This window comes from Rosa rugosa, chromosome 6, assembly GCF_958449725.1.
Source record: "Rosa rugosa chromosome 6, drRosRugo1.1, whole genome shotgun sequence".
Taxonomy (NCBI): domain Eukaryota; kingdom Viridiplantae; phylum Streptophyta; class Magnoliopsida; order Rosales; family Rosaceae; genus Rosa; species Rosa rugosa.
This window is the reverse complement of record NC_084825.1, coordinates 36,892,183-36,959,547: the sequence shown is the minus strand read 5'-3', so window position 1 is coordinate 36,959,547 and position 67,365 is coordinate 36,892,183. Positions and strand designations below refer to the sequence as shown.

General features: G+C 38.7%; 3 protein-coding genes, 2 long non-coding RNA genes and 1 pseudogene across 6 annotated transcripts; 4 read left to right on the top strand and 2 right to left on the bottom strand.

Moving 5' to 3' along the window:
- Positions 1 to 13,143: 13,143 nt before the first annotated feature.
- Positions 13,144 to 16,259, bottom strand: LOC133714438 (aquaporin PIP1-3). Its single transcript, XM_062140553.1, has 4 exons — positions 15,817 to 16,259; positions 14,324 to 14,622; positions 13,534 to 13,674; positions 13,144 to 13,446 (listed from the first exon to the last, which is right to left on the bottom strand). The coding sequence occupies exons 1-4, from the start codon at positions 16,142 to 16,144 to the stop codon at positions 13,351 to 13,353; spliced, it is 864 nt and encodes a 287-aa protein (XP_061996537.1). The 5' UTR covers positions 16,145 to 16,259; the 3' UTR covers positions 13,144 to 13,350.
- Positions 16,260 to 24,538: 8,279 nt separating this feature from the next.
- On the top strand, positions 24,539 to 29,188 carry LOC133718385 (SKP1-like protein 21). Of its 2 annotated transcripts, XM_062145218.1 has the most exons (11): positions 24,539 to 24,941; positions 25,304 to 25,435; positions 25,672 to 25,896; positions 26,080 to 26,271; positions 26,349 to 26,459; positions 26,578 to 26,653; positions 26,988 to 27,088; positions 27,191 to 27,369; positions 27,890 to 28,023; positions 28,246 to 28,314; positions 28,828 to 29,188. In XM_062145218.1, the coding sequence occupies exons 2-10, from the start codon at positions 25,400 to 25,402 to the stop codon at positions 28,263 to 28,265; spliced, it is 1,074 nt and encodes a 357-aa protein (XP_062001202.1). In that variant the 5' UTR covers positions 24,539 to 24,941; positions 25,304 to 25,399; the 3' UTR covers positions 28,266 to 28,314; positions 28,828 to 29,188. The 2 variants fall into 2 exon arrangements, with proteins under 2 accessions (XP_062001202.1, XP_062001203.1); XM_062145219.1 differs by lacking the exon at positions 28,246 to 28,314 and having other exon boundaries at positions 24,550 to 24,941.
- Positions 29,189 to 30,693: 1,505 nt separating this feature from the next.
- LOC133716713 (probable LRR receptor-like serine/threonine-protein kinase At3g47570) lies at positions 30,694 to 34,209 on the top strand. Its single transcript, XM_062143384.1, has 3 exons — positions 30,694 to 32,278; positions 32,369 to 33,310; positions 33,443 to 34,209. Exons 1-3 carry the CDS (start codon positions 30,694 to 30,696, stop codon positions 33,820 to 33,822), a joined length of 2,907 nt encoding a protein of 968 aa, XP_061999368.1. The 3' UTR covers positions 33,823 to 34,209.
- Positions 34,210 to 36,199: 1,990 nt separating this feature from the next.
- LOC133716712 (signal peptide peptidase-like 4) lies at positions 36,200 to 52,001 on the bottom strand (annotated as a pseudogene).
- An 842-nt stretch (positions 52,002 to 52,843) lies between these two features.
- Positions 52,844 to 55,258, top strand: LOC133715558 (uncharacterized). Its single transcript, XR_009849123.1, has 2 exons — positions 52,844 to 53,092; positions 55,093 to 55,258. It is a non-coding gene; the product is annotated as an uncharacterized LOC133715558 (long non-coding RNA).
- Positions 55,259 to 58,457: 3,199 nt separating this feature from the next.
- On the top strand, positions 58,458 to 60,872 carry LOC133715557 (uncharacterized). Its single transcript, XR_009849122.1, has 2 exons — positions 58,458 to 58,706; positions 60,707 to 60,872. It is a non-coding gene; the product is annotated as an uncharacterized LOC133715557 (long non-coding RNA).
- Positions 60,873 to 67,365: the final 6,493 nt, after the last annotated feature.

The following is a 67,365-nucleotide window of genomic DNA, read 5'->3' as shown; positions in this document are numbered from 1 at the left end:
GATTCAAGTGAGGATTAAATAGCCTCCCTGTGGGAAAATGAGTTTAAGATAGATATGCTGATGTTGAAGCATTAAAGATCGATGATAACACACAAGAGTCTGGGACCATTTGGTTGAGGGCAACAGAAGACTTATCCATTGATGAAAATCATATGACCTCTCTCGATCAAGCTTGAAGGGTCCAATGACCCCTCATATTACAAATCGATACTCAAATGAAAACTACTAAAATCCAAAGAAAGGAAGTTATAAAAAAATAATAATAATAAAATTAAAAAAAAAATAAAAATAAAAAAAAACTAAAGTCCAAAAGGAAAATGAGGAAAATGCAGAAAATAAAACTCTACTCCTACGTAACCCTAAGATGAACCACTGCCTTGATTGTCTTGTCACCTAAGATCATCCTGGTGTACATCGCAACAACCAACGCAGCCCCAACACAGGTTAGAGCATGTAGGGGTACTACTCCTAGCCAGCCTGGGAAAGGGTACCCTACCTCGAGACCCCCACAGATGGAGCCTCAGAGCCTCCCTCAGAATAAGTAGAGTACATGCATGGACTCCGACAGAATCAACAGTGGTGCCGGATTGGCCTTTGGTGTGTTCCTCCGGCCACAGGGCCTGTCACGCTTCTTGTGCACCTTAGAGGAAGTGGTGACTATGACATCGAACAGCCCTTCAGAAGAGAGCTCCAGCCCCAGGCTTTCAAGTTGTAGTCCGACAAGAACAAAGGCAAGGCTATGTTTGGCCCTCTTACCCTCAGTCGGTTCTTCCTCCTCCCTTGGACGTTGTATACCAGCAGTCTGACCCAAGCTCAAGGAGTCATCTGACTCAGATGCAGACATCACCTCTGCCAATGGTCGGATCTGCACACTCCGTTTCTTCAGTGAATTTGGGAAACGTAAAGCGGGAAAGAGAGAGGGTGAGAGGGTTGGCTAGACATTTGCCCTAAAAACTAGGGCACGAAGAGCCGAACCCACCGCCAATTCGAGATTTGGACCCTCAGTGCTTCCCGTCTCCACCTCCGCCTCTCTAGGGCATCTCTCCCTTCCATGATTGATCATGGAGCACTGTCTTCACCTGCTAAGCAATCTTTCATACCTGAAATGTAGGGTGACGATGTCCACTGGTGAGACTCTAACCCGCTGATCCAAGTGTACTGGGTCGTTGATGGAGCGCACTTACTTCCCTATGAAGCAGTGTCGTCCAATCCACATGCAACACCTCACCAATTGTCTCTCCAACCAAGCCAACAATAACCTCAGTCAAGATCGCTGGGGGAATGCCCTACAGCTCCACCCAAATCCAAACAAAGTCCATCCTCACCCCATAATGTCGAAGAAGCCATCATAGTCGTTAAACATAACCATTGCTCGTTGAAAGCCCCAGGGGCCGCCCTTCTTCACCCTAGCCAAATCATGCTCATGAGTGAATGTGAAGAGAAACTGGCCCTCCCTAGGTTGGATGTCCACCGTCCTTGTTAGATGCCACATTAATCTGATGGCGCTCTGAAAGGAGTGCACCACCACAGTTCGATTGTTGTTCCATCTACCCACCAAGTATAAGTTTCTTGCTAAAAATTCCTTCCCCGGAACACAGAGCTAGATTGCCTAGGTCCACAGCCTCTTCGCCGTCTTTGAGCGACAGTCGAGTCGCTAGTCTGGACGTCATCGATGCCATTGTTGCAGCCATAAAGAAGAGGACGCCGTACAACCTTGTTCTCAAAAACCCTAACCCTAGTAGAGCATAGAGAAAGGGAAGGAGAAAGAGTCGTCGTATATAGACATACATTTAATTTTCATAATCGGGACCATTTGGCTAGATTTTGGTTTTACATTATGTAAAAATTATATATATTTTTTTAGCGGTTTGAACTTTGAAGAATATCGGAGAGCATTATATCACTGAAAATTAAACTTATGTGTACAATTTACCATCCCATTTCGAAAGAAAAATACACAAACATGAAGACATAACATGTGTTTTTCCGAGTTTATGTTTAACAAAATGTCAGTATTTGTCAATTAACCTTTAGTCTATTAGTAAGATCGACATTTCTCTCCAATAAGTTGACAAACAGAGGTCCCAATTTCTTCTCCCCCTCCCTCTTTGACCAAGTATACCTATATGTAAGAATTTTTTTCGACACTCATCTTGTACAAACTCTTATGTTGTGGTCCTGGTAGACATGAAAAGACGACTTTCCTCTACGTAAAGGGGGCCTATTATGGACTAAAATTCTCGTAAACATAAATGCTTGAAGTATTGGGGACGTTGGAGTATTGGTGGAGGTTAGATCATCATCTTCCTGGCAATAGCATATACATTTTCTTTGAGGGTTAGTTGGAGTAGTTGAAGCCCTGAGAAGAGTTTAAATGGTATTAGATATCTTCTGCTTCTTATTGGTGGCCATACTTTTTCCCATCACTTGGTCTACGCAATTTGAGCTATCTATATCAATTATATACACATTTTTGGAACTAAGATTACGTGCAAGAAATAATGCATGCTATGATTTGTTTGGTTGCCTGTAAATTCTGCTACATTATGAACTGTAATGTTAGGTATCCAAATTTAAGAATGGTTTTTGCTTTCGTTTTTCTGTGAATCGATGATGTGATATTTTATAGGGGAAATTACTGGTCATTCCCTCAACTTTTGGGGCGTCAACAGTTCAGTCCCTCGTATCATAATTTTAACAAGTAGCTCCTCAGACATTCAAATCTTGCACAATTTGGTCCAAAATGACTATTTTACCCCTCACTTCCTTTTTTTTCTCTCTCTCTCTCTCTCTCTCTCTCTCTCTCTCTCTCTCTCTCTCTCCCCCCCCCCCCTTCTCTCCTCGATCTGTTCTTAAAATATATCCATACCAATATCATACCCAGGAAGCTTATTTCTTCCTCGTATCTATTCTCAGACAAAATCAACTGATCTTGATTCTTTTCTGAATAAACCCATATCATACCCACAACTTATAACCAAGTTTTTTGCTCAAGATCAAGCACAAACTCATACCCAGAAAACCAAGAACAATTTCTATTCTTCAATACACCCAGTACCCATACTATACAATCAATTATAGTAATTGAATCTTATGTTAACTCAATTATATAAACCTCAATTATATCATGTTAACTGCAATATATTATATGGTTTATGCCATCCAGAAGACAAGAATTCAAGATTCAAGATCAAGTGGAAAATGGAAATAGCTGAAATTTGAAAACTTGAAATCAACCCATTTCAACAATTCAAGGCTACGGTCTAATGGGTCAATACCATTCTAAGAAGTAAGAACCAACAGTCCAACAACTCAACTAGTTACAAGTCATAAGATCAAATCGAGTAATCGACAAATCATCAAATATTCAAATGGAAATCGACTAAAGATTGGAGGAGGAGAGGACTGAGGAGCCGACCCGCCATTCCGAGTCGTCGCCACTCGCCGAGAAGCAGAAGAAAACGGAGACCCGGAGAGGGAGAGAGAGTTCAGGGGCGGTACCTGGAGGGTGGAGGCGGAAACGCCGAGATGGGTTGCTGGAGCAGTCGAGAGTGCCGGAGTGCTCCAAGGACTCAAGGAAATGGTTAAGATGAAGAACAGATCGAGGAGAGAAGGGGGGGAGAGAGAAAGAGAGAGAGAGAGAGAGAAAGAGAGACAAAAAAAAAAAAGGAAGTGAGGGGTAAAATAGTCATTTTGGACCAAATTGTGCAAGATTTGAATATCTGAGGAGCTACTTGTTAAAATTATGATACGAGAGACTGAACTGTCGACGCCCCAAAAGTTGAGGGAGTGACCAATAATTTCCCCTATTTTATATTATCGATTGCATTTCTTTGACTAACAACATAAAACATACTAGATCATCTAGTCAAGATGCATATACTATGCAAAGCACACTAAGCAATGTTAATATAAGCTGCAAATCTTTGGTGAGAATTGATTAAGAGAGATGGTGACGGAATTTAAGTATACTTTGGCTTCACATGTTCATTGTACAATGATATTTAGTGTTGGCAAATTATGGTGTACGTCAAAGATCATCTCCATCGGTAGTTTTGTAAAAATGATCAAAATTACTTGAAGCTTTAAAAGTTTTTAGCGAACTTTTTCATTTATAATACTCAATTCCTTCATAAGTAGGGCTCAAACTCTCTCAAATAGTACTCGAAACACTCTCAAGTAGTGATGCTTGGATTCCTCAAGAACTGCTCGACAACCCTTCGAATGGTCATTATTTTTGAAAATCGAAAAAGCGAGTTGATTGTTCTTTAGAGGTCCAACTTTGGTCTAACGTACTTTGTACAATTGCCTGTCTATAGAAAGATATATGGTGAAAAATTTGGGATATATTGAACACAACTTGATCCTTGATTCATGAAAGTCAAGGTACAAGTTGGTGTTGGGGATTCAATCTGCCAAACGATAAATTCTCTGATCTATGCATGTGATTGTGTGCTGTCTTCAAATTAATTGGAGGATTAAATTGGACCATGCTTCAATAAATTTCAACAATCTTTCGAAGACAGTATAAAGATCTTTTGAAGGATGAGCAGCCTTTCACTTGGAATCTTAACATACAATGGACACGTTAAATGGTTGTTTGGACAGATGAGAGAGTCGACAGCTGCTTAGAACTTGCACCTATCGGACAAAGTAAAAATGCAGAAAGATGTGGACAACAAAGTTGCACAGCAGTCAACAAATCAAATCTAATATTTTTATTTTAAATTGATATTAATTGTAGAATAATTATTTCTTACACAACGAGCAATTTATAAGATCCACATTTCTTTTTTCTTAATCCTAAGCATGTAAGCATGTAAACCACCAATGCAACACCATGTGAAATTACTATCTCATAAAAACATTTCATAACCTTGACCTCGTTTGGGGCCCTCGTTTGGTTCGCGGAATGGAAACCTTGGGAAAGGAAACTTTATCTTTTCTTCTATCTAGCACGCCTAAGGAAATAAACAACTTTCATGCATGAAAGAAAAATAGGAGAGCAAATGGATTCTCCCACAACTCATGGGATTCATTTTCCCTACAGTAATTGCACTTTAATTGCCTACTTTAAATACCATTTTAAAGATTATTTTTACTAATTTATCCAAGAAAATTTGAATCTTGAATCGTTTATGTTTTGATATTAAGGATAATATTGAAAATCTCATCTTGCTTATACTTTCTTATTCATGCACAAACCAAACATTGGAAAGAAAAGTAAAATACATTTTCAGATTACTTTCCAGACATTCCCAAACATTGGTAGGGAAACTAGTGGGAAATTTATTTTACCATGATTATGAGAAAGGCTAAGGAACCAATTTTCTTTCCGCAAACCAAACGAGGCCAAGAATATGCAAAGACAAATACTTGAAAAAGAATTTTTTGGAAGCAATCTCAGGTCACCAAGCCTTGCACAAGAACTCATATCCCAAATCTCTAGCCTTATTTCTCCACAATTTCAACAGATTCACCCAAAATTTTAGAGACCCACAAAGGTTAATACCCCTAATTTTCAAAAATTCTTGTTTCCTTGATCCCGAGGTAATCTCTATCCCTATTCTTATGTTCTTATGTTATTGTTCATTTTTTTTATGTCGATTACTTGATTTTGATAAACAGAAACCCGATTTCTAATATCATCTCTTCATCCATAATATCTATTGATTTGCTAGGCTTCTACATGAGTAAGATGATTAAATCCGGTGAATTGCGCAAATAGTGAAGACTGAAGATGTAATGACCTGGATTTTCGTTATTTAATTCTTATAATTGATAATTGATCAGTTGTACGAATTATTGTGATTATGCTTTATTCGTATATTGTTTGTGAAATTGAATTATTTTCCAACGAATAATTATTCAGAAAACATCATTTTAGGGACGCGAAGGTTGACTTTTTATTCGTTGGGTTTCTCTAAAAACTCCTTCATGAAAATCATAGATCATGTCGATACGAGTTCATGGACATGCGGAATGCGTAAATCGGAGTTCGTACGAGAAAGTTATGGTCAGCGGAAATTATTTCAATTTTCAAAAATTTTAGTATAAATTTAGAAATTCCGGAAATTGTTCACACATTTCGAAACTTTCCATTTTGGTACTGTTTCTAGAAAATTCCAGAAACCCATTCTCTCCCAAGCTTCTAGCAAATCCGACCTGTACACGGTTTTCCGACCCGCATTTTCCGACGAACTTCGGCGACGGCACCTACCTAGATCTCTTCGCCTCCTCATCTTGGTCCTCCCAACGGTGGTCTCTAGCTGCAATTTACACCGTGCGCGGCGGATCGAAGCCGTGAAGTTCAACGCCGACTGACTTGGCAATATTTTCCAATTCCCGCGATGGCAGGACTCGAAACCGGTCGTGTTGTGTTCCTGACGACGTCCTCTTTCGATCCTTGGAGGTTTGGTTGATCGATTTTTAGTGTGGAGCTGCAACTCAAGGTGAACAGTGATTTTTGGCTTGCGGTGGCGATCGGTGAGGATCTAAGTCGATTTGGCTTGAACTCCAGGTAATAAAATTGCTCGACTTGGTATTCTCTACATTCTGGACGGCTGGATCGTGCTGGTTTTGAGTTTGGCACGGCGACGCGTCCGGCCATGTCTGAGGCAGTTTCTTACTTCATTATCATCTACTCGTCAATATGAGCATTTTGATATATGATATGTAACTTTTGGAGATCGTTTGATAATGTTAGGGTTTTTCATAATTTTGAATTATTCGGTTTTCGATCTGTGAGGATCCAACTGTTGGATCGACTTGTACTTTTGACATATCGATCCTAGAAGTGTTCTGGAGACTTTGAGTGGTCTCAGATGAAGTTTTGCCTCGATTGGCGTTACTTTTGGGTTTTAGTTCAAATGAGGGATTCGAACTTTAATCGCTTTGTGAATTGTGTACTAAATTGAGATTGTACTTTCCTTAGGTACTTGATAGAGTGCGTTCTGTAAGTTATCTAGTTGTGTGAAGACGCAGTAGGAATTTCGAGGTGAGTAATCTCACAATGTTCATTTACGAACGGAGTATCTTATTGTTTTGGGAGTTATTTATTTAACTGCAAACTATAGTTGGTATTAGTGGCATTCCTGAGTGAATGACTACGTCTGTGTGTGTGTGTGTTTACGTGAAATATATGTGTTGGTGGTTTTGTTGTGATGCAAGCAATATTTGTGGGTGTGTTCATTATATTGTTTTGGGGTGTGGCTTTTCGAGAAACAATATATTGTGGAAAGTGTTGATTTTCTATTATTTTGAAAAGTGTTGAAATTTGTGAAACATTTTTAGGTCTTGGGCGACTTATTTAAATGTTTGGTCTTTGTACCGGGGGTCACAGAGAGTGATCAATTACGGAGAATCTTTTAGTTTATATTTGGTAACATTTTGGGTCCAGTGCGACTCGCTTAATGTTTTGGTATTTATACCGGGGATCTAAAGACTTGAGGTTTGAGGATCGAGGGTCATGAATGTGACCAAGACATGCGCGCTGTCAGGAACCAATCCTTTGGCTGAGTTATTGGTTACGATCAGTTAGACCTCTAGTCTGTCTGCCAAGTAATTTGTTGTGTCTTATGGGGGTAATAGTTGAGGTTACTTGAGACTCATAAGTACGGGTTTGAAAGAGAGTCTCGAGAGTATTCTTTCTTTTTATATTGTCCATCGGGGACTTTGGGTTTCATATTTATTTTGTTGAGTGATCAAATAATGTGATTTTGTCACGGAGTGACGTATGCATCTCCTTTGAGGAAATCAATTAATGCGTGGGTTGTTTTCATTAAATTGAGAGCATCTTCAACAATGTAATTTTTTTTTCTAAGTTATAATTGTAAAACAATGATTAGCATGGTCTATGGTTAATCATCGTACCGATATCGTCTCAACTTAACCATGTCTCAACTGAATCGATCATCTATTAGCAGATGTTTGGTTTTAATTCAAATACCACGATATAATTAGGTGTGAGCCACCTAATCTTTCCTCTCCTACACATCCATTAACGTACAACCTAGCTTAGATATGCACGTGAAATTAATTAACAAATTAATTCTCTCATTTGAGACTTGGCCAATCAAATAACAAATCAATTGAAATATATTTCGTGATCAATTAAGGAACCCAAATCCTTTCAATAACGTGAAATTAATTAACAAACAAGTTCTCACATTGAAAACTTGGCCAATCAAATAACAAACTAATTGAAATATAATTGATGGTCAATTCAATGAACCCACATCAGGTCCATAATGGCATGATTGGAGAGCGACTCTATTTGACACCATGCATGTTAAACGGCGACAAACGTGGCATGTACGTGGCCTACCGTTGCACTGATATTATCCAAACTTAATATCTTATTATTAGGTGTTAGCTTTTTATCCAAAAGGCATCGGTATAATTATGTACGAGCCCCCACTTGTAAGTTTTTAAATGTTTTTTCGTCACTTTTCTAATGTATAGGTCATTTCCTCTCCTACATAAATAATAGGAAAGTGGAATATAGCTATAGGTTTAACAATTTTGCTCCAATAATACTAGTTATTTCTAATTTTTTATCTAATGATAAATTCACGTACAAGTGAATACAGAGCAAAGAAAATAGGACAAAGAAACTATTGGTTATACTATTCAAGATTCATAGTTAAATATGGCTAGTCATTTTACCAAAAGTTATATTTAACTTTGTTTTAGTTATTCTATTTGAGTTATGTTTCAAAAAATAGTTATATAAATAGCTGAAAGTTGAATTTAGCTATTCTATTGGAGATGTTCTAGTTACCAAATATCTTTCAAACCATTCGCTGAAATCGTTTGTCAAATTAAGCAAAACCATGTTCTTTAAACATCGGATGAGATTCGAAGGATAACAACCAAAATAACCAACCTGATCAACCTTGTACGTACGCCCCATACTTGAAACAAAAAACGATACTTAATTAGAACTTATATAAATGGCCCTAATTGATCTTGTAATCTCATATCAATGTATCACAAGATAAAACTACTGAAGCCAAAGAATAATATGGGAGTTTCAAACATGAAGTCATCGATCATCTGCATGTTTTTAATCAGCATAGTGATGCATAGTCATGGTGTCGCAGGAACCCACGTCACAGAAGATCTCATTGAGCGTTGCAAAAGAGCCGAGCGACCATTTCTGGGTTGCCATTTTCTCAATACTGGTCAACCAGCACCCAAAAACCCTTTTAAACGCGGTTGCTCGAGTATTCTTCACCATTGCGGGGACGACGGATTTCCCGTCAATAATGAATCATAAGTGAAGGAGATGAGTTTTGTGGATCGCCATTGTTGAAAAAATGAATCAATGTTGGCCTTTTGGAGTCCCAGCAGCTCTGTGTCAAAAAAAAAAAAAAAAAGTAGGTGCTTTGATATATATGGGTTTATGATGTACGTAGTAGTAAGGAAAGTTATTCAAGGTGAAAATAGTTTGAGGAATTCACTCAAGTTATTTTTCCACTTGAGTGAGAAATGCAATTTAACAGCTTGTAGTTATAATATTTTAATTTAAATCATTTTTCTTATTTCCTTATCCATTTCAGACGATTAAATGTGTCATCTTAATTGGTTCTTTATCATCTTCTCAGCAAGAACAAATTTTATGAAGCACCCTCGAGTTGGGTTTTCGTGGAAGTTATTTCATATTGTGACATGACATATTTGGCATGATTGTAACATGCATGTATCTTCATGATAACACATGCAAGATGCTGAGCTCCTTTTGAGGTATAGAGGTGATTAATGATAATTAACTTATCTTGAGATCGATGCAGCACTTTCTTTTGAGCCAGTTTGGTAGAAATTAAGAATTTAAGATTGTAATTAACTTACATATAATGTTTAATGTTCAAACATTAATAAAGCTCCATTGTAGCAAGACAAATAACTTATGCACGGCAGCACATCACATTAACACCTCAAACCCAGTCTCAACTTGAATACGTACATAAGGAAATAGATACAAATGCAGCCTAGAGACAATAAGTCTAAATGGAGAGATGCAAAAGTAGCTCTCAATCCCTAGTCTTAAATGGAATGGCTCTGAGGACTATCTGATGGTAGAGAGCAGCAAGTGCAGCTCCGACGAATGGTCGACTAACGACCCAAGAGGTAGATCCACTAAAACACAAAAAAATAATCGAAGGTGTAAGACATCATTCACATTTTACAAAAAATTAAAGCTGGTGAGAAATACTTTCTTACATGCATAGTCCTTGTTATGGATGATGGCAGCCCGAAGGCTCCTAGCTAGCAGGGTTGATACCAATTCCAGTGACCACAATCCCAATACCATTTAATTTAGTAACATTAATGGTCTGAGTTTGACTCATGAACTAGGACGTTGTTCTTCTCTGATATTTGTGAATGCTGAAAACTTGAACATGTGACATATATAAGCTGAAATTGAAGACAAGTGATATGAAGCAAAGCCCAAAAGAATTAGTATGAAAATAAGTCTCCCCATGAAACTGTTTATAGTCTATATGGAACTAGAGTAGGATTGCCTTCTTTGATATTGTTTACGAATATCGGAATCAAAACTAGCGTGATACGTTTATATGGACATTGGACAACATTGTTCTTCTCTAGAGTTGTGAATAATTTGGAGCTATTATTAATTTTTGGTATCAAAATTGCATTCAATTACTGAACTATTGATTATTAGGAAACACAAAGTCTATTTACTCAATTGGATAATGACATCGAGTTTTTGATAAAAATAAAACTCCTAATATAAGCACCGGTATTTCATGGCATTATTATAAGTATTTTGAGAAGAATGAAGAACAATAAGCCCATAAGAATAGATCAAGGGTTTGATCAATGTGTCTCAATAACAAAAACAAAAAACAGTCATTTTATAACTGCCGCATTTTTCCAAATTGACATGACAGATGAAATAGGAAGGATAACAATCAAAACTGAATAAACCAACCTAAACCCTGTACATACTTGAAACAAAAAAACTGCTTAGAACTCATAAATTGTCATATGATCTTGTAGTCTCATATCGACGTAGAACAAGATCAACTCTTTTAGCCAAAGCATAATATGGGAGTTTCAAACATGAAGTCATTGATCATCTGCCTGTTTTTAATTAGCATGGTGATGAACCATGGTGTTGCAGCAAATGTGATGATCGTTGCAGTAGAGCCGGAAGACCACTTCTCGGTTTCCATTTTGCCCCAGACAATGGTCTACCAGAACCCAAAAACCCTTTTAAACGGGGCTGCTCGAGTATTCTTCACGACTGCGGGGGCGAAGGATTTCCGCTCGCTTAATTATTAGCGAAGGTGGTGAGTTGTGTGGATCACCATTGTTGTAATAATGAATCGTTGTTGGCATTTTTGAGTCTCAGCTTTGTGCCAAAAATGTAGGTGCTTTGATATATTTGGGTTTATGCTATAATATTAGGTCATTCAAGGTGAAAATATCTGGAGGACTTTACTAAAGTCATTTTACCTCCTGAATGAGAAATGCAATCAAACGGTCTATATATTTATGTTATGAAGTCATATTTTGAAATCATTTTCCTTGTTTCTCTTTAGACAACTAAATGTGTCATTTTCATTCTTTATCACCTTGGCAAGAGCCCACTTTTATGGACTTTTTATAGAGCTCTTGAGTCCAATTCCTTCTCTTGAGTTCACTTCCTTCCAAGGAAGAACTCAATTTATTTGACAAGATACAGCAGCATCATTTGAGGTATTTGTTTGCATCAAATAGCTCAAATGGAATTTCGCTCCTCACATATTTTCAGAGAAGGCAATCAAGTTGCAGATACTCTTGCAAATTTTGGTTGTTCTTCTAATATTAATTGGTCTAGTTTGGTGGGACTATGCACCACCTTTTATTTTTGATTCCTGCAATAGAGATTATTTGGGTCTTCCCAATTTCCGTTTTCGTTAGATGTTGTTTTCTAAAGAGGTTTGGTTTGGTCCCCCTCTTTGTTTCACTTCTTCTTCTTCTTTTTTTTGAATAAATTCCTCCGAGGAGGTTCATCAAAAAAAACAACTTCGTCCTGAGAATGATACAAGTCAAAAGATTATAACTAACTCTGAGTAGTAACTTTTCTTACCCAGCTAGGTAATTTTTTTCCACCTCTGAGCAGTAATTTTTCTTAGCTGGTTGCCTGGTTCACTCTCTTATTGATTGGGATCCAAGCACCTGGGATCTAGATCCTATTCATCAGAGCAAGCAATAAGATTTCAACTCATTCCATTGGGTGATAGATTTGAATGTGACAGATTTATCACTTCAACAGACATTTCAATTTTCAAGGCTCTCCATAATATTCTCTCAAAAAAAAAAGGCTCTCCATAATAACCGTCACTATCCTCACCAAGTAGGTTGGAAAGGTTTGGAAGTTAATCTGGAGCATGAAAACTCTCCTGAAGATAAAACAATTTCCTCGGGACTATTGCGGTCCTAAACTTATTTCGAAGAAAGCTTGCCAAGTCTTCATTGTGTGCTGTTTGCAACCAGTTTTAAGTAATTTATGGAACATAGTGTAGGGTTCAGGGTTTAGGAAGTAGGAACTCCCTTGGGTTTCAAAGTAGATAAAGGAAGAATATCACACACTTGATATTTGAGTTGTTACATTACTTGCTACAAAACCTGAGAGACAAAGTACTGACCATCGTTGGTTTCATTTGTTGGGCAATCTGGAAGAGCAGATGCAGCTTTGTTTAACAAGGGAAGAATTTATCTCCGACTTCCCACCGAGCATAATTCTGCCTGTCCCCAAGAAACGGGCAGCCTGGCTTCCCATGACGGCAGTGGATCCTAGCAGATGGGCCCTCCGGCCATGTTCTTCCCATGAACTGGTCCTTCATGTTTTCAGAAATGATGGCCTTCCATATCCGCCTTTTGGCGGCTGTTTTATTATTGCATTGGTGGTTTTTTTCTGCTTTTGGGAGAGTAATTTTCAAGTAACCCTGAAATTTAACCCAAATAGTAGATGACTATGAAATTCATAGTTATTGGTGACCAAGTGAATATCAATGGCTTTTGGTATAGATTTTGTTTTCTGAGAGTTTATTTGTATGTTACGGCTCTGAGATGTTTCTCAGGCTTTGGCTTTGTTTGACAAGTCCTTCATCCAAAAAGGAAAAAAGAGAGTGAGGAGGAAGACTTTACATTAATCAAGCTCCATTGTAGCAACCCAAATAATAAAGATTTTACATTAATCAAGCTCCATTGTAGCAACCCAAATAACTTATGCACATCAACACCTCAATACCAGTCTCAACATGAATACACAAGGAAATAGATATAAATGCAGGCCTAGAAACAAGTCTAAACGAGGAGAGATATGCAAATACACTCTCAATCCCTGGTCTTGAATGGAATGGCTCTGATGACTATCTGATGGTAGAGGGCAGCAAGTGCAGCTCCGATGAATGGTCCAACCCAGAAGACCCACTGAAACACAAGAAAACAATCAAATGTGTGTAAGACATCAGTCACATGTTTAGACAAGATTAAAGTTGGTAGGACAAGTTTACTTACATGATGATCCCATGCATGTTCCTTGTCGTAGATGATGGCAGCTCCAAGGCTCCTAGCAGGGTTGATACCAGTTCCAGTGATGGGGATGGTTGCCAAGTGCACCAAGAACACTGCAAACCCAATTGGAAGTGGAGCCAAGATCTGCATATTATTTCATACATATACAGTAGATTAATAATCAAGAGTAGATGGAATCATGGAAGTACAGACACAAGTGCAAATAAAGATAACAGAAGAATGTCCAGTAATACTTAAAAGATGTAATTGTCAGAAGCACTCTATGAGGCACTGTCTTACGGAGTTTCCATTTCCTGAGATCTAAAGTTTACCGACACTAGCCCCTTTGCATTGCCATTTAAGACCACTAAACAAAGAGAGGGTTGACTGATCCTATCGTTTAAACTCTCGTTTTTTAAGTTGAAACCCTATACATTTAAAATAACTCGGGTAGAAAGTCAGAAAAGCAAGGCCACTTTTCCCTCCAAGGAATTTGCATAAAGAACTTGGAACTTTGAAACTAAAGTACATTCAACTTCAGAGCAAAATACTAAAATTTAGGATTCAGGATTATACAACAATCTCAATTCATACATTACATGATTTACATCTACTATCATAGCACTACAAGAAGAATCTAAGCAGACATGCATACAGTTCCATCCAAGCTAAACCTATAACTACTTTACATTCATACCACATTTACTGAAAACTAGAATAGCATATTAGCACAGTGGAAGTAAGAGCACAAACAAAAATCCAAATATGAAAAGAAATAGTGACTTATACTTACAGGGACATGGGAGTCTCTGGCATTTCTCTTGGCATCAGTGGCAGAGAAAACAGTGTAGACCAGAACAAAAGTGCCAACAATCTCAGCACCAAGGCCATCACCCTTGGTATAGCCATGGTTCACGGAGTTAGCTCCACCACCGAGCACTTCATACCGGGTGTTGCCCTCAAACCCCTTGACCACAGCAGCACCAGCAATTGCCCCAAGGGTTTGCATCACTATATAGAACACAGCTCTGGTCAGGGAGAGTTTCCTTGCCAAGAAGAGACCGAATGTCACAGCTGGGTTTATGTGACCACCTGAAGAACATCATCAACAAAGCAAAATTCAGTTAGATAGGAAGCAAATGATTAAAAGTGAGAAACAAAATGTGAAAACTCGTAAAGCAAATTATCATATGTCCAACTAACTAAAATTTCAGCTTTGACGAGCCCGTGTGCAAGGCATAACAAAGAAGTGGATTCTCATATATCCTTTATATGGGGCTATAATTCATATTCCTTTCTCTTCATATTTTTTAGCCTTTCACATAAACAGAGCATAACAAAGAGTAGTTTCATATTTCTCATGAAAGTTAAAGTACCACGGGGCCAGTAAAACCTTTGAGGAAGAACACAAACAAGATCTCTGGCAAATCTAAACAGTTTACTGTCACCTTTTTAATTACCCAAACACAAAAAAATAAGTGAGATCTAATCTTTTCATTCATCTCTCTAGTAGTAGGTAAATTTTTTATTTTTCAACAGCCAACAAACACAAACTCAACTAGTAAATCCAAACACAAAAGACTTGATCCTCGTCCAATTTAAAATTCAAGGAATAACAATCACAACCCAAAAAAAGAAACATGCACAAATCTGCACGCCTTTATATGTTTAAAAAATGCACAAATTTTTTAAACATGTCCAACTAACTAAAATTTCAGCTTTGACGAGCCCGTGTGCAAGGCATAACAAAGAAGTGGATTCTCATATATCCTTTATATGGGGCTATAATTCATATTCCTTTCTCTTCATATTTTTTAGCCTTTCACATAAACAGAGCATAACAAAGAGTAGTTTCATATTTCTCATGAAAGTTAAAGTACCACGGGGCCAGTAAAACCTTTGAGGAAGAACACAAACAAGATCTCTGGCAAATCTAAACAGTTTACTGTCACCTTTTTAATTACCCAAACACAAAAAAATAAGTGAGATCTAATCTTTTCATTCATCTCTCTAGTAGTAGGTAAATTTTTTATTTTTCAACAGCCAACAAACACAAACTCAACTAGTAAATCCAAACACAAAAGACTTGATCCTCGTCCAATTTAAAATTCAAGGAATAACAATCACAACCCAAAAAAAGAAACATGCACAAATCTGCACGCCTTTACCACAAATTAATATATTACTCATCATAAGAAAACAAACACACCAAAACAAAAGTAAGCCTGCTAAATAGTAGATCAAACCAAAGCAACAAAGCCATGAGAGAGGGAGCAAGAATTAGACCTGAGATTCCAGCAGTGCAGTAAACAAGGGCAAAGATGGTACCCCCAAAGGCCCAAGCAATGCCCTGAATACCCACAGAAGAGCACATGTTTGGTGCCCTTTTGACCCCCATCACAGTCAAAATAGTGATGTAGAGGAACAAGAAGGTAGCCACAAACTCAGCTATTCCAGCTCTCCAAAAAGACCATGACTGGAGCTCACCAGGCTCAAACAGTGGAGCTGGTGGTGGCTCCTTGTAGTCCTTGTCTGTCTGAGCTGAGGTCCCTATGGGCTGCCTCTCTGAGAACTTGTTGGCACCCAACTTCACATCCTCTTCTTTCCCCTCCATGAAGTCTGCTTCCTTTCTCTCTCTGAAACTCTGGTTTTGGGGTTCTGGGTGCTTCTCTCTTCTCTCTTCTCTCTTCTCTCTCTAGAAAGCTCAAAGCTTTGGTTTTTTGGGGAGTGAGCTATGGGGGAGTGAGCTTTATAAAGCAAAACCCATTATGGGTGTGAGCTGTTAAAGTTTGTCATATGATGAAAAAGGTAATTATCAAATTTTAAAACTTTATCTTGTGAATTACCAAATGTCATTGACACCCCTCACCAGAAACCCAAAATGTCATTGACACCCTCTTAGTTGGGGGAGTCATTTGGAATTATTAACCTGTAAAGCTTCAACCTTTGAGTAAAAAATAAGGTGTTTTAGTGAGATTCTGGGTTTATTTTTTTCTGTGGGTTAATGGGAAATAGTGGATGTTTCTGGAAAGTGCAATCAGATGAGGACAGGTCTGTGCTGTCACATTGGCAGGGGCGGTATGGTGGGGCGTCCTTATCTATCTGCAAACCCTTTGAATCAAATTAATCCTATTTTACTCCACCTTTGCTTTCTTTATGGTCTTAATCCTTGCCTTTTAATCCACTTATCCAATATCTTAAAGGGTTTTGTGGAAAAAGATGGCTGTAAAAATAGCTTAAATTACTATGCTATTCCATGGCCACCCATTAAGGTCCAAAAAGAGGCAAAAACAAGACCACTGTTACCAATGTGTTTTCTACAAGGCAAAAGGGCTGGCTTCTAAACGGCAACGTTTGGTTGTCACATGGTGGACCATTGTGGAAGAAAAGCAGGAGAATTTTGTATGGTTGAGAAATTTCGGGGGGTTTTAGGACCGTTGGAGGAAGAAAAAAAATTACCGTTGGGAAAGTGACGACAGCCTGAAAAGCATCAAAACTTGTGGACGTTTCCCGAGAATGGACTATTAATAAAGAAGTATCACGCAACGGCTGCATTCATAAATGGGAAAGTTTCGTGGCTTCATTCGACTTTTGTTTATCTCAATTTGGAATATTTTATTTTTGTCATATTATTTGGAAAACTCTAGAGCTCGGTAGATTTTGGACTTTTAACCATTACCCGAGTTGAAGAAAATTTTTCATTGAATTCAACTGTGGAAAAAACTTGATCATGGTCGTGAGTCATGAGCACTGAAAGTTTTCCGATCAAATTATCTTTAGCTTGTTTAGAATTGAGAAAATGATAAGTTGAGAATAGATTTAAATTAGGACAAAATGAGATTAGTAATCACTCACTCAAATGGGTTGTATGTTTGGAGTTTAATTACAATGTTTTTTTTTTTTTAAATTAGGGAGAGTATTTATTCATCATTGTATACGACTAGAATCGTAAAAAAATGCATCCAGAATGAAGTTTGAAACATGAATGAAACACTTAAATTGAATATCGAACTCAAAACTATGACTACATAATCTATGAGCCACTATACTCAAATGAGGGCAAAGTGAGATTAGTAATCAATCACTCAAATGGGTCTTCAGAGTTTTAGTACAATTTTTTTTTTTTTTTTAAGAATAGATAATTTTATTCATCATTACAGACTATTAGAATTATAAAATAAGGCATCAATAATGAAATTCAGAACATGAGTGAACCACTTAGATTGAACATTGAAATTCAATACTATGACTAACCTTTCTATTAGTATTTTTGTAGTTCTTTAGAGTTTGAGTACAAATTAAAAAGGTTGTAGGCTTATTTTTATTTTTATTTTTTATTTTGATTATGTTAATAAACGTATGAAAACTTGTAGGTTTACTTTTTCATATTACTTGTACACAAATAATATATCATTGAAGTAAATATTAGTTTAGTCTTTTAATAATAGTTTTGTCACCCTTGAGTCTTAAAATGAGGAGATTGCATTTTAGACTCTTCTTTATGTCTCTTGAGTATTTGGAATGTCATATCATTATGGCGTGTTCGTGATGAAAATGATGGAAAATGATGTTAATTAATTGAAGTTTAATTTAATTTTGTTTAAGCTGACGGCATGTGTACATGATTGAATCGATGAATCTTCTGGTAGAATCTAAACCTATAGATAAGAAACTATGCTCACTCATGTCATAAAAAAAAAATTAAAAAAACTATGCTCGCTTGTACAATTCTGGCCTTTGTCTATCCACTCTTCTTGGCCTCAAATATCAAATAATTGCACAACAAAAACATGAGTGAGTCGGTAGGACCAAAAGAGACCTCACCATGGTCCTTTTGTTTCAAACTCATTCTTCACCTGGAAAATCCTGTTGTCCTAGATGAACTGTATTATTGCCCAGCAGTTGTTTCAAACCAACTCACATGCTGTGCCCTTCAGCCTCTTCTGGTCTTTGTGACCTAAACCACATGGGATCCATGTCAATCATATTCTTATACTCAACAACCACACACTTCATTTCAGCCGTCCAAGCCACACCCCTTCCTACACGTGGCAGCCATCAACCGTCCAAGCACTAGCTTGCCGTTTTCCTCTCTTTTCTTCTTCTTCACGGGCCTAATAAGCGCAATTAAGAATCGACCATGGTTGGGTAGCTGTCTGTTTAGCTCCTTCGAAGGAGCAAAAGACCAGAGCATATACAACAAAACTATTTCGGGGGTGCATTATGAAACTTCTTAAGAAATTCATTGTGCATGCGTTATGAATAGTGGAATCATGACCAAATCCAACAAAAATGAAAAATTGTAAAAGTAAATTGAAATTAATCTGCTCATTTCATTTCATAGTCATTTTATATAGGGATAGAATTACAACGGAAACATCAATTACAATAATGATAGTAAATGCTGATTGTGATGTGATTGCAATTCCTTGATTCCCTCTTCGTCAGTTACTTTGACGAATGCACATAATGTGTTTTTCCTTTAACAAAAATATCATTTGTCTTTCTTTTTGGGCCGAAGTAAGAATACTTACATTAATAATAAGCCCAAAGGGATAAACCCAATGTGGGAGCCCAAAGCAGGACCAATTACAAGATAAACTTGATACAAGAAAATACATTTCTAACCTAATACCACATGGAATAGGACAAAAGAGAGCAATCCTAAATCTAAACTATTGCTGCCGCCACCCTAGCAATACTACATAGCCACTAATAGCCACACAATTATCGTCCAAGATATCGCCAGAATAGCCAAAATCAAGGGATACAATCCAAGAAACGAGGCCAATGGAACCCTAGAAAGAAAATCAAATCAAACCCAAATACACGTTGACTCGGAAGTCAAACCAACACCTTAGACTAACTGTTACGTCCCGAACCTAGAATTAACGGTTTACTCACTATTTGGACGGTAATTGTCGAATACTTTCAATTTTTACTTTTTATCGATATTTAGTGGCCCTAAAAGTTGACTTTTTGTTCGGGTCAAAATTTGAGGAAATGTTCTTCATGAAAGTTGTAGGGGACGTTAAACCGAGCGCGTGCATATGTGGTGCGTAAAAATTGGACTTAGTATGTGAAAGTTATGGCCGAAAATGTAAAAGTTACTGTTCATGGTAATTAATATATATATGGAAGTTACTGTTGGTAGATTTCCATTTTCGGAAAATCTACCTAGCCCCCGGTAACTCTTTCTTCTTCTTCCCCCGACCCTTTCCTCCCTTTCGGCCTGATCTTCCCCCTTCGATTTCTTCCCTCTCCGGCCGACCCAGGACGCAATCCGGCTATCCCCAAGCTCGTCTCCTCCCCCTCAACGCATCTGTGGTGGTGTTTTGCAGAAATTTGGCCGGAGGAGCTCGATTTGAGCTGGGAAGGTTACTGTAGCAACTCGTGGTTTTTGCCGATTTCCGGCGATTCCGGCCACCTCCGGTCACCATCTTGCCGTCGAAGCTTGGGTTTTACACGGAGATCATTTTGCCCCTAGCCTCGAACCACGATTTGAAGTGTAGAGGCCGAATCGACAACCTAGGGTTCTTGAGTTTTCTGGGTTATCTTCGTCGGCCGGATTTGACTGTTTCCAGGTAAAATTCGGATGTGTTATAGTTGAGAAAATGGATCAGTGGGTTGAGTTGTTGCTATACATGGAATTTGGTAGCCGGTGGTGGAGGTTGGTACCGGCGCGTGGGTGCCACGCGCCGCCACTGTTGGTGGCACGTGAGACTGTGTTTGGCCAGTCTTTAATTTCTGTTGTTGAGCTAAATAGTCAATTATACATTTAGTTTCATAATTACAGCTTTGAGATAGAATTTGAGATGGAATGAATATGGATTTTGATGTTGTTCTAGGGTGGAAATTGATAATTGGATTACGAGGAATCCATCCATCGGATTTCCTCGATTCGGCTCTAAAGCCCATACATTAAGGGAATAACATTAGTGAAGAAGATTGGGAGGTTTTGGGCAAATAAATATAATGATAGGGTTTGGTTTTACTTATCGTAATTTAGTTTTCCATCCAGTAATTATGGGTTTACGAACGTTATATTGTACAGGACGTGAGGAGGATTCCCTCGAGGAGAGTTCGGATCGACGGCAGGCTTAGCCGTACACAGTGAGTGGACTTTTGTTTTCAAATGAATGATGCATGCATTTATTTATTAAAGTATGCTCTATTTAATTGACATATTACATTTCAAGCATATGATTTATTTTCGAAGATCGATTTCACTTCATTCCACATAATTGCTTTCGATAGTGATTTGTTTCTGAAGATGGTTTTGATTTATAATCTTATTCGACGAATTATTATTTCCGATGTGATTTCCGGATTTATACTAATTATATTTTATTTATATTCGTCGATTTGAGATTTTTAAGCGATTTTCGAAATGAGTTTCGATGGAGTAAATCTTCATATTTATTTATTGATTTTCGATTTTGGCATTGGGAATGCCTCATTGACCATCTACTTATTCCTTTAGCGTGTGGGACACGCTGTTAATTTATACGATTCTACGAGAATTTCCGGGTACGGTTGGGAATCGTACCCGTGTTTTCTTTATTCGTGGGACATGGGGAAGCCTTAAGGATTTATTGGATTTTAATAGTTTTTACCCACCATACCTGGGTCGTTATATTTTATTGCTAGCTAGTCTATTAGTACTCCTCCCTGCTTACTATGTGTTCGTGGGTGAGTAAGAGCAGAGCATGGGATGCTCCAGAGTGTGGGACACTCCGACCCGAGCCTGGGAGGCTCCCTTCTTTCGTATGGTGAAATTTCTTCCCCATATTTTATCGTTACTTGACTAGCGGGGCTAGTCCGATTTCTTTTATCCAGCGGGGCTGGTGTGTTTTCCATGAGTTTTTGAATTTTAAAGAAATACATTTTATAAACGTTGCATGCATCGAGATTTTATAATTATAAATCTGTGGGAAAGTATAAACTGTTCTTCCGTTATGCTTATTTATTTTGTCCACTCACGCTAACGTTTTTATGTACTTTCCCCCTGGGCCCTTTGGTTTCAATTGCCCAGATCGCAGCGTTGCTGACCGGCTTAGGAGTGGAGGCTAGCACCACCTTTGCCATCTATCCTCAGTAGGTTATTTATTAACCTACTTTATGTATCATATTTCTAGTGTGTTCTATAGATTGCTCTGATTACCTTAAAAGGTTGGATTTATACATTTGTATAATTATGAGTGTATGGGAGTTGTATAATATTGGAGGAAGTTGAAAGATTTGGTTTACTGAGTTGTAATTTATATAAGTGGATATGTTTGTGTAGTACGATGTTTATATTTGGAATTTGCGGATTGTTGCTAGGAAGCAGGGTGGCTTCAAGCATAGAAATTTATTATACTTAGAAGTGTTTTCAGCAGGTTTAGGGTTGTCTACTTTTAGGGGAGGTTCTGTCGAATTTTCCCGAAAAGTGGGCCCCGCAGGTCCATCTTGGAGTTAGGAGGGTAATTCCGGGGTGGGTCCTGACACTAACTTTCTCTTCTCCAACAGAGACCAACTGATGTAGAACAGATGAAAACAAGGATCGAATAGCAACTTGATCGTGAAAAGGGAAAACCCAGTTTGCTGCAAATCTGGCGTTCAGTGTCAGAATTGTGATTGCCACACCTTTTTGGAAAGCGAACGACACCAGGAACAAAACTTGTCACTCAAAACTGCAATTTACTATTTTTTAGAATTTTAAGTTTTCTAGTTGAATTTGGATTTGTTTTGTTTTAACACGAGGGCTTTAGGATTTCATTATTAGTCATCCTAGGGTTTCTTTTCTCATATATAAGCAACCTTAAACGGCTGGATAACCTATCTTTTATCATATTATCAATGAAATTAAGAGTTTTCTTATCTATCTCTGGTGGACTCAAGAATTCTTGTTTTAGGTTTATTGCTTGTAAACCTAGAGTTACTTTCCGACTGTGTCAGGACCAATGATCAGATCAGGGAAGGAACAACAGCCACCAAAAAGGTACAAAAGTTTGCAGCAAATAAATTTATTTATTTATTTTAATTTTTTTTTGACTTTGTCAAGGGGAACCCATATATGAGCACCCATACTCCTCTATGTAACTGTTTTCACTTTCTATGAAAAAAAAATTTATCCATATAAATTTTTCTGATATTCGTACGAAATCATATAGCACGACTATATTTAGAGTCACTCATCGAATATACTTTATATCGAACTCAATAATACTTGAATTGAAGGAGCTTTTACGAAATTACGACCATTGATTTAGAATTATCCTTTATGAATGTGTAAAGGAAAACAAAATACCAAGTGTTTTTCCTTATAGTCAATTTAAAAAACTCAATTTCCCTTTTCAAAATAAAATAAAAAATAGAGTCAATACAGTATATTGAGAAGTTGAAGAAGCTGGCCGTGGAAGGGACCTCTGCATAGCTAGTTCTCATTCCAAAAGGTTGAAATCCAAATCCACCGTTGGGATCCCACTCGAATTCTATCCACCAAATTGGGCAAGAAAGTCGATTTTGAAGCATGTTAATTTGTTGTAGTGATGAAAGTATCATCAGCAAAGATCGATTTCTAAAAATAATTTGAACTCCCTCAGTTCATTAGCAAACATTGATTTCTAAATACTTTGAAATGAACCTATACCGAGGAAGTCTCGTCGACAATAACTAGTTTTTAAATATAATTTGAAATGAACATGTCCTAATGAACCGTTTGTTGCCAAAGATCAATGGTTATTTGGCTAGTTGTTGACCGGAAGGAGTAGGTGGTGGAAGAGCTACGATGGCTGAGTGGAGCGCGTAGAGGCAAGAAAGAAGAAGAAGATGAAGGTCTAAACCAGCAGCAAAAAACCTTACCTTGACTTGGGATAAAGAGGCGCTAAATAATAATAATAATATAACCAGTAATAATATTAGGGAAAAGATGTGAACCTCGTCCATTCCATTGGTGCCGCTTACTATACGATTACTGGAGGCCACTTGTGCATTGTACCAATTTGTTAATGGATCACCTTAACTTTGCACATTATCAGTACAGACTTTTTCCTGTAACTTTGAGGAGAATATACATTTGCCGGTGATATTGCATACAATGATACGCGCCCACGAATCGCACAATTGAATTTCCTCATCGATTTGCCAATTAGAATCCGAATCTTCTATTGTTGGATGATAATTGAAAGAAATGAAGAATAAATTAATGGAGGAAGAAGATGGAGAAGTAAAATTTTTGAAGATTTTGGCGTGAGAAATTAAGGTGAGGCAACGACTATTTTCATAAATTTTGAATAAAAAAAATTAGGTTCTTTTTTATATTTATTTTCATATTTTGGATTTTTTTTGGGGCAAAAAAAAAAAGACAGTTATTGTTGTCATTTAATTGTAGTCGTCATTGGTGCGTGTTATGCACGCAGTAGTCACGTAGCGATGACAACGCGGCCCCAAATCAGTTGCCAACAGTCATTTGTTTTATCTCCAACGGTTAATTAATTATAACAAACTCACTTGCCAATGGAATCCACTGCCAAGATTGGGAAATTCAATGACCGAGAATCAGTCAGTGAATTGGTCGACAACGTGGTAGAAACCAATTGGTGGACTAATTTTTTTCTCTCTACATCATGCTTTTCTTCGTATTGGTCAATCGATAACTCCACGACCGCAATGCTCTAATGATATTTTGAGAATTTTTTATATTTTTTTTAATATAGAGGATCAAAGGATTTCACTCCTACACCCACAGTGACTTGAACCCATGACCTAGAGAAAATTTAGTTCTTAAGGAAATGTGCTTGTATAACTTACGATCAGTTTCATTTAATGTCTTAATGTGCTATCTTTCTACATGTGTACTTCGCCCATCAATTTCATTTATTACAAGATATCGTGAGTTACCATACAAAATCCCGATTTGGCGCGAAAACATTGATTCCAAAACTTCCCTTATGTTGAAGGAAACCTTTTAATATTTTTCAAAACTTACAAGTACACATGTCGGAATCACTTATTCCGACTTCCGGCGACCATTTCTTGATGCTCTCTGCTCACGTTCCAATTAGGGATTGGACTTTCATGAAACCCCTTTTAGGCCTCTAGCTAATAACAAATTGGGAAAGAAACTCCTCCTCCCACCCCCTCCTCCTAGGCCCAAACCCAATGCCCACTTTGGTGACCCCGGACTCTGCCAAAACCCTAACCACGGCCGACGTGTTCGATCAGTGGCTGACGGCTGACGCTTTTATTTTTAGTCACACACATCATATTCCCCCCTTTTTTTATTTTTTTCCATTATTTTTTATTTTTCATTTCTCCCCACAAAAAAAAAAAAAAAAATATTCTTGGTTTTATCCATTTTGGGTTCGCCGACAACCGCCAAACCTCTGCAAATTCAAAGCCCTCTCTCGCCGGAATCCGTACATTCTGTATGTCTCTTTTGCCCTTATTCGTCTTCCTCTCCTTTCCCTTTTTCTTCAGCATGTTTTGGTTTTCTTTACAGTCAAGGAAAAAGATTGGATTTTGTGAATTCATGATTTGATTGGGAGCTGAATGCAGTGAGATTTTGAGTGGAGTGTAACAAAGATGCTAGCTTTGAATCTGTTTGTTGGTGATTTTTTTTTGATTTTGGGTTGGGTTTTTGTTACTTAAATTGGGAATTTGGCAGTTAATTTTGGGGGATTTGAGTGATAAAGTTTGAATCTTGTTGTGGGAATTTGTGGATTTGTGTTGAGGAATTTAGAATTTGGAAGAGAGGTGATGCTGACAATAGTGATGTTGGACTTGACAGGATCTCATTCTGGACAGGTGGATTTTGTGTATATAATCTCCATTGCTGGAGGAGCATAGAGCTTTTTTTTAAGTCTCAAGAGTTGGAGTTGTACAAATGTCAGAAGGCGACATGGCGGTTATTAAACCTAAGGTAGAATGATCCTAATGCGATTTTACGGAGTGTTGTTATGTGCTTATTTGTATAGTCTTTGATGGATTAATGTATTACATTCAGCATTTTGTTTTGTCGAAGTTGGAATTGTATGAATTGGTTGTCTTTTATTTTCAACCGTTTGAAATGCTTGTAGTTGAGCAGTGTTTTTGTGCTTGTGTTGTAAGTTTTATTTGTAATGTGTAGAGTAATGCTGAAGCCGTGAATAATTGCAGATGTTGAAGTCTTATATCTGGCTTCAGACAACTGATGGTTCAATCCAACAAGTGGAGCAAGAGGTTGCCATGTTTTGCCCGTTGATATGTCGAGAAGTTTTACAAAAAGGGATGGGATCGTCCAAGACCCATGCGATATCTCTTCCAGAAAGAGTAAATACTGCCATGTTGAGCCTAATTCTTGATTATTGCAGGTTTCATCAAGTACTGGGTCGCTCTAATAAGGTTCTACACAACCTCATTTTCTTTCTTCTGAGTTTATATCTTTCATCACCATCGCTTATTGCTACTTTTCATGAATTTGTAACTGGAAACAGTTATCCTCGACCTGAAGTCGATTAGCTCTTTACTTTGATCCTTGTGATCCAGTTGGCATTGGTATGTAACTTGTGCCACTTGTTTGTGCAGGAATGCAAGTCGTTTGATGAAAAATTTATTCGAATGGACACGCAGAGGCTCTGTGAGTTGACATCAGCTGCTGATAGCCTCCAGTTAAAGCCATTGGTTGATCTGACCAGTCGTGCTCTTGCACGAATAATTGAAGGGAAAACGCCTGAGGAGATACGTGAGATATTTCATCTTCCCGATGATCTTACAGAGGTATCTAATCTTGAGATATTTTGTATGGTTAGTAAAGTTTTGTGTGTTGATATTAACACAGTTACACTTTCATCCAGGAAGAGAAGTTGGAGCCGTTGAAAAATGTGACTGATGATCCACGGATACGGCTTTTGAATCGACTGTATGCAAGAAAGAGGAAAGAACTTAAGGAAAGAGAGAAATTGAAGGTGACTATGGCAGTAATGAATTTGAATTGCATAGGCTTTTCTACTCTAAATAAATAATGCATGCATGTTGATGGTTGTCAAGATTATACCTTTCGTTTAATTTTTTATTTATTTTCAGAATACTGAGAATGGAGAGCGAAATGATGACCGTTCAGTAGACGATCTCTTGTCATTCATTAACGGAGAAATTGGAGGTATGTTTAATTGATATCTCTAATCTGTCTTGAATGCTTTCTTATTGCTGCTTGGTCTTTTCAAGGATTGATGACATATGTTTCTATAGCTCACTTAACCATTTGATTTACATTATTCTTATCCTATACCAATTACTTTGATTCGATTGCACTCCCATAGACCTACATTCTTGATCTAGATAATTGTCAGAATTGCACTTTCAACTTTAAGTACATTATAGAGTATTTAAGATTCCTTTGAAACCGGCCTTGAAGTTTAGTGTCTTAGTTGTCCATTTTCTACTTTATTTCCTTTTGAAGGCCTCATTGGAGATAAAGCAATTATGTTTCACAGATTCCAAAGAGATCAAATCATCCAAGAATAAAAAGAAGAATCGTAGAAGAAAAGATCAACAGAAAAATACTTGTCTATATGAGGCCAATGGCAGCCATGAGGTTTGAATCACTTATTTGCTTTTAGTGATTATAATTTTGCTTTGTGATTGTCAGGTAGCTGATTCTCTTTGTTTCCTTTTTCTTTTTCTTCGAATGTTTTAGGAGCCAAAAAGTTTAAAGTTTGTTTGCCCCAGTGACGAAGTCAACAAATTTAGGCCCAGTCCCAGTTTGACATTAACGTTACAAGATCTGGAACATGACAGTCTGAATGATCAGCTTGAGTTTGTTGATGGTGATATCGATGATGAGATTGATCCAGCTTTAAAAGCACAAATTGATAGGTTAGTCTGCCAATTGTTTCTTTAACTCTTTGAATATTTTATGTACTTTTCAAATTTTAGTGATTGAAGTTATTTTGTTGAGCAATATAAGAGACACTCAAAAGAATATGAAGTTTGATAGCTGCAAAAGAATTTGAACCTGTCTTTAGTTTCAGAAGTTTGCATAAAAGAGGTTGCACTAATAACAAAATAAGTCAGCTCTGTACTGCAGTTTCATTTTTCCTAAATGATTTTAAGTTGAGTTTCTACACGAGGTTTTTAGGTTTAGCAGTTGTGAAACATGGTTTGGGAAATCCCAGACTTCTGTTTCCCCAATTTTTTTTTCTATTCAGTCAAAAGTTATTTCATTCTGTGAAGAGGTTGTTCCAAATGGAAATTTCAATTTGCTTCTTGCACGGTGGCTGTGAACTTGTATGTACATGCACAGTTTGGAGAAACATATAAGGGAAAAACCTTGTACGTGCTGTTACATATTCTCTTGTCTTGCGCTTACATATCCTCTTACTTTTTGCTGGTTCAGGGAGGTTGAAGATTTTGCTCGGAGGTTGAATTCTGACTGGCCTCAAAGGATGCAAGAAATTCTATCTTTGGGTCAAGAAAGGAGGCGGGCGCAATTTTCCATTAACGGAAATGAATCTTTAAGAAGATATGCTTGTATGTTCTTATTCCCTTGCATTTTTTTCCCTTCTCCTGCTTTTACTTATTTTTATTATTTTTTTTATTTATGTATTTTTTTGGTCTATACTCTTGCCACATGAGTAATCAAATAGGCCAAGATATTTTCTTTCTTTCCTCTCACTATTTTGAGCTGCAAATGCATTGTTCATATGTATATGTGTGTGTGCTCGAGGCTTATTTGTTTCTTCTTTGAACTAGCTTTCAATCTTCAGACATAATGATACACTCTCTTCCTTGAGAAGAATCAGTGCTGGGGATCAATCCCTGGTGAGGCTGTGATGTTTACCTAGCCAAATAAATAAAAAATGTTTTGATTGTCTTTGGTGTATAATAGGTTGTTGTAGATGGAAATTTTGGAAGCATGGTAAACGTTATTACTGACTGCAAGTGATTTTCCAGTCTATTCTCTATGTTTACATGGGTGAATGAAGATACATGGTGTATACATTATAATCACTTTTGTATTTTACCGACTGCCCATCCTCTGGAGTTGTTTGTATTCTACGAAGTGAGCATGATTTAGATATTTTGTCCAAGTGAGGATGAAATTTATATTGGTATTGTGTTTTTAGCCCTTGGAAGAGGGAGTTGGATTTTGGCCTTGAGTAATTTGTTCACCGAAACAAGATTTCTTCCACAAATACTATTCCAGAGTGTGTATCTAGTTGTATCTGCTCTAAGTTCATTGAAAAATAGGACCTGCAAACAATAAGCTCGAGCTGTTACTCATTCCATATCAGATTATGCATATTACTCATTTGTTTCCCTTGCTGTATGCAGGAGCAAATCCAGAGTGGAAATGATTATCCCTCTGTCCGCCAATGGCTGGAACAATTTTGACCAAATGCTAACAGGCTTCTAAGAGTTACTATCATTTACTTGGATCCAAATGTGAATTTTTTTTTTTTTTTTTCTGTTGTCGTTCTCTAGAATTCAATTCTTTTTTCTTTTGTTGGGGTAAGTAGGACACAGTTTTCGGGGGTAACTTTTATACTTGGTACTTCTAGTGGAACAAATAAATTATTACAGTAATTTGTTGTCATGAGCTAAATTTTGCTCGGTTATCACAAGCTTGTATGAGATTACATTTATTTCTTGCGCTTTTTAAGGAATAATGAATATATCTCATTTATCTTTGCAATTTTGGTTCTAACAATTACAATTTGTGAGCTTTATTATAAGTTTGTAATGCCTGAGCTGATGCCTGATTTTAATCAAACATTCCACTTCCACTCTCATATCACATCTCTCTATTTTGTACGTCACTTTCACTGTTTGAGTTCTGTGTCATGCTGAATTTTTTTTTTTTGATAACTGAATAACTGTGTTATGCTGAATTGAGACGGAATTCCAGACTCGAAGTTCTCTAGGCCAGTTGAAAAGATCAACCATTAGGCTTTACTTTGTACTGTGGCATTCTTCCTCCCTCCGTCTTATCCTCTCTGCTGTTGTCACCCTTTACATTGCACAAAACCAAATTGAGGGCCAGTTGAGTATTCCCTTATAATTGGGATTTACCTTGTCAACATTTCGGTAGTTTTCACAAACTACTTCAGTAGTTCCCTGCTTCAAGTCATATTACCAAACGAAACTACTGGACGAGCAAGAGATAATAGCTGCCCTTATGGTACATAACAGCTGCAATTGGACCCTGCACTGGAATGTAGCTGATATTCATGAGTTTCACCCCCCTATACGTTCAACAAACTATTGTAACCACACAGTACACACTAACAACAATTGTCTTTGGAAAACGAGAGTCGTCTCTAGTTGGAAGCAAGTTAAGTCGGTCTTCTCTTTCAATCAACAGTACATAACAGCTGCAAATTGGACCCTACACTGGGATGTAGCTGATATTCATGAGGTTCACCCTCCTTTACGTTCAACAAACTTATTGTAACCACACAGTACACACAAAGAACAGTTGTCTTTGGAAAACGTGAGTCGTCTATGTTGGAGAGGAAAGATCCCACAATGGAAAAGTGATAAATAAAATATAACTTATAAGCGGGTGGATCTCACTCAATTGTACCGAGGCTTTTTGTGATAATATCGGTACAATGGTGGGCCACAGGCCACGCTTGTCGCTGCATAACATGGTATCAGAGCGGGTCTCTCTCCAATTGTTTCGTCATCATGGACCTGGATATGGGTTCATTCATTAATTGATTCACCAATCTCCTCTCCAATCATGGACCTAGTTTGGGTTCATTAAATTGGCCATCGGAAGTTTCCGATTGGATTATTGCCAAGTGTCCGATGTGGGCCTTGGATTGTTATGTAATTGGTCAAGTCTCTAATGTGGGACTTGTGACCCAATTTTCAATGTGAAATCGGGTTTGTCAATTAATTCCACGTAGGAAGCAAGCGAGTTAAGTCGCTCTTCTTTTGGAAGAATGCAATGAATCAATCAACAGTGGTTCTCCATCCCTTCGAGTACTTCTTGATCACATATTCTAAATCTTCCTATCCTATAAATTAGATTGTCATGCCTCACATAAAACTACCTATTTCACAACCCAGCGCCACCCATATGTATCTCAGTCCCTTTAGTCCAAAGAAGAAACTAAAAATGGGGGGAGTTTTGGTTATGAAATTGGTTTTGATATACTCATTAGTTTTAAATTCCATGTCTGCTGTAGCTCCATGCAATTGAACCATCCGAGACTCGAAGGGAATGAGACGGATAGGCTGGCATTGCTAGCAATCAAAGCTCAAATACAACACGATCCGAACCGGGTCACAAGCTCATGGAATGAAACCCTTCACTTCTGCCTGTGGCACGGCATCACCTGCAGTCGACGACATCGCCAAAGGGTGACGAAGCTGGAGCTGGGGTCTCTAGCTTTGGTGGGATCCATATCTCCACACATAGGAAATCTAAGCTTCTTAAGAGTGCTAGATCTCGAAAACAATAGCTTCACTCATCAAATCCCTCCTCAAATTGGGCATTTGCATAGATTGCAGGTATTGCTTCTACTCAATAACTCATTTACTGGCACCATTCCTGCCAATATATCCAATTGCTTTGAACTCATCACTCTCACTCTTGCCAATAACAATCTAGTGGGTCAAATTCCTCCCCAAATTAGTTCCTTATCAAAGCTTTGGACTTTTCTTTTGCAATTGAACAATTTAACAGGAGAGATCCCTCCTTCTTTGGGGAACCTTTCTTCTCTCGAGAGATTTGTTGTAGCTCACAATAACTTAGAAGGAAGCATCCCTAGTTCTCTATGCCAGTTGAAAAGATTAATAGGTATCTATTTCTCCAAAAATATGCTATCTGGTATCATCCCTTCCTGCATTTACAACCTCTCTGGTATAGTTATTTTCAATGTAGGAGCAAACCAAATTCAAGGAAGTCTTCCATCAAACTTGAGCAATGCTCTTCCCAACCTTCAAATCTTTACCGTTGCCGAAAATCAATTTACTGGGGCCATCCCCTCCTCAATATCCAAGGCAACAAATCTTGTATCGTTTCAATGTGTGACAAACAAACTCTCTGGACAGGTTCCAAGTTTACGAAATCTTCATAACCTTATGAGATTCCGTGTCTCTTATAATAATCTTGGTAGCGGTAAACATGGTGACTTGAGTTTTGTCTCAGAATTGATCAATGCCACACAGCTAACTGCATTGGACTTCAGCCAAAACAATTTTGGAGGCACGTTGCCCGCATCAATATCCAATCTCTCAATCAGTCTCGAAGAACTTATGCTTTCAGAAAACCACCTACATGGAAGCATCCCAATTGGATTAGGGAATCTTGTCAACCTGCAATACCTCGAAATGGGAGGAAACTCCTTCACAGGTAGCATCCCCACACATATTGGGCAGCTTTCAGGGCTTGGGTTGTTGAATCTTAGCAACAACCAATTATCAGGGAGCATTCCATCTTCTCTTGGAAATTTAACATTCTTAACGCTTCTCCAATTGCAGGAAAATAATCTAGAGAGTAGCATCCCGTCTAGCCTAGGGAAATGCCACCGGTTAATCGAATTGTTTCTTTCTGGAAACAATCTGAATGGCACGATACCGCCCCAAGTTATTGGCCTCTCATCTTTATCAAAAACTTTGGGATTGGATAGAAACCAATTGACTGGTTCCCTTCCCATGGAGATTGGAAATTTAAAGAATCTAGGTAGACTAGACGTTTCTAACAACTTGTTATCAGGAGAACTTCCCAGTAGCCTCGGCAGTTGCCAGAGCTTAGAAGTCCTATCCTTGGAAGGCAACTTCTTCAACGGGCCCATCCCTTCATCTATGCAGGAATTAAGAGGGATTCGAGATTTAGACCTTTCTCGCAACAATTTGTCATGAGATATTCCACAATTTCTTGAGAATCTGAATTTGGAGTACCTGAACCTCTCTTTCAACCAGTTTTGGGGAGCAGTACCAACTGGCAATGTTTTTAAGAATGCAAGTGCGACTTCAGTTGCTGGAAATGCTAGACTCTGTGGAGGTATTGCTAGTCTTCGACTTCCTCTGTGCAAGCTTAATGAGTCTAAAGGAGAAGGGTTGTCCCGTAGAATGAAAGTAATGATCTCTTTAGTCTCCGGGTTCACTCTTTTGGGACTGGTTGTGGTGCTGTCTCTTTTTGTTCTTGGTAAGAAAAGGAAAGAAACTAATTTAAGCACCTTGGGGAACTCTGTTTTGCAAGTTTCATATGCTACACTCCTCAGAGCTACCGATGGTTTTTCTTCAGCTAATTTGATCGGTGTGGGTGCTTTTGGGTCTGTGTACAAAGGAATCCTTGCTGATGGGGCAGTTATCGCTGTGAAGGTGCTCAACATGTTACACCAGGGGGCATCTAAGAGTTTCATGGCCGAATGTGAGGCGTTGAGAAATATCAGACATCGAAATCTGGTCAAGATCTTAACTGCATGTTCAAGTATCGATTTCAGCGGCAATGATTTCAAGGCCCTTGTTTATGAGTTCATGGACAACGGGAGCTTGGAAGAGTGGTTGCATCCATCTATTGGAACTGGAGAGGTAACAGAAGCACCCAAAATTTTAAGTCTTATTCAGAGGCTCAACATTGCCATTGATGTTGCTAGTGCATTGGATTATCTTCACAACCATTGTGAGACACCGATCGTTCATTGTGATCTCAAGCCAAGTAATGTTCTTCTGGATGGTGACATGACTGGACATGTTTCTGACTTTGGGCTGTCAAAGTTTCTCTCAGAACCAACCACTAATGTTTCTGGAAATCAATCAAGCTCCATTGGAATTAGAGGATCAGTTGGTTATGCTGCACCAGGTAAAATTTTCCTCATATGCTTCAGAATTTTTTGCTCACCCTGTTTTACTGTAACATATTTCAAAAACATTGAGAGCTATTTGATTTATGCATATGTAGTGACAAATATTTATGATTTTGTTTAAATTGTAGAGTATGGTATGGGAAGTGAGGTATCCACATACGGGGATATCTACAGCTTTGGCATTCTCTTGTTAGAAATGTTTACGGGGAAGCAACCCACTGATCACATGTTATGTGATAGCTTGAATCTTCATAATTATGTAAAGACAGCTCTCCCTGAACTGGTTTCAGAGATTTCAGAATCACTAGTTCTTCAAGAAGGCACCACCAATGTCGCTGAAGCTCACAGGCACAGCCGATTGAGTGTGAGAGCACAGAAAATTGAAGAGTGCTTGACTCTGATACTTGGTATAGGAATTGCATGTTCTGTTGAATCCCCCACAAACAGGAAGGATATAAGTGATGCTGCATCTGAATTGCAATCCATTAGGCGCAATCTTCTCAACTAGAACCTTTCAAATTATTATGTTTTGTGATGTCTAATAAATTGTTGTATGGTTCTTGTATTCTGATCTGTTTTGTTTTTGAATTCTCTGAAATCCTGTTGCTACCATAGTGGTTCTTGAAATTTGCATGTTAATGTACTAAAATGAATAAAGAAGAGTACTAATGCTTATTGTAAATATGTATCCTAAATCGAAACACGTACATGATCCCATTCGGATCAATGAATCAAGCTAGAGCTGTCATGAGGTTGATCAGTTGTATTGCAACATCCTGACCTTCATTCAGCTGTGTTGTGATTTAGCATGTATTTTTACCAATTGAGCATGAAATTGATATTGAGCATGTCTTTTGTGCTGTGTGTGATTTCAATGTTTCTACTATAGTTGCTGGGAAATAATTAAAAATGAACAGTACTATTGGCTAAATTAATGTGTCTCGATCAATCACACTGAATCAGTTTTGTCTAATTAGATGAAAGTCTACCCCAAAGTCCATATGTGATGCACCTTCCTAACAACCATAATAGATCACGCTTAGATTTAGAAAGAGTGACTCTGCAAAAGGCAATTAAGTTGAGACTTTCGATTTGGTAACGACATGCAGTGACAATGTCTTTTTCTTTAGTACGTGTATTGGAAGAGAAATTGCAGATGCCCTGTACCAACGAAACTCAGGGAAGAAATAACCGTGGCCTTGTACACTTCTTTTCTGGAAGATAAAGGTGCACCATGCCAATGTTATGAACTTGCCTTGTTGTGTAATCATTGCACTTTCTTATGTCCCTTTGGAAAACCAACAGCTATAATTAATAAGAAGCGAAGAGTGAAGTAATTTTGTCATGTCTATAAATTGATTTGTCATATACCTCACTTGGAACTTACCAATTTCAGAACCATATACCACTTTCACTTAGAACAGGAAAGAAGATGCAAGAGACCCACCAAAGAATTTAGGTCTTATTCAAAGGCTCAATATTGCCATTGATATTGCTCATGCACTGGATTATCTCTTAAATCGTGGTGAACAACCAATTGTTCACCGGGATCTCAAGCCAAGCAATGTTCTTCCAAAACTAACCACAGTACTGCTTCTGCAAATCAATCAAGTTCTGTTGGGATCAAAGGATCAATTGGTTATGCTGCTTCAGGTATTTACTAGCCCTAAATATGATTCACAGTTTCCTTTCTCTTTCTTTTGTCTTACACAAGTACAAATGTACAATTGTGGTGACAAGTTTTAGTATTCATTGTAGAGTATGGTATGAGAAATGAGGTATCCACATATGGAGATGTCTACAGTTTCGGTATTCTCTTGTTAATTGTTAGAAATGTTTACGGGGAAGAAACCAACTGATCACATGTTCAGTGACGGCTCGAATCTTCATAAATTTGTGAAGACCGCTCTAGCACAACGTGTTACAGAGATAACAGATTCAAGATTACTTCAAGGAGATACCGACTATGCTAAAGAAAATGTAAAGCTATTGAGTTTGATATTTGAAATTGGAATTGCGTATTCTGCTGAGGTCCCAAGAGACCAGATAGATGTCAGTGACGTTGCATCTGAATTGCTTTCCATTAGAGACCGTCTTCTTGCATCAGAAACATCAGAAAGTTTTCTGCTTTGTTATGGATTGCAGTAGCTTAATGCTTCATCATCTCTTCTTTTTCTTTCTACAATTCAACTGCTTTGGAGTCATGACGTCTAGATAGGCAATTTAATTTAGAAAACTGTCTTAAGGCTAGTGCTGATGGGTTTCGGTATATATGAATCCCTGATAGATTTTGCGTGTGCCTTAAATCTTTCACCTCTCCCATCCCTATATCCAAGCTAATAGGGATCTCAACTTTCCATCAGACCATTTCTTGGTCTTTCACTCTTTCAAAACATGAACTTTGTGATGATGCGGACTTCAAACATAGTCAACACTGTTAAAAGATAAACAGTATGCTTTTGCGTACAATCTGGAAAGGGATCAAGAGGCGAAAGTTGGAACAAATCCTTCTGAGATATTGCCTTTCTATGATGTTTATGGAGCTAAACTTGGGCATATGCACGTTGGATGTTGTAAACGTCCCGTTTTTATATCAAGTGATTTAAAATCATCTTAGTAACAACTTTCTAATCGTATTATGGTCTCCTACAGCTTTGACATGTAAAGAGTATCTGAGTTACTAACTAGTATACTAACCAACTATCACACAATTACTTTATCCAGATTCTTCTATTGAGAGTGAGAGGATTGGAGTCGTACGTGCGGGCAAGGCCTCTCAGGTTCTCCTCTTGTCCACAGAACTTTGAGGTCACCTCTCATCTGTCCCTAGGTTAAGAAGGTTAAGAAGGTACCTGCAGAACGTAACTAGCTTATATTACTGCTGCTCATGTTATGAATAATTTGGCGCAGAAAGGTCGGAGGCACACTATGCATGTTACTGCCAGATTATCCAAGCTTAGAATCTTACCAAGTGTGTATAACAAAGCAGGTTGGCCATGTCCATCCATCAAGTTCAAAGCCACATAGGTGACCAGGAGACCTGCAGTGCGAATTGCCAAGCAATTATTAAAGACGAAACCAATGATGTAAATATCTGGTGGCTTGCTAACCAATTGCATATATTCGCTAGAATAGAGCACTAGACCTTCTACATAAACATAACAACTATTATATAGAGCAAAAACAGGGTCACTTTGACAGTGGACAAATTGCTTTGCTCCTTAAGTGGCTTTCCCCAAACTTCTCTATCTTTTGCAGGGAAGTTTTCCCTCTGGTGATATACTGCACTCTATGGATGCAATGCATTTTTCCATGAAAACTTTATGTCATTATGTCCTAAAATATCTTAATTTTTCAAATAGCTCATATATGCTCCACACATTATCTCCATTGAGTTCTGTTTACCATAAACACACAGAAATTTATAAACAAGAGTTATTAAGTCGCCCAAAATTTATTAGATGGCTCAATTAGTGCATTTTATGAATGCCAGGTGCAACATTGTCTTAGCAAAGAGAAAAAAAGTGCAACGTGTCCCAAAATTTAGCACATTACATACCTGCACCATAAGCTGTCATTGCCCACACAAAGTAACCCGTTCGAAGAGTCTTATTTGTCAACCAATCATACCTGTAAAAGTTACTGTCACGATTTAGTATCTGTTTGGACGATGTGATAACTAATGAAGTGTACCTGTCATGATTTAGTTTCAAGTCCAATGTTTTTGTTAACGTTAAGATCCGTGGGGGTCTTTAGTTAGCTTTAGAGAGAGAGATAAGAGAGAGAGATTTGACACAAGATGTATAGTGGTTCGCCTCCGCATGAGCGGGAGACTACGTCCACTTGAAAGCTATACTAGTGTGTCGAGCCTTGCGGCCTAACAAGATTACAAGAGATGTAATGAATGTGTTGAGTTGTGGGAGGAGGCTTTCCTTTTATAGATGAAGGAATGCCCTTCCTCTACTTATTCTTCGATGTGGGACAAGTTTCCACATATTTCTAGTCTATTTAACATGTAGAAAGCTATGTTGTGGTGGCATCTTGGCAAGGGCGGGAACGTGGCTTCCCGGTGGCGGATTTGCGACTTCCGGATACCGCCGCGTAGCCTGAACATAGGGCTACACGATGTATGTCTCGGTTGGGCCTTGCCATGTCTCGTGGATGTCCCAAAATGGGTGTTACTTATGCTTGGTGACGTAGTAAATACTCCATGTTATTGGAGGTATGTACAAGTCCCCGAAGTCCCCAAGTAAGAGGAGCTTCTTGGTTGGGGAGTTATAACCACGAAGTCATCAAGCATAAGTAACCGGGCGGCACGGAGCCCCTACAAGTCCCAGAACTCCGTAAGCAAGAAGGGACTCGTTAACCTGCACCAACAAAAACAAAAAGTAGGCATACATAGAATGCTCGTTACATGGAGCAACAAATGTGAATTGTATGAATATGCGTTGGCATATATAAACGTATGAGGTGCGTGATACACGTTGATGTATACACGCGAATGGTGCCGAGTACGATCGATTATGACGTACAAACTCGAGAGCGCGTATGGCCGTGTGAGCATATGGATTGCATATGATAAATGTAAGTTGTATGAGCGCAGCGAAGGTAAGCGTTTGTAACGTGTAAATGATGAGTACATGAACGCTTGTGTTGGTTTGGTTGTCGCTCGTATTAATGGAACGCGAAAAGAATTCAATTTGTCGGGAGAGACAAATGGTAGAAGAATTCCATGTTCCATTAACGTGTGGTGTCGAGTAGAATGCCGGGAAGGCGTGAGCGGGAAGCTCAAGGGGGATGAGCGGAAGCTCAATGGGATGCCGGGAAGGCATGAGCGGGAAGCTCGTGAGCCGAAGCTCGAGGGTTGCCGGGAAGGCATGAGCGGGAAGCTCGAGGGTTGCCGGGAAGGCATGAGCGGGAAGCTCGAGGGTTGCCGGGAAGGCATGAGGGTTGCCGGGAAGGCATGAGCGGGAAGCTCGAGGGTTGACGGGAAGGCATGAGCGGGAAGCTCGAGGGTTGCCGGGAAGGCATGAGCGGGAAGCTCAATGGGGTGGGCCCCTGCTAGGCCCCGTTAGAGAGTCCCCGACTCCCCAGCCATGTTTGTTGAGGGGGAGCTGCACGGAGCAGAGGGTGTTGGGAAGCGATCCCAATCTTTGGTACCCAAGCGTCGGGGTTAACTGCCGGATCAATGGCTGCCGTAGGCTGTGTTAACTAGTCCCTTGCTGCCGGATCAATGGCTATTATGAGGCGTTGCCTGACCGCTTGGCGGTTTTGGTCGTAGACCGTGGATGTGTACAGTATGTATTTGCATGAAAAAAATGACAAACACATAGAACAAGCATGTACAAGCAGTAAAGTGGCCAAGGACATGTCGTAGACATGCGTAAGGGTCATGGAGACATGTATAGACATAGCAATAGCTCTAATTGCAAGAGCGTAAGAGATAAGATGTAGTTACTTATCTCGTGCCAATTTGGAGGCTAGCGGAGTTTGGCCGAGCGTGACGCTCCATTGCATTGTGGCGGATAAAGTAGTCCGATAATGTCCGCCAACTCGTAGTTGCGGTTGAATGCTCAATAGAAATAGTTGAATTTCCTTGAAACAAAATAGATGATTAATATGTGGATTTGTAAAATCGACATAAATAATTTGCATATGTACTTTGATAAGATTGTAAGCAAAGTGATGTATTAATTTAAGCTAAGTGTAGCATGCGAATCTCTGATATAAGTGGTAGCCAAATACATACCAAAGGCTCGGTATTGCAATTATACTTCTCACTGACAAATTATCATGTGCAGCGACATAGCCGCTTTTCCAACACGAGTAATTAAGTAATGAAGTACATATGTGGCGGGTATTGGCCATGCTGGAGTAATTAAGTACATATGTGGCTATGTGTGTACTTGTTTGCATAAATAATTATATCATGTATATAATTGAAAGATATACATGAGTGAAAGATATATCATTGCACACAAGCAGTGGCCCTGATCTTGAAACGATGTATCATGTATATAAGTGAAAGATATACATGATGATATGAAAGAAGTAGAGAACACATGCCTAGCAGGTCACATCCTAAGGGTAGTTGGACACGTGGTGTCTGGAACACCCCATATATATGTATATGTCTCTTTATTTATATGTAAACATGGCAAGAGGCAAGATTCCTAGCAGGTGGCAGGGTACTTATACAAAACAGCCCATGCTCAAATAAGTGACGTGTGCTGTAGGTGTGTGGTTGTGGCTCTTTTAACAAAAGCGTAGCCGACAGTGTGCACATGCCAGTACACCCCAGACTTCGAACAAATAGTCACGCAGTCAACGACTCAATGTAAAGCAGTAAATAAGAATAGCATGATATATGTGGATAAACAATTATGCTATCTCATACTGCAGATATGTTCGAAGAGCAGTAACCACAGAGACATTCAAAGCGTTGAGTTGTTATGAACTGGAGCCAAATGTCAATTGAAGGCACTTATCTGGATTGAAGATCGTTTGGTGTGCAGATCCTCTCCGTGGGTGTCCAGATCAAGTGGAGGCTGCCCAGCGGTGAAGCTTTCCGGCGGGGAAGCTCAGCGGTGAAGCGTTGGTTTGCTCTGCAATTTGGCGGAGGTTTCCCGGCGGAACTGGGGTGCAGCGGTGTGTCGCCGCTGAGGATAGCTAGCGGAAGGCCCGTTGGTGGACAGGGTTGTCGCTGACGGAGCACCGGGCTGTGCTCGCCGGCGGAAGAGAAGCTTGTCAGCGGAAGAGCTTGTCAGCTGAGGTGGAGCTTGAGGCCGTCGGAGACGCAAGTTGGGCGGAGCGGAGGAGTTGCAGCTGGCGGAGGTTTTTGCCGCTGGTATATCCTAGCGGTGTCTGCCGGTTGGCGGAGCGGAGAGTCGGTGGAGACCTGGAACGGACCGCAAGTTGCTCTATAATAGGTTGGCGGCGCACAGTCCGGCGGAGACGGCAATGTTGTTTGATAGCGGCGGAGGCTCAGTGCCGGCGGAGATGGCTAGCGGCGGTCCCGGAACTCAACGGAGGCCGGCGGAGGTTAGTCTAGCGGTTTCTCCTTGTGGGGTTGTGGCTTGGCGGAGATGGAAGATGCAGCTGGTCGGAGCGACTGGGGGTCGGGTGGCGAAGTTGCAGCTGGCGGATCAAAGTCTGGCGGGAAAATGGAAAACTGGATGGGTGCCCAGACAAGATATCTGGGTGTCCAGAGAAAATTTGGCCGCCCAGATATTTTTTTTTTTTTTTTTTTTTTGGAGTCAGCGTTGACCTTCATGGGTTGGGCGTTGACCAACCTTGACTGGTGCTGACCGAAAGTGTGACCAAGCCTGATGGGCGTTGGCCAACCCCGCCGGGCGTTGACCAAGCTTTGACCGCCCCAATGTTGGTGTTTCTGCAAGTTTTGACCACTCCATGGGCGTTGACTAACTCCGCTGGGCGTTGACCACGTGTTGACCAGCCTGCAAGGTGCAAATTTCTGCACACTCTGCTCTAGTTGCCTCCAAGAAACATTAATTCAAACATAAACTCAAAGAAGGAAGGAATTTCTTCAAACTCCGCTGAGCAGACTTAGCTCATGGTAGGTGACGAAGCCATTGTGTTGGCTTCCCACAGACGGCGCCAATGTTAACGTTAAGATCCGTGGGGGTCTTTAGTTAGCTTTAGAGAGAGAGATAAGAGAGAGAGATTTGACACAAGATGTATAGTGGTTCGCCTCCGCATGAGCGGGAGACTACGTCCACTTGAAAGCTATACTAGTGTGTCGAGCCTTGCGGCCTAACAAGATTACAAGAGATGTAATGAATGTGTTGAGTTGTGGGAGGAGGCATTCCTTTTATAGATGAAGGAATGCCCTTCCTCTACTTATTCTTCGATGTGGGACAAGTTTCCACATATTTCTAGTCTATTTAACATGTAGAAAGCTATGTTGTGGTGGCATCTTGGCAAGGGCGGGAACGTGGCTTCCCGGTGGCGGATTTGCGACTTCCGGATACCGCCGCGTAGCCTGAACATAGGGCTACACGATGTATGTCTCGGTTGGGCCTTGCCATGTCTCGTGGATGTCCCAAAATGGGTGTTACTTATGCTTGGTGACGTAGTAAATACTCCATGTTATTGGAGGTATGTACAGTTTTAATCATTAATTGATCCAAGTTTTGTGAATAACACAGTAACTCCCAAAATATCTAATCAATGTTAACATGTTGTTTCAAGTTCATTTTATAAATCCCAAAACATATATACAAATATCTAATCAATGGACATATTGACCAATAAAAATAACATAACAAGAAAACAAGTATCTGAAACATTTATGATCAAGGTTTCAGTTGTAGGGTACTTAAAAGGGATTCTCAAAGACGTGTGGTTTACAAATACAAACCTTAGTGAAAAGGCTACAACCAATCCAGGTAAGATAATATCACCAAACCCGATGATGCTGTAGCCACCCCAAGGATCAAACATCCGTGGGATTTTTAGTAGCATTGGGATACCATCCTCTCCACTTTTATCACCACGAGCCACCTACATAGGAAACATAAATATTTCAGTGTCTTCAACTTGTAAAAAAGGTATCAATACCCAAAACCAATCTTTAGGAGTGGCAGAGAAGTTCTGATTTACTCACCACTATCATGACACTCTCATGGAACCACCATTTAGAAACAAATACCCAGAAGATGTCATAAAAAAAGGCACAACCGAGAAGAACTGTTCCAACCTGATTATAGAGAGAGAGAGAGAGAGAGAGAGAGAGAGAGAGAGAGAGAGAGAGAGATTAGGGAGGTTATCTTTGTGCATTCTCAATAAGGTGTTCAGTATGAATTGCTCCATTGTCTGAATTGCTAATAATCCAACAGAATATGTAACGAATAAGAGATATCCTTCGGTCCCCAGTTCACCAAAATAAATAAATAAATAAATACATAAGTAATAAGGAATATCTACAAATCAAAGTATAATTATCAAACTAAAAGATGAGAATTTATTTTCTTACAATGATATCTTGGCCAATCCAAGCAAATGACACACGGCGATACACTGCCCAAACAACAGCAAATGCTATGCAGAAGGGAGCGACAGCTAGTGTCAAATATGAAACAGCTCCAAAGAAGGGCACCTTAACATATGATTCTCCAGCACGTTTAAACCGTCTGAAACTATATTTGCTTAGTTGTCAGCTTCATATTCAGGAGACTTTACAAACAAAACTTACAAGTTTTTAATAACAGATCAATTTTCATTTAAATTTCTAGAATAATGATGCTTGCGTGCATTCTCACATAGAGCTCATCAGTATCAAAGGTCATTAGTTCTGGAGATCTATGGCATTTAATTTGCATTGCTTCCAAAAAGCACTTCTAAGTAAAAGTGTTTCTTAAAGAAGCACTGGTACACATTGGCAATGCAACCCATGTAACCAGCATTCTTTGGCCCTCTTATAGTTTGGAAGCTAATGACAAAACTATAAGAGAATTCACCAAAAAAAAAAAACAAAACAAAACAAAAAATAGAAGAAAGGATACATCCAAAGAAAGAGCTAGCATAATAAGGTTATGTAATTTACACGAACGTATGAACGAATTACCTATCAAATTCTGCTTCCATAATAAAGAATGATAAAACAGATCACACTATAGAATAAATGCCAACAGGAAAAAAACAAAAAAACAAAAAAAAAACAAAGTTCGTCCCAAAAAAACAAGGTCTAGCAGAATCAAGTGATGAATGGATGTCTAAATGAATTACCCATCAAATCCTCCCCTGCCTCCACCAAAATAACAAATAAAAAATAAAGTACAACATGAAAGCATCACAAAGGCTAAGGACTAACATAAGGAGGAAAAAGACATTTACCATGATAGCAAGGCCACCAAGCAAGTCTGTAGGCCCTATAAAAAGAAGGAGACTGCATGGTTCAGTATTCACCTCAGAGGACTCGTTGAAAATAATATTAACCAGTATATGCTCAATTAAGAATTTATAATTATAGAGAAAAAATTTGTATAATACAAAAACAGGATACCTCTATCCCACCAATGCAAAACAAAACCACCAGAATCTCGATGAACCAGAAGGACATAAGTTTGTAAAACATAACCAAGAAGCATGAAGCAATCACAACAAAGAGAATTGCTGCCATGGTGCTAATCTCCACTAGAGGACTGGCACTTTCACCTTCCACATGTGAAGACTCGTCAGAAGCATCCTGCACACAGCAATTAAGCACCCAGCAAGAATTGAAGCCACATATACAGCACTAGAGTTACAAAATAGCTGCAAAAAGGCATAGCATAACCTTCAATAGCTTGTCATGCTCAATAGCTGCTTCTCTTGCAGTCCATGCAGACCAATAAGAAGCAAATAAGATGGTACCAACAGCCATAAGCCATAAAAATACTTCTGCAATGTCAACCAGTGGACACAATGGAGAGTATAGCTGCACAGAAACTGAAGAAAGGGATCGCATAGACAATAGTACAAACAAAAGAAAAACCCTCTTAGAAGGTGAAATTATATGCAAATAGTGAGGTGTATATGTGAACAGAAAAGGAAAAGCATACCTATGGAATTGTTCGTTAATCCATTTTCCAAGATTTCACCAATTTTGTTGGGAAGCATAACAGCAGGTATGCCTACCTCGACATCAGGCTCGTCGTCTTCACAAACCATCTTGAAAAGTTCTATAGGACACACAGCAATACTTTTTGTAACATATACTTATTTTCACCTAATCAATTTTGACCACCATTTTTTTCTCCAGTACATACAGCAATACTTATTGTTACATGTACTTATTTTCACTTGATCAATTTTGACAGTCATTTTTTATAATGAACCGCGATTATAACAATGAAATTTTCTTTTCTGTTGCTACTGTTTCCCCCCATATTAATTGTAAAAATGTATTGAACATTTTTACTCAGCAAGAGAGTTTAGAGGACTTTAGGATGGAGACTTTTCTAGACCATGAAGATAAGAAAAATTAGATGCAAATACCTGGACGGTTATTTATGATGAGGATGGCTGAAGCATTAGCAGATTCAGCCATATTTGCCTGGTGGTAAAACTGCAATTTCCTCGGTGTACCAAAATGACCTCATCATGTGCAAGCTACCCAAAAGATATGCACTACACAATCAGATGAGCATATCCGATAGCTTCCAATCAGGAAGATTATCACTTCTGTTGTAAAACGAACATAAAAGTGTTCCAGAAAATGGAGAGAGCTTTGCTTCAAAGAACTTAAGAGAGAGAGAGTTTAGATGCAGAGAAGGAGTGTAGTATGTTCTGTATTCATCTTCTCTCAATAGAAGGGTTTATATAGGAAGATCTTGCTGCAACTCTACATGGTTTCTGCTGCTTTACTTACTGTTACTTCACATGGCTTCATGACACACAAGCCAACATAATGATTACCCTATACCTATAGCCATAATGATTACCCTATACCTATTTACATGATATGGCCAACATAATAATTACAACATACTCTATACCTATTTACATGATATGGCCAACATAATAATTACAACACTCCCCCTTGGACATTTCATGTCAATAGTGTTGCCTAGGCTGTGCGCTTTTAAGTTGTCTCGTCAAAAACCTTGCCAAGTAATAAAAACCCTGTGGGAAAAAACAACCTTGGTCGAAGGAGAAAAAAAGCACAACGCGCATGAGTGTGGAGTAGTAATATCACAGCTTCGGAGATAAGTGGAGTCTTCTTATCAGCATCATAAGTAGGTAGTATGTCTACGAGAGGGATGCATTTAGAGTTGCTACACCAAAACCTTGCCCTGTAAACCCAGTGGGAAAAACCCGTGGTCGAAGGGAAAAGATGAGCAAATGCATATATATTGAATCAAAACATCTTCAGGATGTAGTATAAGTGGAGCGACCATGCTAAAGATGTGCCTCGTTAAAACCTTGCCAGGTAACAAAACCCAGTGAGACAAAAATAACCCTGGACGAAGGACGAAAAGAGTACACGATGGTCAAGTGGGTATGCTTCAGGATACTCCCCCTGAAAATTACATTTCAGGTAATTCAGATAGTTTATGTAGACCAATACCTTGGACATGCTTCTGGAATGTAGACTTTGGTACTGACTTGGTGAAGAGGTCTGCACGATTGTCTTCAGATCTAGTCTGCTTTAACTTCAATCTTCTGATGCTTCTTGTTGCTGATTGAAGAAGAACTTCGGTGCAATATGTTTGGTGTTGTCTCCTTTGATGAAACTCATCTTTATCTGCTCTATGTAAGCAGCATTATCCTCGTAGATAATGGTTGGTTCATCAGTGGTGGAATGCAGTCCACATGTGCTTCGAACATGCTTTGTAACGGTTTTTAGCCATGTACATTCACATACTGCTTCGTGAAGAGCTAGTATCTCAGCATGATTCGAAGAGGTAGCAACAAGTGTCTATTTCGTAGACCTCCAAGAAATTGCAGTATTCCCAATGGTAAGACATAACCAGTTTGGGAACGTGCCTTGTGCGGGTCTGATAGATAGTCTATATCAGCATATCCAACAAGGCAAGCATCATTCTGAGGATCAAGGGGGTTTGATCCATTCCTTGATGCGTAGGGATAGAATAAGCCCATATCCGCTGTACCTCTAAGGTAGCAAAAAATGTATTTTATGCCATTCCAGTGGCGGCGTGTTGGCGCAGAGCTATATCTAGCTAACAAGTTCACTTCAAATGAGATGTCCTATCTAGGGCATTGAGCCAAGTACAATAATGCGCCTATTGCACTTAGATATGAGACTTCTGGCACCAATATCTCTTCGTTATCATCTGCAGGACGATACGGTTCTTTCTAGACTTCAGACGACCATGAGTGTGCTTGCTTTTATCCTCATTAAAGCATCTTAACATCTTCTAGATGTAATTTGGTTGATGGACCAAAATTTCATCTGCACTGTCCTCAGACTTCAAGTTGAGACAATAATTTGTTTCCCAAGGCCTTTCATCTCAAATTCTGACTTCAGGTGTTTTGCGGTTTCCTTGATCTCTTCAGGAGTATCAGTCAAATTTATGTCATTGACATAGACCGCCACAATTCCAAACTAGGAACTTGCTTCCTTAATAAACACGCATGGGCATAGTTTATTATTCACATATCTCATCCCGATTAAATATTCACTTAGACGGTTATACCACCTCCGTCTGGATTGTTTCAATCCATAAAGTGAACGCCTCAAAACTAATGAAGAGCGTGTTCCGTGGTCTAGAACTATTTGCATCGGGTATATTAAGTCATTCAGGAACTTTCATGTATATCTCTGTATCGTGATCCCCATAGAGATAAGTTATGACCACATTCATAAGCTGCATATTCAGTTTTTCGGAAACTACCAAACTGATAAGGTAGCGGAACGTTATGACGTCCATTACGGGAGAATACGCCTCCTCGTAATCAATCACAGGGAGTTGAGAAAATTCTTGCGCCACTAGACGAGCCTTGTGTATCACAATCTCGTTTTTCTCATTATGCTTCCTTACAAATACCCATTTAAATTCTACGGGTTTAACACTGGGAGGTGTAGGAACAACAGGTCCAAACACCTAGCTTTCTCTTTGTCAAGGAATCTAATTTGACCTGGATTGCTTATTTCCTTTTTGGCCAGTCGTCTCTACGTTGACATTCATCAACGGAGCGAGGTTCGATGTCATCGCTATTTATAATTTCGGTAGCTATTGCAAATACAAGTATATCATCGATGATAATCTCATTCCGATTCTAGATCTCACTTAAGCATGCATAATTTACCTAGATTTCTCTATTCTCGGGAGTGGGTTCAGACGTTGGAGCGTCCCCCAACGTCGTCTCTTCTAGGACGGACCCATAATCCGGAATTGTCTCGTGAGATGGATCAGTTGAGATCGCGATGTCTAGTGGATTCGTTGGTGCCAGTTTTACCCTCTTCCGGGGATAAGAATCCTTCGAACCTAGTGGTCTACCTCGCTTCTGGGAAGGGACATGTGACTGGTTAGCCGCCATGGTCGTACCTCGTCCATCTGGGGCGACGCGTCCTACAGGGACATCTATCCTTGCAGGAACATTTGCAGCAGGTATATGTGATCTCGTCACTTTAGCTAGCTCAGAGAAAGTGTCTCTATAGATCTAGAATTGTCCGCACTTCAGTATTTTCATGCGGTTTGGGGATCAAGATGAGACATTGTGGGGACATTCCATGTTAATTCACGCCGTTCATCAGGAACAGTGACGTTCTTATCTCCCCCTAACGGCGGGAAGACTGTCTCATCAAAGTGACAATCCGCAAATCTAGCGGTAAAGAGATCGCCTGTCAAGGGCTCTAAAGAGCACATAATGGATGGGATTCATAATCGACATACATGCCCATCCTTTGTTGAGGACCCAATTTTGTACGTTGTGACGGCACAATTGGCACGCGGACTGCATACTCAAACGCGCGTAAGTGCGAAACATCAGGTTCGTACCCAGTCGCCAACTGTAACGCGGAGTAAGGTTGGGTAGCAGTGGGCCTCAACGGGACCAACATAGCTGCATGCAAGATTGCATAGCCCCACGCAAAAACTAGAAGCTTGGTGCGCATTACCAAGATTCTATTTGCGAGACCATCTTGGGTGTGAACATAAGGAACTATATGTTCAGCATCAATCCCAAGGGATATGCAATAATTATCGAAAGATTTCGATGTAAACTCTCCGGTATTATCAAGTCTTATAGACTTTATGGGATAATCCGAGTGGTGAACCCTCAATTTCATGATCTGGGTGAGAGTTTAGCAAAAGCAGCGTTTTCTTGTGGACAATAGTGTAACATGTGATCACTTTGTCGATACATGCATCAACCAAAACCATTAATATTTAACTGGTCCACATGGTGGTTGGATATATATGTCCACAAATTTCCCTTGCATTCTGTGCAGAAAAATGGTGGTGTATGTACTAGTCTTTGAATATGATGGTCTAGTATGGCATAGCGTGTCATTATATACAAGACCCTTATTCAGAAGGGGATGCACCTGCGATGAATTGAGGATACGGTGCATCATACTTTGACCTGGGTGTCCCAAACGGTCATGCCATAGCAAGTAGTTGCTTGAATTAGTTAGCATCTAGCTAACAGATTCCAATTTCTCCAATGTACGCTTCTGGCCACACACTTTGGAGGTTATGCAAAGATATTACACTCATTTTTCTCAGTGATTTCAGCGTGATAACCGTTGGTTCGAATATCCTTAATACTCAATAACGTTCTTCTGGAACGTGGAGATTATAAGGCCTCATTAATGGTAGGTTCAGTACCATTGGACAACATATAGTGGGTTTTGCCATAACCCTCTATCAGGTTGGATTGGCCTGATACGGTTGTCACAGAGGTATGAATAGACATAAGTTTGAAAAATATCTCCGATCTGGGAGTATGGTGTGCGTAATAGCACTTTTAACCAGACAACAAACTTCCCCACAGAATATGCCTATTCATTTATTTAATTCAATGGATCACATGTATAAATAAGTTTATTGAATTAAATATATTCGAACATAACCACATTTCTATAATCCAAAATAATTGAAAACATAAATCACCAAAATCCGAAGATGTTTCATTCATTAAGATGAAATAGATATGGCACAAGGGGCCAATTATACCCATGTCTTCGAGTTCTAATCCTCGGTATGTTCAGTAATTGCCTGAAAATCCGTGATCTCTAGTGTGGAATCGATAGAAAATGACCCTTTAATAAAGTTGGTATTTCGAGTTCCGCGACCGGCGTAATACTCATCTACTGCTTAGGCTATCGCATAACAGGTGCGAGACCAGCAGTCAATTCCTCCACATTGATAACAAAGATCATGCTGATTCTGGTGGCAGCAGGCCGGACCAGTGTTCCTTTCAACTCGGGCTTGCTGAGTTATGGCATCATGGTTCCTACCACGTGGGCTTTGGCCACGTGGAGCCTGATTATATGGCCTCTTGGGCTTTGGCCAAGTGGCAGACGGTCATATGGGCTAATTTCGTTCTGCCAATCATGTCTTGCTTCAAGCAAGAAAATGGTCATTTGATGGTGAAAGTGCTCTTCTAGAGCGACCCAAAGAGTCTGTGTATCCTCTTCATCGGATACTCAACTTGGAGTGTTTTCTCCATATGTTTCCTTTGAAAATTATGGCACTCATATTAAAAGCCTCAATGACGACATTGTTAGCATTGATTGTTGATCTCATCTTCTTTGCAATCAGATGAATTTTCACATCTTGAGTTCACTTTAGATAGTTTCTTCCGGAAACCTCCAAAGCAACAAAGTCAAGTTTGTTGAGATTTGACATTTCTTACAGGAAAGGAACAAATAATCTTAGTGCTTTGGGTAGTATCGTCCATAAGCAACTAATAGGAATTTCAGGTTCTATAACATGGTATGGAAAATCGGATTAAACATGTAAAATCTACTGGTTTTATCATGTGTGGTGAATTTATGAAGGAAACTTCAAGTTTCTTAAATGGCATTATCGAAACTACAGGTTCGATATGTGTATGAACTACTGGTTCATTTAGAACTTCTAGTTCATTAGGTACCTGCATTTTCTACACATATATTCTAGTGCGAAAATTTAGACAAGTAACACAATAATATTGAATTGAGCAAATTGAAATAATCTCACAAATTTGGATAAATAAAAATCACAAATCAATTGAGATATTAATTGCATGCTTGTAATATAACATATTAACTATCACACAATTATGTGAATAAATGCTTCTGGCAATTAATTACACATATTAGATATGGTGAATCTATTTACAATATCAAATCAATTTTCCTTTCATTTTTGATTCTGCTGGACCAAAGAAGGAGTGGGCTTGATAGTGAAGCCTATCGGGCTTAGTCTGCGGGCTTGTGACCCGGCCTTTCATGCGTAAGTCAAATGGTGTGTGAGGCCTGCTGGGCTGCTAGGTCCCGCAAAGGGAGAGTGGGTCTGCTGGGCTCAGGTTGGTCTGCCAAAGAATGAAAAGTTATTATTCAACCCTTTCGGTAACTCCAATTGAATACGACCAGGTAAGGAAAGATGAGGTTTAGGTGGAGCGAGGCTCTCTTAAGTACACAGCCTAATCTGAACCTTGCCTAGACATCGCATCGAATTGGGTGCGCCTACTTGGAAAGATTCATAACCTTTCAATGTTATCGAAACTACGGGTTCGATTCGTGTGAACTTCTGGTTCAATATTTATGTATGAACTTCTGGTTCAATATTTATGTGTGAACTTCTGGTTCATTAAGTACCTGCATTCCGCACATATATATTCTAATGCAAAGAATTTAAGCGGGTAAAATATTTAAATTTAATATGAGCAGGTAACACCACAAAACATTATCATAATAAATAATGAAGGAAAGATGTATCATTATCACAAAGTCCAAACAAGTATATATAAATATTTGCCACAATATACATGAACTGAAGAAGTTGATAGCTAAATTAAAAGCTACTGATTTTCCTTTTTCTCATTCAATTATGCCAATTAGTGCAAGAGAAATAAGTATCTCTCTAGAGGATTAGGTTAAACTAGATGCTTCAACAAAAGTCATAAATCATGACTGCAGTTTCTACTGAACAACAGTCGAAAGACGAACTGAAACACTAAGCAAAACTACCCAGAAAAATATGAAAATTTACAGAGATGCAGTAAACACACAGGGGCTCCAGCATACAAAATTTGGTGAGTTTTGGAGTTGATTTACTATTTCAAATAAATACTGGAACACAGAGAACAGAAGATAAAATGAAACAGCAAAATCGGTTTTTGTTTGGAAAAACCTACTTGGTTGTAGAGCTTGGTAGATTGACGTTGATTGAATGATGAATCGCCTCTTCTCTGAAACCCCAAGAGTTATTCACCTCTTCTTGGAAATCTGCAATCCGAATCCTAGAGCTATTCGTGCTGATAACGTGTTGTAAAACGAACATAAAAGTGTTCCAGAAAATGGAGAGAGCTTTGCTTCAAAGAACTTAAGAGAGAGAGAGAGTTTAGATGCAGAGAAGGAGTGTAGTATGTTCTGTATTCATCTTCTCTCAATAGAAGGGTTTATATAGGAAGATCTTGCTGCAACTCTACATGGTTTCTGCTGCTTTACTTACTGTTACTTCACATGGCTTCATGACACACAAGCCAACATAATGATTACCCTATACCTATAGCCATAATGATTACCCTATACCTATTTACATGATATGGCCAACATAATAATTACAACATACTCTATACCTATTTACATGATATGGCCAACATAATAATTACAACAACTTCTAATTTCTGTAGAACATTGTCGTGTAGGTTGATGTTATAGAATGGAAAGATCATAACAAGTATACCTTATTCTTGGGTTTGGTACAACAATCAGGGGGGTCTGCCAGAACCACTCTAGTATGATTGGCATGCTTTTCCTTTGATTCCAGGGTAGGTCCAAATCGAGCCCCGACACCAACATACTCGTTGGCTTCTACACCGTTGATCCAAGTCGGGACCTTTACCGACCGGAGCCGACAAGGGGTAGCGGTCCGGGGAACGGACAAGGAGCCTCGCCGATGCTTGGTCTGGGGAACGTGCGTTCGCCGCCGCCGACTTGCTCTCCTCACCAGTACTTTCGGTTTTCATATTTTATCAGATTTTTATTATAATTGATTCACTTGACAGCATTAATATACATCAAATTGATTTGTTGTCATATCTTAATTTCCCGGAAATTAAAACACACCTTGTTATTGTTATACGAGATGCTTAGAAAAATCAACATGTTATTGTTTTTCAAGAATTGGGAAACTGAAATTTTGTTATTAATCTGACAAAATAGAGTTACAGTAGAAATCAACCGAAGAAACTTGATTTCTAATGAAACTCTGTTTTGCCTATTATTCTATTAATTTTTATGTATTACGTCTTCTATTAGATTATCTATTGTTCTCAATTTTGAACTTGTTTGGCTCCAATTTTGCTGCAGCTGGTCATGTAATAACCCGAAAATTAGTGTCAACTATAGAACACTATATTATTAGTTATATTCGAAAAGTCTTACTTTGTTTTGAGTATTTTTCTTTTTAGAAATCAATATCATCACATACCGCACTGAGAAGATATGTAATTTTTTTAATACTAGACTTCTAGTAAACTTATCAAAATACCTTAGTTCGTATTTCTTGTGTACACTCGATATTTATCATTGAGCTCAATACTATTATCTATATTATTTTTGTGATGCATGTCATTTTAGTACTAATTATTGCTATTTTTACCTTAAGAAAGCACTAAAGTTCTTTACTTATTAATTGGGTAAATGTGCATATGGATGTGTGTGTACATACATACATACATACATATATATATATATATATATATATATATATATCTATATATATATATATATAATTAGCAAGCTGATTTATGCTTTCTTTCTTTTATTACTTTTTTTTCTTTTACTTTTCCTTTTAATCATTTAACCTATCTAGTGGATTAGCCACTTACCTTATATTATTAGTCACTCATTTTATTTTATTTTTCTTTAAGCCTAATTCTAGCCTATATAAACACATGATCTCTATCATATTTTCCTACAAGCTTAACAATCAAATGCAAAATTTGATCAAAAACTCCCTTAGTTGAAGAGAAAACCCAACTAAAAGTTCCTCACACAAATCCTTCATCCTATTTCCCTTAAGAAGTTTCCTTTTGTGAAAGAAGTCCAAGCTTGATTTCAAGACCAAAATCTTCACCTCACCTTCTGATTTCCTTAAGTAAGTACATGATTACATTTCTATATTCTTTTGTCTTTAAGATTTATCAAATTGCATAATCAATGATAAAATGGAAAAGGATCTGCTTTGCTGCAAACTCGTATTTTCGTATATAACAAATTCTGTTTTGTCAAAACTAATTACAGTATTAAATTCCTCATCAAAAGTTCTTCAATTTAGGCTTTTGAATCACTCAAAAAGGTTAAGAAATGAAGAAGTTATGGCTAATCAAAGTTTTCAACTTTTAAACTCGCTGGAAATCTCATACAGCCATCACAACTTCAAAAATTCATATCTCTCTCATTTCTTATCCGATTTCTACAAACTTTATATCAATTTGAAGCTTAAGACCTCTACTTGTGATCTGGAGAGTTTGAGAATTAATGGTAAAATACACAGAACGTAAAGATTTAAACATCAAAGGGCAGTATCAAAAATATCGGTTTCTGTACTGTTATGGTTCTTCACCATTTCTGGACTATGTGACTTCGAACAGGATTACATGACTTATTCCATTAGATTCCTTGTGAAAAACCCTTTGAAATGGTGTACTCATTTGACTAATTCGGACTTGTGATGGACAACATAACACATCTTGAAGTTTGATGACTCTAATCGGAGAAACATGAACATGATTGATGAACTTCAATGGATTTGGACATAAGGACTGAAATACTAACTATAATATAATTTTGTTAAATTGTTTATAGTTACTTATTTAATGCTTGTGCTTTATTATTACCTATTTTACCTTATTTCAATTATGTATAAACTTCTTTTTAATTATGTTGTTTGCTAGTGAATTTACTTATTTGTGATATACAATTATGTTATACATGTTTTCATATGAGATTATTCCTAAGTATATGTATCTATATGTGTGTGTACATATACATATATTACGATCTATAATTTATAAAGATTGTATGTTGTGAATTTGATTATGTCTAAGATACTTATTTGTGATATACAATTATGTTATACATGTTTTCATATGAGATTATTCCTAAGTATATGTATCTATATGTGTGTGTACATATACATATATTACGATCTATAATTTATAAAGATTGTATGTTGTGAATTTGATTATGTCTAAGATACTTATTTGTGATATACAATTATGTTATACATGTTCTCATATGAGATTATTCCTAAGTATATGTATCTATATGTGTGTGTACATATACATATATTACGATCTATAATTTATAAAGATTGTATGTTGTGAATTTGATTATGTCTGAAAAGTACAATTATGAAGCCGGGTGATTACAACAACCCCGTGCTTAAGTGAATTACTGGTAAATGTGTTTTGGTGCTTCGTGGTTATGCTTCGTGGTTGTTAAGCTGTGGGCCCTAGTCCCTTCAGATAGTGCACTATTATACTCTTAGGAAGGGTGCTTACTTTGAGTATACATGCCTTGGTTGTGTCCTTGGTATGCTGCGGCTTACCCGTACTTTGGGAATAGTACGTCGGTCCCTAGTACGTGGATTTATGATTTGTTACCAGTCAACCTGGTTTTCCCGTGTTTTGGGTATAGTACGTCGGACCCTAACACGTGGATTTGTGATTTGTTACCAGTTAATCTGAAAATTCACTAAAAAGAGAAGTGTACTTATGTTATTTTGATCAAATATCTATCTATGATATATTTTTAATATGTGAAGGTGTTAGTAAAAAGAAAATCAAGCATGTGTTGCTTTAATGTTATTTCACATACTAATGCTACAATATTTGTTGGTTTGATAAGAATATGTGACTATGTGATTTATTACCAAACCATTCACACGAATGAATATATTTGTATATATGTGTGTGTGTATTGTGTGTATATATATATACATATTTAAGAATTCGTATGAACTTAAATGGTTCTTAGTACATTTTAACTTGGTTGTTCAGTTTTGATTTCTTATAAGATACATTAATATAAGAATGTAAGTTGTGTACTTACTGGGCTTGTGTTGCTCATGATGCTACACCTTCTTGTTTTCAGGTATTGAGTAGATGCTTGGGGAAACGGGATGAACCTACTAGATAAAATAATATTTTTCTACTACTATTTCTAGTGAATACCTGTACTGATTCGAATTTTGCTTAACTTTGGTTATGTAAATATATTACCGATATTAGTTTTCTAATAAAAGTACTATTCAAACATGTATATATTTTCTTTTACTTCTTGTTGATTTATTCAAGAAGAAAATTGTATTTGTTTTGACTCACGTCACAAATTCACGAGCCATATTTCAGTACAATATTGGCCTTGGATTTGGGGGCGTGACAGTTTGGTATCAGAGCTTTCGTTCTCTTAAGTTTTGCCAAAAAAAAAAAAAAAAAAAAAAAATTTAAAACTTAACAAGAACGGGGAGGGTTATATTTATGTGTATAGTTCAGCATGTAAAAGTTGTGTATAAATTCTTATTTATATATAGTTTGTTGCATGTTGAAGTTTTGTGTTTGAATCATATTAATATCATTAATGTTTTAGTTTGAATTTTGTTACTTATGTATCAATTTATCAATGATCACTTGACAGATTGGTATCAAAGCTAAAGTTCCTTTTAAGTTTTGGTTTCTACAAATGAAAATATATAAATGGGGTGGGTACTATATATGTAAGCATATACATGCATTTTAGGCTATCGAAAGCTTCGATGAGTATTATGCATCCCTATTCTTTGATTGCAGTTATATTTTATATACTGACCTTATCAAGTTAGAAGATGACATGGTGATTTGTTTGGGTTTTGTTTCATTGAAAAGAAGAGAGTAATTATCAAGAATTATTTGTCTAATGTTCTTCTATTAATCAAACTATTATAGTCAATATGGCTAGTTGCTTTGATCGATCCTTTGTTTGAATTTCTTCTTCTCCCAAACCATTCCCTCAAATTTTTGTATTGATCAAGCAGTGATAATGACATGTATACGCTTTAGTCAATATGGTAATTGGCATATGATTTTGTGACACAAGTTTTTGAGACTAAGTTGTTTTGGATAACATTAGGTATACAGTGAGTAGAAGTTATATACTTTAGTATGAGTAGAGTAAAATGATTCGTTTAGATGTACTCGTGACTATTATGGAAGTATGAGTACTAAAGCCTTGATAGAATTGTTAAGCATTCGCAAGATACTAAAAGAGCTTAGCATATAAGATAGTTGTTGAATTGCTTAACAAGGATCTAGAAACAGTTTAGGGCTAGCTTGATATCCGTATGGTAAATTGATATTGAAGAGATCCTTTTATTTGGAAGTTAAACTTATTTTAGGAAAATTTCGGATCTTTAGAGTAGTCTGGTGAGAGAAAGAAAAAGGGGTTCATTATTATAGTAGATTAAGTGGTTCCTAGAATGCTCTAGAATTATTAGTCGAAACGATTGCTGAGTAGGCTACAGAGAGAAGAAATTTTGAGGAGTATTTAGTGAAAAATATATGTGAACAAGACTAGCAATATTGGTCCTAGTGCATTTGGGAGATCTTTAAGCATTGGTCAATTATGGTAAAAGACTATTGCTCAAACAATTGGATGCACAAGAATTCCTTACACTCAAATATATTCCCAAGTATTGAAGGATATTGATCTGAAAGGTGAAAGGTACGCCTTGAAACTCTAGATCTTGTTGAAAGTTTAGAATCATGATTTTATTTGGATTATTAAGAATAGGTTTTAACAATAATTATTCCCTTTCGATGTTCAAAAATTCTAGCCCTAACAGTATGTGAGCTACTATCCATAAACTTGTTTGAGGCCAGTGTAACTTTTCGTAGCCTTTATAAGTTTAGTGTGACCTAATAAGATATAATCTAAGGTAGGAATGATTTGAAGATTCATGATGCTGTTGTTCTAGGCTACCTTAAGTTCCTTGAATTAGAATGTTTGATGTACAATTTTGGAAGAATCCTTATTCTTGAAGTTTCCTACACAGATGAGAGTAAGAGAGTTAGAGCCATAAATAAGTTAAGCATGCTTGTCACTAGAATTTTTGCAATGCCTTACATGCAATGTTTTATGCAAAGCCTTACAAGCGGTTAATTACCTTGTCCAGATTATTGATGAATATATTTTAGGTCTCAACCCTTCCAATAATGTGGTCCTGAAAGTTCAGTATTTCTAGTACCCTCGTACTTGTATACTACCACCATGAAGATAAGCTTAGTATTTACCCATTACTTATAGATCGATTTGTATTCTCTACAACCTAAGGAATCGAACCAATAGATACAATATGCTTGGTGAAAAGTTCTTAGATATAAGATTTGTTCAGTTGAATGTTTTCAGTTGGAACTACTTGATGAAACTTTTATTTGAGATAGATTTGAACAACATTGATGAAGAGAGATAAACCCATTTATGGTGTTGCCACAGTGTCAGCAAGGAGGAGAGAACTTGTTTGGTTGATATGCAGAATCCAAAACCTAGCTAGCTACATTGCAACATCTTGACCTAATGCTTTAGGCTAACGAAATTTTCAACCTCTTAGAATATTAAAAAGATGGAAGTTTAGCTTCTCGACTACTATGGGTAGATCATTCAAGATTTAAGTATATAGCCTAACCAATAATTTGAGCTTAAGATGAGAACTCACAAACCATGTATCCTTGAAAGATAGATACCTTGGTAATGACACTTGACTTCTATTTAGAGAAAGAGTTTGCACACCAAACAATATTGGTTTAAGGGGAAGTTTTGCTCACCAGGTGGACTTCATTTTTCATTCGAGGGGAATGTAAATATACAAATACTTTTGGTGATTTCTTTTGTTTGAGAAACCTATGTAAAATTCGAGGACGAATTTTCTTTTAAGGTTGGTAGACTGTAATAACCCGAAAATTAGTGTCAACTATAGAACACTATATTATTAGTTATATTCGAAAAGTCTTACTTTGTTTTGAGTATTTTTCTTTTTAGAAATCAATATCATCACATACCGCACTGAGAAGATATGTAATTTTTTTAATACTAGACTTCTAGTAAACTTATCAAAATACCTTAGTTCGTATTTCTTGTGTACACTCGATATTTATCATTGAGCTCAATACTATTATCTATATTATTTTTGTGATGCATGTCATTTTAGTACTAATTATTGCTATTTTTACCTTAAGAAAGCACTAAAGTTCTTTACTTATTAATTGGGTAAATGTGCATATGGATGTGTGTGTACATACATACATACATACATATATATATATATATATATATATATATATATATATCTATATATATATATATATATAATTAGCAAGCTGATTTATGCTTTCTTTCTTTTATTACTTTTTTTTCTTTTACTTTTCCTTTTAATCATTTAACCTATCTAGTGGATTAGCCACTTACCTTATATTATTAGTCACTCATTTTATTTTATTTTTCTTTAAGCCTAATTCTAGCCTATATAAACACATGATCTCTATCATATTTTCCTACAAGCTTAACAATCAAATGCAAAATTTGATCAAAAACTCCCTTAGTTGAAGAGAAAACCCAACTAAAAGTTCCTCACACAAATCCTTCATCCTATTTCCCTTAAGAAGTTTCCTTTTGTGAAAGAAGTCCAAGCTTGATTTCAAGACCAAAATCTTCACCTCACCTTCTGATTTCCTTAAGTAAGTACATGATTACATTTCTATATTCTTTTGTCTTTAAGATTTATCAAATTGCATAATCAATGATAAAATGGAAAAGGATCTGCTTTGCTGCAAACTCGTATTTTCGTATATAACAAATTCTGTTTTGTCAAAACTAATTACAGTATTAAATTCCTCATCAAAAGTTCTTCAATTTAGGCTTTTGAATCACTCAAAAAGGTTAAGAAATGAAGAAGTTATGGCTAATCAAAGTTTTCAACTTTTAAACTCGCTGGAAATCTCATACAGCCATCACAACTTCAAAAATTCATATCTCTCTCATTTCTTATCCGATTTCTACAAACTTTATATCAATTTGAAGCTTAAGACCTCTACTTGTGATCTGGAGAGTTTGAGAATTAATGGTAAAATACACAGAACGTAAAGATTTAAACATCAAAGGGCAGTATCAAAAATATCGGTTTCTGTACTGTTATGGTTCTTCACCATTTCTGGACTATGTGACTTCGAACAGGATTACATGACTTATTCCATTAGATTCCTTGTGAAAAACCCTTTGAAATGGTGTACTCATTTGACTAATTCGGACTTGTGATGGACAACATAACACATCTTGAAGTTTGATGACTCTAATCGGAGAAACATGAACATGATTGATGAACTTCAATGGATTTGGACATAAGGACTGAAATACTAACTATAATATAATTTTGTTAAATTGTTTATAGTTACTTATTTAATGCTTGTGCTTTATTATTACCTATTTTACCTTATTTCAATTATGTATAAACTTCTTTTTAATTATGTTGTTTGCTAGTGAATTTACTTATTTGTGATATACAATTATGTTATACATGTTTTCATATGAGATTATTCCTAAGTATATGTATCTATATGTGTGTGTACATATACATATATTACGATCTATAATTTATAAAGATTGTATGTTGTGAATTTGATTATGTCTAAGATACTTATTTGTGATATACAATTATGTTATACATGTTTTCATATGAGATTATTCCTAAGTATATGTATCTATATGTGTGTGTACATATACATATATTACGATCTATAATTTATAAAGATTGTATGTTGTGAATTTGATTATGTCTAAGATACTTATTTGTGATATACAATTATGTTATACATGTTCTCATATGAGATTATTCCTAAGTATATGTATCTATATGTGTGTGTACATATACATATATTACGATCTATAATTTATAAAGATTGTATGTTGTGAATTTGATTATGTCTGAAAAGTACAATTATGAAGCCGGGTGATTACAACAACCCCGTGCTTAAGTGAATTACTGGTAAATGTGTTTTGGTGCTTCGTGGTTATGCTTCGTGGTTGTTAAGCTGTGGGCCCTAGTCCCTTCAGATAGTGCACTATTATACTCTTAGGAAGGGTGCTTACTTTGAGTATACATGCCTTGGTTGTGTCCTTGGTATGCTGCGGCTTACCCGTACTTTGGGAATAGTACGTCGGTCCCTAGTACGTGGATTTATGATTTGTTACCAGTCAACCTGGTTTTCCCGTGTTTTGGGTATAGTACGTCGGACCCTAACACGTGGATTTGTGATTTGTTACCAGTTAATCTGAAAATTCACTAAAAAGAGAAGTGTACTTATGTTATTTTGATCAAATATCTATCTATGATATATTTTTAATATGTGAAGGTGTTAGTAAAAAGAAAATCAAGCATGTGTTGCTTTAATGTTATTTCACATACTAATGCTACAATATTTGTTGGTTTGATAAGAATATGTGACTATGTGATTTATTACCAAACCATTCACACGAATGAATATATTTGTATATATGTGTGTGTGTATTGTGTGTATATATATATACATATTTAAGAATTCGTATGAACTTAAATGGTTCTTAGTACATTTTAACTTGGTTGTTCAGTTTTGATTTCTTATAAGATACATTAATATAAGAATGTAAGTTGTGTACTTACTGGGCTTGTGTTGCTCATGATGCTACACCTTCTTGTTTTCAGGTATTGAGTAGATGCTTGGGGAAACGGGATGAACCTACTAGATAAAATAATATTTTTCTACTACTATTTCTAGTGAATACCTGTACTGATTCGAATTTTGCTTAACTTTGGTTATGTAAATATATTACCGATATTAGTTTTCTAATAAAAGTACTATTCAAACATGTATATATTTTCTTTTACTTCTTGTTGATTTATTCAAGAAGAAAATTGTATTTGTTTTGACTCACGTCACAAATTCACGAGCCATATTTCAGTACAATATTGGCCTTGGATTTGGGGGCGTGACAGGTCAACAGTCTCTTTTCTGCGCGGGCGTGCCAGCACCGTTCGGGTGCGGTCGTCGGGGATGTCCCTTGACCTGACTTCTTTTCAAGCGATTGTAGACGAGGAGAGCACCAACCTCGTCGTGGGATTCTTTCTGCCTCGTGGTGAGGACTTTGCTGAAGTTTCTTCTTGTTAACACAATCGATACTCAATATTGTAGATCGAGCAGAGCGACATCACCGGGAAATGTTGAGATCTTGCTAAAGCGTGACTTTAGCTTGGCTGGGTTGCTAGGGCGTTACCCTTGATTGACTGGTTCTGTAACCGTTGTGGTCGCGGCACTACCGTCGGCTCCCGAGGAGACTAGGACCGAAGCACGTTGACAGAGGGTTTGGTGGCACTGAAAGTCGGCTTCTGAGAAGACTAGGACTAGGAGTATGATCACCGGTAAGAGAAAGAGAAGGAGAGGAGTTGCTCTTAGAGAGGTTTGCTCTAGAGAGAACTTAGATCATCTTAGAGATGTTGTTGTTGAATGTGAATGTGTGAATTGTGTTTCAATGTAACCTCTATTTATAGGCTACCATGCCAACTACTTTGGCATTAAACAAATGAAAGTGGAGCACTAATTGGAGATAAGGGAGGTGGAGGTGTAGGTGGAGCACTAATAGGAATGATGAATTTGGGAGATAAGGGAGGTGGAGATGGAGGTGGAGCACTAATATGAATGATGAATTTGGGAGATAAGGAAGCACTTTCGGCTCCTTTATTCCTTCATGTATATCTCCATCAGAAATTCAGATTCTGGTCATGATGTCTTCATAAAAAATGTTCCACTATGAATCTAGATCATGCTGACCAAATTTCAGAGCTTTCTTCCATGTGGTTGGGCCGAAAATGCTGCTGGACCTCTTACAGGTCCAGTTTTCCAGTTTTGCTTCTGTAGAAAATTGGGCTGATTGTTTGAAGGCCTTCCACTCAAAAAAAGCTCTTGCACTCTTCATAAGAAATGATCCTTGGGCTGTCTAGAATGGATATGGAAAGTTTCAGCACATTTCGATTTCATTTGGTTAGTCTGCCACCCCTCCTTCCTTGTCTAGCTCGGTTTTTCCTAACCGAAGTAGGAAAATATGCTAAAGTTGACTTGTCATACTTCCATAGTAGGCTTTATTTAGCCTCTAAATATATATTTCGAGCTTGTCGACAATATATAGCTTGAGCCACTGACATTGGCTCAATTTCTCCAAGACACGCCTTGTCAGGCCAAAATGTTCATTTTGGGTCCAAACATTGCCCCCCAGACCTCGAAGTCAAAGGTCCTCGTCTTGACTAAAGAGGTCTTGAATCAGCACTCCTCTTATAATGTTGTTGCTCCAAAGCCACTTGTATTGGCTTGACTGTTTCCATATAGGCCTCTTTAGTAGGGTCCCTAACCTTCGGAGGTGTGTCATCTAATGCCGCTGGAGCAAGCTGAATCTCTTCTTCCTCCTCTTCTTGGTCCGTGACCTCTTCATTTACAATTTCTAAGGTCGCGACTCGATCATAGGCCTCTTTTTCCACCATGTATGAGAATAGCCTCTCGTACAAGGAATGGAAGGCCTCTACCTCTTCCTCCATGAGTTCGTGATCCATTAATTAACATTTGGATATGACACCGCATATCCAGGCCTTTCGAGGTCGTCTTTTGCGACCGCGAGCCCCCATTGTGCCAATTCAGAGGTCGTCACCCCTGTGGGGCTGCCCTTATCATCAATACCACCGACTTGTAAAGGAGAGATTGGTTCTAGGTAATACCTTGCGTCTACGTAGCTGGCGGACACCGAAAAAGGTCGTGGGTCTGCTTTAACAATTTCCGCCTTGTCCGCGACTCTGTCCCACATGATCATCTCCTGATGAAGGGTGGATGGGACACAATAACTCCTGTGGATCCAGTCGCGGCCCAGAATTGCGCTATATGCCGCATAGCAATCTGTAACAAAGAAAGCGTAAACCCCTTCTGCTGGACCCACCTTGACTAGTAGGAAAATCAAACCCAATGTTTTGGTCACAGTCCCAGCGAAGTTCTTTAGCGTATGGGACGTGGATTGGATCTTCTCTTTCTTGATCCCTAGTAGATGCATGGTCCTGGTAGTAATGACATTCACAGCCGCGCCGGTATCAACCATTATCTTACTGACCTTAGTCCCATTCATTTCTGCTGTGATATACAGAGGTCGCATGTGTTGCACCATGGCGGGTGTGGGTCTTGTGAAGCTCATGAAGAAACCCTTGCTGTTAGCATCTTTAGTCTCAAGGAACACTACTGTTTCCACCGGTGTTGTTGCGGCTGAAAAGATCTGCAACTGCTGTTTTCCAATCGCGTCAGCTTCTACGCATTCCTGCACAGCGACTGGTAAGGCATACTTAGCAGGAAGCACATAAACCATATCGCAAGAGGTATCCACCATTTCTGTCTCGTCCATGTCATCATCAAGATTGAGCTTGGGTTCATCTGCTGAGATTTCGGTGTTGAACTGTTTAGCCATGAAAGCAACCAATGATTCCTCTGTGGGGATTACCGCCTTGGCTTGTTCGTGCTCCTGTACCATGGGAACCTGGTTCAACGACTCTGAAATTTGTTTCGCCGTTGGCACTTCCTTTGGGAGAGCGACCACCAAACTTTGAACTTTCTTAGGCCTCCACTGCACAGTTGCGGACCGATTGTCTTTGCCCCCCAGCCTGTCAAAGATTGAAGGCTCGCTATTTCTTCCTTCGTGAGATATTCTCCGCCAAACATTGACTTTACGAGCTGGCGGCGGTTTCCGCCTTGCGGGAACCAGGGACTTCTCCTGAGCGCTGCTCTTGGGGGCCCGTGGCTTTCGCTCTTCACGCGATACTTTGGGCTGCTGTTTCTGAACTCGCGGGGAAACGAATCTCTTGGAGGCCAGTGCCTCCAATTGTCTCTGATACTCTTCTGGAGATTTTAGTAATTGCGATGGTTTGATCAGTCCTTGATCTAGTGCTTCCAAGGTTCGCTTTGCTTCTCCAAACCTCCGCTGGAGTTTTCTCTTCCTTGAAGAGCTCATCTCCACCGCCTTGCCCTTCTTCTGTGTATACCATTTCCCTTCTTTGATGGAGGACGTCGACACTGGCGGAATGTAAGGTCTGGTTAAAACCCCTTGCCGCTTATCTACTTGCTCTTCTTCCCTCGCGGTCTTCAACTTTTTGAATAAGTTTGAGTCCCTTGGAGAAAGAGTTTCTGAACCACTGTATACTCTTGGGCTGCATGGTTGGAAGTTTCTAGAGGATGATACTAACCGTATTGGCGGCAGAGATCCAAAGCGGACAGTCTGGGATGTTTCCTCATCTAGGGCTTGAGTGTCACATTCTTCCTTGCACCGAGAGCATAGGACGATGGGTAAACGAGTCTTGGATTCCCGCTTTATGACTTTGTCTCCAACCCTTTTCAAATCCTTAGCCGCATTGTCTGGACTTTGATTCTGCTGATCTTTTTCACCCCATGCCACGTCCACCATGTTGATGCCGGTATCTGGGAAGGGATCTAGGTCCACCAACGCTGCTGCTGTTTTCGGTGCCTCTACTTGCAAACTACCGTTATTTAACCAGATTTGGATCTGATCCTTCAGCTTAACACAATCGGCTGTATTATGATTCCACATATTATGGAGTTTGCAGTATTTCTTCCCCCTTAGCTGCTCTGGTTTGGGAAATGGGCCGAAGTCAGTTTTCACCATCCTTGCGGCGATCATTTCATCCAAGATTTCATGCGCTTTGTTCGCGTCGTAAGTATAACTTGCAAACTCTGGTTTGGTGAAAACCACCGACTTGAGCTTCACCGGCTCTTTGCACAGTTTCAGTTGCTTTAACGTTGAAGCCTTTTTCCCGGTGAGTTCCAGCGCAGCTATCTCGTCTTCTTCAGACTCGTCAGCCTCTGCCAGGCCGGATTCCTCGCTCCTATAGTAAGGATAATAGGAACTTGATTGATGGCTGAGCGCAGCCACAGTTCTATGCTTCCCAGGCATGTATGTTCCTTTGGATGAGTTTCTCATGGCGTCCATTTCCCTGAGGAGATGCTCAAAGCTCCCTACTTCTGTGATCAGTTCCCCCATAGAGTTGAACATGCTTCCATGCTGTTTTTTGCGTTGGCGGGGCTCTAAGCCTTTGATTGCCAACTTTACCAGTTCTTTCTCCGGTAGAATCACGTTCAACTTTCCTTTCTGGATCTGAAAGCGCTGAAGGTACATGACAGCGGATTCAGTTGGCTGCTGAGCCATCTGAGTGAGTGAAGCCAGATCTACTTCCGGCTCGATAGTCCCGAAGGTTTCCTTGAACAGCTTCTCCATCGCGGGCCAACTTGCAACTGATCCAGGTTGCAGCTTAGTGAACCAGGTGAAGGCAGACCCCGATAAAGAAGTAGCGAAGATGTTACACTTCAGATTGTCATCGTTCTGGTATTGGCCACACTGTATTCGAAACCTAACCAAATGGGCCGCGGCATTTTCGACTTCCTCTCCCGAGAAAGTAGAGAACGTAATGTTCTTATATCCCCTAGGATAAGGTGTCTGTGTAATATGCGGTGGGAAGGGCCCTTGGTAGGCCTCCTCCAGGTTAGGCCTCTGGTTCGCGGCCCTGATCATTGCTTCTACCTCCTCTCTCCTTATATATCTTGGATCAGGAGGAGGTGGGTGAACCACTGTATCATCAACTGGCCAGATCAGCGGTGGCGCCTGTGAAGCTTGATTAACCAAAGATATGCCGCCTCCATGGGTCATTTTGTGTCGGGTTGACGTCTGCGACATAAAACCCACTGCTGGCTGACCCTTTGTGGCTGTGGTGACCTTCGCTGGACTTTTAACCCGGTCGATACCATAATGGCTTGCTGGAGGTGGATCGTGGTGCACGTATTCAACTCCGTCGCTGTCATATTGGGGAAACAGGCTATGACCAACAGAGGCCCCTTCATTGATTTTCAAAGTCCTAGTTCCTTGCGTGACTGATGACGCGGCGTTGTTCTTCCCGCCCGTTGCCACAGTAGTTTCTTTACCTCTGACTGATACAGCAGTAACGGATGTGGCTGTACTGCCGCCGCTTGCTTTTTCTCGAGCATTTGGTGGTATGTACTTGCCTGACCCTGTAGGCTGGCCGAGGGACCCTAGAATAGCATTGGGGTCCCCTAACACCTTATTCAGGACATCTCTTGCCTGATCCATCTCAGTTTTTTGCATGGCAACTTGGATCGCGGTATTGTATCCCTCACTGCGAATAGCCGCGACTTCTGTGAGAACGACCTTAGTCTGCGCAGCTTGGGCATTTATCAAGGTCACGAGCTGTTCATGTTGCTCCTGGGCTTGTCGTGACGTGTGGTCTATATGCCCTTGCAACAGCTCCGCATTGCGCTCCATCTCCAGCCTGACTTTCGTCATCAGATTGTTGGACATCCGTCGCTGCTCCTCGAATCTTTTAGCCGTCTTTGCCCAGAATGTACTATTGTTTTTTCGCATGATGTTAAGTTGCGCTTCCAGGCTGGCGTTTTCTGGGATAGGGATGGGTACAAAAACATCCGCTCTCACCTCATCCTCAGTCACCCTGGTGGTATCAGAAGCTTTTCCGGCCTCATTAGGCTGGGCGGTGAGAACTGCCTCGCCCTCAGTAGTGGGCTGTTGACCTTCTCCTCGTTCGGTCGTCATCTCTGTTGATGGCGTGTGGAGAAAAAATCTTTGAATTACTAATTCTTCTAAAAGACCACGACAGTCTGCACGCGAGTGCGGTCTGTAACTGGAGGTCTTATGTTTCGGGCAGTTAACGTAAACCTTTTGATAAGAGTTTGCGCTTGACTTCCCAATGGCTTCTGGAAGTCTGAATTGAAAGTAGCTGAATTCAATAAGACACTATGAATCAAGGTTTAGACGTGCGGCCCAAGTATAGTCGCCTAGACACAAACTTTCTTTCAAATCCTTTGGGCAACCTTACTGAAATGGCCAGGTGGGGGAGGGCGAACAAAAGAGGCAGAATCCATTTTGGCATGAACTACTCCCACATAGTGGTTTAGGCCCATTTGTACGCACTTCTGGATTCAATAACCTGTTATGAACGTTGTCCCCTTTCTAGACACCATTTCACATAGGCTATTCTTACTAAGATGAGAAAGATCATAAGTGTGAAGACAGTTCAACAAGTGTTAATAAAAACCGCCCTTAACCTTAAGGGACCTGAACTAGGCACCAATAAGGAGTTTAGGTCAATATTAACAAAAGAGACTTCACCTATTCCGTTATGATTCACAACCCCTTACTAACCTCAACTTCTTAATAGTGGTGTGATTTACAGCTCACAGTTTGTCCCACTGGGCGTGCCAAAATGTTTGGCTCCAATTTTGCTGCAGCTGGTCAACAGTC

Excerpts from the sequence above, each read along its gene's own strand:
- LOC133718385 (XM_062145218.1), top strand. The coding sequence starts at position 25,400 with ATGTCAGAAGGCGACATGGCGGTTATTAAACCTAAG. Across the intron at positions 27,370-27,889 it reads TTAAAAGCACAAATTGATAG|GGAGGTTGAAGATTTTGCTC; the intron begins GTTAGTCTGCCA and ends TTGCTGGTTCAG. Across the intron at positions 28,024-28,245 it reads ATCTTTAAGAAGATATGCTT|CTTTCAATCTTCAGACATAA; the intron begins GTATGTTCTTAT and ends TCTTTGAACTAG.
- LOC133714438 (XM_062140553.1), bottom strand. The coding sequence starts at position 16,144 with ATGGAGGGGAAAGAAGAGGATGTGAAGTTGGGTGCCAACAAGTTCTCA. Across the intron at positions 14,623-15,816 it reads CTGCACTGCTGGAATCTCAG|GTGGTCACATAAACCCAGCT; the intron begins GTCTAATTCTTG and ends GATGTTCTTCAG. Across the intron at positions 13,447-13,533 it reads AACATGCATGGGATCATCAT|TGGGTCTTCTGGGTTGGACC; the intron begins GTAAGTAAACTT and ends CTTGTGTTTCAG.
- LOC133716713 (XM_062143384.1), top strand. The coding sequence starts at position 30,694 with ATGCAATTGAACCATCCGAGACTCGAAGGGAATGAGACGGATAGGCTG. Across the intron at positions 32,279-32,368 it reads AGAAGTCCTATCCTTGGAAG|ATATTCCACAATTTCTTGAG; the intron begins GCAACTTCTTCA and ends ATTTGTCATGAG. Across the intron at positions 33,311-33,442 it reads AGTTGGTTATGCTGCACCAG|AGTATGGTATGGGAAGTGAG; the intron begins GTAAAATTTTCC and ends TTTAAATTGTAG.